At 37.3% G+C, this 72,089-nt stretch overlaps 2 protein-coding genes across 2 annotated transcripts; both read left to right on the forward strand.

Moving 5' to 3' along the window:
• The first annotated feature begins 6,115 nt into the window (after positions 1 to 6,115).
• MMP12 (matrix metallopeptidase 12) lies at positions 6,116 to 16,020 on the forward strand. The gene is made up of 10 exons (XM_045818095.1): positions 6,116 to 6,256; positions 7,338 to 7,585; positions 8,173 to 8,321; positions 8,410 to 8,535; positions 11,338 to 11,499; positions 12,291 to 12,414; positions 13,254 to 13,387; positions 13,749 to 13,908; positions 14,661 to 14,764; positions 15,329 to 16,020. The coding sequence occupies exons 1-10, from the start codon at positions 6,158 to 6,160 to the stop codon at positions 15,427 to 15,429; spliced, it is 1,407 nt and encodes a 468-aa protein (XP_045674051.1). The 5' UTR covers positions 6,116 to 6,157; the 3' UTR covers positions 15,430 to 16,020.
• A 22,577-nt stretch (positions 16,021 to 38,597) lies between these two features.
• On the forward strand, positions 38,598 to 46,917 carry LOC123805510 (stromelysin-1-like). The gene is made up of 10 exons (XM_045818139.1): positions 38,598 to 38,714; positions 39,959 to 40,203; positions 40,298 to 40,446; positions 40,562 to 40,687; positions 42,167 to 42,331; positions 42,517 to 42,655; positions 43,548 to 43,681; positions 44,084 to 44,243; positions 45,551 to 45,654; positions 46,683 to 46,917. The coding sequence occupies exons 1-10, from the start codon at positions 38,610 to 38,612 to the stop codon at positions 46,781 to 46,783; spliced, it is 1,428 nt and encodes a 475-aa protein (XP_045674095.1). The 5' UTR covers positions 38,598 to 38,609; the 3' UTR covers positions 46,784 to 46,917.
• The last annotated feature ends 25,172 nt before the right edge of the window (positions 46,918 to 72,089 follow it).

Below are 72,089 nucleotides of genomic sequence, written 5' to 3' on the forward strand. Positions count from 1 at the left end.
ATCTTATCCAATCCTCAAAAATGTCATTTATAGATGAGGAAACTGAACTTGAATAACTTGGTCAAAACCACATAGTTCATAGGTAGCATAGTTGAGGTTTGAGGCCAAGTCTGTTTCCAAAGCCTTGTTCTTTTCATTAGATCAGACCCTAAAGTCCGAATCAGTTCAGAGATATGAGTCATTATTTTTACCTTTAGGTATTTACCTTGTTGTTAGAGGGCAAGAACAGGAAAGTAAACAATGACTAACACCACTTATGAATGTGTTACCAAATTGTCTCTACCTTGTGATGTATACATAAGACATGTGCTTCTTGCTATGTTTTATGTCTTAGTATGTAATTATTTGAGGGGGAGACTTTGCTGGGGTACAGTGGGGTACAAGAAAAAGAAACCATGGCAACCTTTACTTTCCCTACATGCTCCCTCTACATTTTTCCTAAGGGCTGCACCCAGTGTGATTGTTCTCGTGTCCAAACCCTACACTTTCCAGGGTTCTCACCAGCATTCCTTTGGGAAGAATGCCTTGGTGTTAGGGAACTCACTGATACAATTTTTGGCTGAGCACGAGTCTGACAGACAGTAGACTTCTAACCAGTTACTTTGGCATTCCCTGCCTTACAGATTGCCAAGTCCTAGTACCATCTGGGCCCAGTTCCACTTCATTATGGAGCAAGGTGGAGAGAACTCTGTGAGCCATCTCCACCACCAATATCAGCTCCTTTCTAGACCATTTCTGTTTCTTTGCTAGGTGAAGATCCACTTGTGGTTGAAAACCATTGTTTAGGCTAATTTTTCTCCTATATGGAAAAAGTTACAGCCCTGGCTGGCGTAGCTCAGTGGATTGAGCACGGGTTGGGAACCATAGTGTCCCAGGTTCGATTCCCAGCCGGGGTACATTTCTGGGTTGCAGGCCATAACCCCCAGCAACCGCACATTGATGTTTCTCTCTCTCTCTCTCTCTCTCTCCCCCTCCCTCCCTTCCCTCTCTAAAAATAAATAAATAAAATCTTTAAAAAAAAAAGAAAAAGTTAGCTGGTGTAACTCAACCCCACATGACTAACATACAGGGACAGAAGTAAAGTGAAAAGGCAAAGAATGAACATTTATGAGGCCTGAGCATATGAAGCTAGGTGCTTTTAATAGATTATGTTGTTTATTCTTTCTTTTAAAGATTTATTTATTTATTTTTAGAGAGGGAAGGGAGGGAGAAAGAGGGAGAGAGAGAAACATCAATGTGCAGTTGCTGGGGGCTGTGGCCTGCAACCCAGGCATGTGCCCTGGCTGGGAATCAAACCTGCGACACTTTGGTTCGCAGTCCACGCTCAATCCACTGAGCTACACCAGTCAGGTGTTGTTTATTCTTTATAAAACCTTAACACTAATCCATTTTATATATGAAGAAAACAGGCACAGAAAAATTAATTTGTCTATGTCCACAGGAATGGCTAGGGTGACCTTAAACACTGTGCTCTTCAGAGATGCTCCAGGCAAATTCCTGGAAAGCCTTGGCAACAAAAGCACCTCAGCAGCAGGACACTGTCCAAGAGGAGGCAGAGAGATGGTGCACAGGAAGTTGTTCTCCAGAGAACAGACAAGTGATGCCATCTCCCCAGGAATTCAGTCACCTGTGTAAGGACAGAAAAATTTTCTTTTCTTCTCTTCCAGGTTCTTTGGCTGATCTAATAATTAATTTAATGTAAGATGGATAAACAAGAGAAAAACAAATTTTGTATATAATACAGGAACCCTATATGAGACTCTCCAGATGGGTACTAGACTTATCACGTGATGCTTTCATAAGATATTTAAATATCTAATCATTGCATAGTACACCTAAAATTAATATAATATTGTATTTCAACACTGATTGATTAAACTTAAAAAAATTTAAAAATATGTGAAACTCCCCAGCAGTCAAGTAACTGAGGCGTATATGTCATCCTGAGCTAAGTGGAAAGGGTAGGGGCCTGTGGCTCTGAAGGAGAGAAAGACAATTCGCAAGAAGATACAAAGAGCAAATGTTTGGTAAGCAGATGTCTGCCATACCATGCAGATAGACCTTATGATATAAAAGTTATCTTTGATAATAATTAGGGGGGACACAAAAAGCTCTTCCTGAGTCTGCAGGGCCCAATTGTCTTCATCGTGATATAATCTACATGTCAAGGTGGCACATTCCAAGGTGGTATATTCTGCTTCCTCTCATCTACAACATTTCCAGGGCTGTTTGGTTATGCCTAGCCTTCACAACAGCAAAGGGAACAGACTAGCTTTAAACTAGAAAGTTTAAGAGTGTCATAATATCATTTTTGTAGTGTATGCATTAGTAAGATACCCACAGGGAAACATAAATCTCAAAAAAAATAAAGTGATACACATGACAAAATGAAGTATGTTGTAACAAACCATCAGGACAGAATCAGGAGACCTACCAGAATTTTCTTCTCAGGCAATTCACTTCCCTTTTCTAGATTCCTATTTCTTTATCCATAAAAGGAGACAGTTAACTACTTGAAGTTTTCTTTCTGCATGAACAGACTATTGGTGACAGGCCATCTAAGGAATTTCCATATTTGGGGAGCATTTCTCCTACCTGGTCTTTTCCATTTACCTTTGAATCCTCTGGGGAGTCTCCTCAACTAACTGATGGTTATTATATGTCCTGGTGTTGAGCTCAGAAAGGAAACAATGCAATAGAGAAGATTTGTGTTATAAATCAGCCTTTTAAATATTTTTAAAACATTTCTTTATTTTTAGAGAGGGAATAGGAGGGAGAAAGAAAGGGAAAGAAACATCAATGTGTGGTTGCATTGCCCGGACCCCCTGCTGGGGACCTGGCCCGCAACTCAGGCATGTGCCCTGACTGGGAATCAAACTGGTGACCCTTTGATTTGCAGTCCGGCACTCAATCCACTGAGCCACACCAGCAAGGGTTATAAATCTGCCTTTTAATAATGAAACTCCTATCAGGAAAAGTTGTTCTTATTAAGAGTAACTTCTATCTCAGCTACTTTCTGCACTTTCATAGACGTGCTTTTCTTCACATAGAGCATTACCAATGACATTTGGATTATCACTTCCCTCAGTGTGTTCCCTGGAAGTCATGTCTCTGCTGGGATCTCCAGCACCTAGTCATGGCCAAGACTGTTACTGGAATTCCAATGTGTTTGAGTCTGTCTGCCTGCATGCACTGGCACAAAGAAATGCATAAACAGGAGAGAAAGAAAAATAATTTAATGTCAAATTGGCCAATCCAGAGATGGGGAACTAATGCTAAAGATCCAACTATCTGTTGGCATTTAGGTTACAAATTATATAGGATGAAATCACAAAATATTGTGGGTTACAGGGGTTGTGCTCATACTGAAAGCTGATTGGTGAGAGGTGACATAAGAGTAATTAACCATTTCTTCAAGCCTTGAGAACAGTTCTGAGGTCTGCTCCTGCGTCCCTATGTCTGATTTCATGAGAAAATAACCAGGGGTCAGTAACATAACTCAGGTCAAGATGTTATCTTGAGCCTGCCAGAGTTCCTGACCCTGTGACCATTAGTCAGGTCCAGGCCACTGCCTTCTACTGCCCAGGGGGTTGCTGATTACCGGGGGAAAGGCTTGGTCTCTGAGGAGTGTAAAGAGTAAAAGACATGGTTTCTAGAGCTAAGATTTAAAGCTAAATTTAATCAAAGTCATAAGAATTTAATCATAATTTTTTGTAGCTCTTTCTACCATAAGAGAGAGTTCTGAGCATGTAGTTGATCTCCTTTCTCATCTCCATTTCCAATTTTTTTCAAATGTCTTACATAAGGGAGCAGTTAAGGAAGGATAATAAATCATTGAATATTTAAGGTGTGTCAGGATTAAGCCAAATACTTTTCTCTATATTTTAGTGTAATCCTTATAATAACACTTGAGGTAACTGCTATTACTCCAATTTTACAGGTGAAGAAATTGTCTTACAGAGATTAAAGTGATTGCCCCAGTTCATAAAATGATGGAGCTAAGATTCTAAAGCAGGTTGGCTTGACCCCAGAACCTAAACTTACAACCCCTGCAGGGTTCTATGGATGCTCAGTTGGCCCTCATCTCCTTGACCCACTTGGGGCATTAGATGAGCCAAGACCCAGAGACCATTAAAATTTGGTAATTTTCTATTTTTCCGAAACTTTTCAGTGAGGACATTCTTTCACTTCCTTTGTATCTTAGTCAGCTTTTATCTTGTATCTTACATTCTATACTTTCTAGACTTCCTGAACACCTCTCAAAAACCAGATTCCTTCCTGCTATGAATAAGACCAGTTCTTGTGTGCTTTCAGTGAGGTTTAGGAACACACTCTCTGTGTAGTAACTGCTCCCACAAAGGAAGTTTACTACTGGTATCATTTAGGCCCTATTCTCCAACTGGGTTCACTCACACATTTATTGAACACTTACTAACTTCAAGGTAGTTTTAGGCACCAGGAATACAGTGGGGACAACGCAGACAGACCCTGCCCTCACGGAGGAACACCCTGCTGGTGGAGAGCCAGTCTGCCCAGAGTTTCTAATAAATTTCATTTTTCCTGCTTTCTAGCCAATTGCATATTCCTCTTATGATGCTTGAGTTAAATCCAGTATTTGAAAAGATTGCCTTATAATTCTTCTAGGTGAACTTTTTTACCCTGAATTCTACAGCCACACCTGTTTGCAAACTTCAGATTCATGATGCCCTCTTTTCAGGCCAAGGGTAAGGGAATGAATATTAGTGAGCATGTGTAGTATGGGCTGGTATTTAAAGTACAGTATCTTATTTAATCATCACAAAAGCATAAGGAAGTCAAAGTATCATTCTCATTTTTCAAATGAAATACTTGAAGATTTTAGAGATCAGATCCCAGAGTTCGAAAAAAACCCCAGAATTTAGAGGTGGCTGACAGGTGCAATTCAGAGGGCCTCCTTTCCTGCCTATGTGGGACAGGATTCATTCCCCTGAGCTCCAGCCATAGGGCAATGCTGGGGAGCAGCCAGTATTTCCCAGGCTTGGAAGATGGGGCAGAGCAATGACTGAATCATAACACAGAATTTTGTGTCTCCCTACTGGCACCCCAGACTATTCATATGGAGTCAGGAGGTAGTCCCAGAGATTGTACTTCTACCTTTGTAGTTCACTCCTTGATTCTTTTTAAAAATCATTTTTATTGTATTTTCCCCCATTACTATTTATCCTCCTTATATCCTCTACCCCGAAATCACCACAATGTTGTCCACATCCATGAGTCCTTTTTCTTTTTTCAATCTTCAAACATTCTCTATTGACTGAGAGGCAGATTCCATGTTAATGGGACAATTAGGTCACAGGGAAAGAAAGTTGAGCTGATAGCGAGGTAGAGAGGTTCCAGAGGCAAATTTTTCTATCTCCCAAAGTTGAAGTGTTGATCTTCATGCTCCCACCTCCAGACAATTTCCTCCAGGGACATTTGCTTCTTAAATCTCTCTACTCAGCTACTCAGTTGGGACTGGGCTTCCACTCTGATGGCTAAAGATCAGAACTTATAGAAACAGGATCTAAGCCCATACAACTCATGGAATGAACATCAAAGCATCATGATGTTGTGAGCTTTTCCTTGATAAACATGTAATATCTACATCAGAGTTCTCTAGGAAGTTAGATTCAGCTTGGAAAATATTCCTTTATTCTAGCAAAATAATTTTATTGATCTAACCTTTGAAATTTAGTTTCTTATGAAAGTCTATAATGAACATAAAGTGTTACAGAGAATTTCAGGTACTACACTTTCTAAAAGTTTATTTTTTAGTTATTTATATGTTTTAGGTGTTCAATATTTCTTGTATGATGGCTTATGTTTTAGGGTGGGTAGAAATAGGGGCTTATTTTATTTAAAGAAATGTAACTTGTTGGAGTGAATGATGACTTCATTGCTAATTGACCCTTCCATGGGGTAGATGCTAACTGACATGTTGTTGGTCTTAGAATAAGGTCATGCTTGTGTTTGTGGGTTTTGAGACACATCAAAAGAAGATGATATCAACTATGAGTCACTCAAAGGATTTCATATTCACAGAGGCTGGCCTAGGGACTATATAAAGAGTGACATTCAAGGAACTTGTTCTGAAAAGGAACAGAGTGACTTACATTAAGTCATTCAGGAGAAGTTTAGAATGAAGTTTTTTCTATTGATATTGGTCCTGCAGGCCATTGCTGCTCCTGGAGCTATTTCTTTGATAAGCTCTGAAGAACACAATGAGAAATTTGTTAATGTAAGTATTAATGCTATAGTATTTATCTAGATTGATTTCTGTCTTAAGATTTATTGCATGACCAGTATTATTTTGAGAAGTACTATTTGAAAACTGGTTTAGCAGGCTATTTGATTTTAGCACTGAATTTTTGTTTGCCAAAGAGGAATGTAATAAAGATGTATTGGTTTCAAAGGAGCATTATAAAATTGGTGGGTGAATTTGTCCCTTCTACTAAAAAGCTTAGGCCATGTAGTGTTAGTTCAAAATAATTGGTGTTCTGGTATTTCACATTAACCATTTAATGCTGTTTAATAATCTGAAACTGAAGCCCTGGCTGGCATAGCTCAGTGGATTGAGCATGGGCTGCGAACCAAAGTGTCGCAGGTTCCATTCCCAGTCAGGGCACATGTCAGGGCTGCAGGCCATGACCCCCAGCAACCACACACTGATGTTTCTCTCTCTCTCTCCTTCTCCTTCCCTTCCCTCTTTAAAAATAAATAAATAAAATCTTTAAAAAATAATAATAATCTGAAACTGAAATAATGTTGTAATTAATTTAGCCACTTAAGTCTGCCATGATAATTGAAGAATATTCTTTACTTTCACTATCTCAGATATTTTATTATGAACAGTTTTTAAAATATAACTTTTCAATTTTTTATATGAGTTCAGATGATTTCCCATTTTCTAAGACTGTTTCAACTTTGAATTTGTCATAGTTGCCCATTGTATTGAAGGCTTCCTATTTTTAAGCAAGGAATTTTTTCTCAACTTAAATTAATAGTTTATGCATCCCAACAATAAAGATTTTGAGGCTTAATGAATGCCATGATGTGCTAGATACACAAATAAGTTCTAAAAAGTAGAAACAAGTTTAAAGGAGTAAAGACATAAAGGTGTTTTCAGTGGACTTCCAGAAATCAATCTTGCTAATAGTTTATGACACGTCTTTGACAGCACAGAATATTTTTAATTTTTTCATTATAATTGTATGATACCTGGTTCAAAAACATCAGTGTGCAGTTGAGTCACATATGTAGAGCTCCAACAGAAACCTTTAGATGTATAATAATGTAAAAACTAAATGTATTTTTTCCAGGATTACTTGACACGGTTTTACAGCTTCAGCCTTGATATAATTCCAATGACAAAAATGAAAGTCAATACAAACTTCATGGAGAAAAAAATTCAGGAAATGCAGCAGTTCCTGGGGTTAAATGTGACTGGGCAACTGGACAAATCGACTCTGGACATGATGCACAGACCTCGATGTGGAATACCTGACATTCATCACTTCAGGACAATGCCAGGGAGGCCAGTATGGAAGAAACATTCTATCACTTACAGGTGACATCATAGCCATGTATTTTTCTATTTTCTCATAGGTCTGACTTCTAGAAACCTGAACCATTTAGATATAGCCCTAAATCTGGTAGCAGATAAGAAGCCTTCCTCAACTGTTAACACTATCCCTCTGCTGAAGTTCATTCTCTCTGGAAGGGGATACTTCATCCAGGGATTGTTTGACTTGCCAGTCCAGACCAGACTAAGAAGGCTGTAAATGAAAGGAGAATGAAGTTAAATCTACAGTAAATAAGACACAGGAGAAAGTTTTATAGAATAGTCAAGATGAAGAAATACAGAAGTTTTGGAGAAGGGGCAAAAGTCTTAAGCTTCTATGAATGTAAATCTCTCATAATGGTGACCTATAAATCATAAATAAGAATGAATCAAATTAGATCCTGTTTGAGGAGGAAGCTGTCCAAGGAAAAATGTCTGTAGTGTAAAAAGTTGTTATTTTTCCTTTTATCCAGACAATTAATTTATGAAATGATTCATTCTCTAATGCTGCTAGCTGAAATGAGTATCATAATAAGACAAAATTAACACATGATTTCCATATATTTTTCTCTTTTTTCTTTTGGCTGATAAAGGATCAATAATTACACTCCTGACATGAAGCGTGAGGATGTTGACTATACCATCCAGAAAGCTTTTCAAGTATGGAGTAATGTGACCCCCCTGAAATTCAGAAGGGTTAACACAGGCGAGGCTGACATTATGATACGTTTTGTATTTGGAGGTAGAGAACTTGGACTTACTTCATCTGTATCATTTGGCATGACCTATAGCACATATAGAAGGACTGATTTTCTTCTCTTTTTAACAAGCTCATGGAGACTTCAGTCCTTTTGATGGCAGAGGTGGAATTGTAGCTCATGCTTATGGACCTGGACCTGGTATTGGAGGAGATGCACATTTTGATGAGGCTGAACTCTGGACTAAAAACTACAGAGGTAGGCAAACAAACAAACAAACAAAACACACACACACACACACACACACACACAAAACCCTAATAAATTCTAAATTGCATCATTTTGTTAAATCATTTTGAAAGGCTACCTTCTGAGAAAGAATTATAGGATTAAAAAAACTTGTTTTGATTATAATTTAGCCACTAAATAAAAAGCAACACTTTGTCTCAATTTTACACTCTATAAATTGAGGGTATTAGACTAGATTATTTTAACGATCTGTTCTTAGAATCTGAGGATGAGCTAGTTGGTTAACATAAACTCAAGAACCTTAAGAACTACAGTACATAAAAGTAAAAGTTGTTAAGTGATCAGTTTTGACAATGCAACCCATAAGCTCAAGACAACACAGATGCTAATTTTGCTAACAATCCTAAAATAGTGTGGTCATCTTCATGATCCATTATACAGTGATAGTTTCTTAGATTTATAGTAACACAGAAAGATGATGCTATAGAGAATTTAGAGATCCTTGTAGAGATACACAATGTTATATGTTCTTGCAGTCACTTGTTCTGGGACAACAATTTCAGAATGCCCAACTGATCATTGGATGATATCTTGTATGTATTTACAGAGTGGCTGTAAGTCACCATTCCTATCAAAGAGTTGGAAGATAGGGATAATTAGTCTCTGTTTGGAGGAACCACTCTCCATTGGAAAGTTGAAACTATCATATCAGAAGCCTTCTTAATCTCTCCACTGGAAATCCTAAATTATATAACTGACTCAGGTGGAAAGTAAATGGAAAGAAAGTCATCAAAAATGTGTTTTATTCAGCATCCCCCTTTCTCCGGCTGATAATTATTGACATTAGATAGCAATATTTTATAGATCGGAAAGACTAATTGTTTTAGTCTGACACGTGGTCTAAAACTTACAGAATTCTTGAGTGATAAAAGCAGTTTTACATTGTCAAAAGACAAATGATGTAGGATTAGGTTTTTACTGAGCTGAAAATTCTCAGCTAGACATATTAAATTTGCCTAAATTTTATGCAAGGGAATTTGAGTTTTATAATAATTTCATCTGATGTGGGAGACTTGTGCTAGTAAGCTAAAATATTTTGGAATTCTAAAGGACCCTGGAAAAATCATTTAATATAGTTTTTTACAGTTAAAGGAAATTAAGATCAAGGGAAAGTTAGTGGCTAACTTGTGGAAAAGCTGGGGTCAGAACATGCATTTTCTAGTTTTTATCTTGGTGCAGTGTGTACTTTCTACCTGTCCACATTGCCTTATTTTTAATTGTTTTGATTATATATTTTCAAAAAGTTAAATTATTTATAAAAATTCTAACTTAAAGTGCTCATTATCAACATAATTTTTGACACATTAAGTTAATAAGCAATTAGTTCAATGGTTGTTAAATTTCTATTGCAGTTTAGCTGATGCAATGCAGGTATTTGGCTACAGAGATGAAAAGGACCCAGTCCTGTCCTGGAAGAGTATGCAATCAAGCAAAACAGAACACAGACAGATATTCATTATTTTAAGATAAGGACCAGTGCTTGTCTTTTATACAAAGTATTATATGAACTGGGAATAAGATACATTTAGGTTTAGGCCAAAATATAAAAGGCTTTGTTTACTCTTCCCTGTACTATGCAGAGTGAAAAGAATGCCAAAGTCTATTTCTTTTTCATTATTTGAGAGAAGTTAAAGTATTTCTGAGTTAGTTACGAAACCCCTGTGTTACGAGAAATGTTCCTAGACACCCCCAGGAGAGAAGTGTAGATTCTATGTTCACACTTGGGTGCTGGAGAGTACTTCAAATCCAGGCTCTGAGGCTACGTGGGATGTGATCCTGGGCAAGACAGTTCTGAGATGCAGTTTTGCCAGAGAAAATGAAAGGCAAAAATAAATGTATCAGACTAGAACACAGATTAAAAACTAACAGTAAGGGGTTAATCAAGTCTTCTTGGATTTGAAAAACTTGACAGAAAGGACACACCCCTCTTTCTTACCTACAAAGGTGCATCTTCTAGGGCATAAAGAATAAATGAACGGGCATGACTATAATTTAGCAGTGTACATGTGCCTAATTTATAAGCATAGTCTCTTACTTCATTTCGAATCATGTGTAGAAAAATGATGAGCTTTAGAGACAAGAAATTTGGATTTGAATCTTAGGTTCTTGGGTCATCTCTTAATTTAGTCAATTAATCTTGCTGATACTGTGTCCTCCTCTTAAATAGAGAGTATGGTGGCTTCCTATCAGTTGTATAAGGATTAGACATAATGTGGTATATTTCTCAGTGACTCATAGTACTTGAAAATTAATATGACCTTTTATTTGGGTTAGTAAAATGGTTATGAAAGACTTTTTAATATATTCGCTTGAGACTAATCAAAACTGAAAGCAGAATGAAGGAATGATTTAGAGGAAATGAGAACCATTGAACACAGTTATAAGTTATTCTAGAAATTTTCACAATGTAATATATTTCATTTTTGTGATAGTGCATTGGTCCTTAACCAGAGGCAATTTTGTTCCCAAGGGGACATTAGACAATGTAGGGAAACAGTTTGGTTGTAAAAACTGAAGAAGGATTTGCTACTTATTTAATGGTAAACCAGAGATTTCTAAACAACTATAACAAACAACTGGCCTATAGTGTCAATAGTGCCAAGGATGGAAAACCTTGTGCAAGGAAGAGAAACAAGTGAAGGATTCCCAAATGTTTCTTTTTTCATTGTGTTATATTTAAATTGTGTTATTGTTTTCTAAATGCCATTATATGTCATTGCTCTTTTTCCTTTCTGGTTGGTTTCCTCTTAGGCACCAACTTGTTCCTAGTTGCTGTTCATGAGTTTGGCCATTCCTTGGGTCTTGACCATTCCAAAGATCGAAAGGCCATAATGTTTCCCACCTACAGTTATGTTGATCTCAACTCATTTCATCTCTCTCCTGATGATATACGTGGCATTCAGTCTCTCTATGGTAAGTTGAATTTATTTACCATTTTGCCTCATAAACATACTCACTCTTATGTATTAATAGTTTTATTATATCTGCATTTGAATAAAACCTTAATATCTATATTTGCTTTTGAGCCCTATGAAAATTCTATGAGGTAGATAACACAGATATTATATTCATTTTTACAGATGAGCACCAGTTACCTAGTATGTTAATGCCAGAGCCAGAGGCAGAACTAAGCTTTCTGGCTTCAAATCTGTTCTTTCTATTTAACATAACATTTTCAATTAGAGAAGGCACACAGAAAAATAATTTAGCTGGAACAAAAAAGCCAGAGTGAATAGATTTTTTTCCTCCATAATGTTGCAAAGAAAATTAAATGTTTTGAAATTGTTGTTCAATTACAACATTTGTCCCCATTTCCCCCCCATTAGTCTCCTCCATCCTCCTCACCCTCACCTCCCACATTCAATCCCCTTCCACTCCATTGTCTTTGTCCATAGGTCCTTTATACACTTTCCTTGACCCTTCCCCTTCTTCCCCCTGTTAGCTCCCTCCTCCCTCCCCTCTGTGCACTGTCAGTTTGCTCTTTATTTCCATGTCTCTGGTTCTATTTTGCTTGCTTATTTGTTTTGTTGATTAGGTTCCACTTACAGGTGAGATCATATGGTATTTGTCTTTCACTGCCTGGCTTATTTCACTTAGCACAATGCTCTCCAGTTTCATCCATGCTGTTGCAAAAGGTAGGATTCTTCATCTTATGATCTAAAGTGTATGTTTCTTTCTAATGCTTCTTAAAATGTTTTTTTCAGGAGGTCCAGAAAAGGACAAACCCTCACCAAATCCTAACAATACAGAATCAGCTCCCTGTGATCCTAACATGAGATTTGATGCTATCACTACAGTGGAAAATAAAATCTTTTTCTTTAAAGACAGGTAGGATCATTTTTATACCTGACCAAGTGCAAAGGTTCTGTCCTAAGGTGTTTTTTTTTGTTGTTGTTGTTGTTGTCATTGTTGGAGAATAATAGAAAATGATGAAAAATTAAGTAGATGAAAATTATTAGTAGGGACTTGGACTTGATTCTGTAGGCAGTGGAAAGATCTTGAAGATTTTGAAGCAAGGCAGTGGTATGATTATATTTATGTTTTAACTAGAAACCTGGCATTAAATAATGGGTTTGCAGTAGGAATCTGGGTTGGGGAAAGATAAGACAGGAAACAGAGAAGCCAGACAATTTTAATCATGTTTAAAAATAGTGTCTGGAACCAAAGCTGTGACAGGGTACCTATTTAAAGAATTTGATTCTTGATTAGAGGTAAGGGAATTCCAGGATGATTTATGGTTTCTGTCTTACAACACAGACTGAAGCAGATATTGGTGGTATGGGGCAGTATAGAAGATTAATATTTGATAGGACAAATATCCTTCATTTTTAAAACTCAAAAACTGAGACACTTGAGGATAAGTGACTTTCTTTAGATTACAAAACTAATGAATGGATTTGGGGACCAGACTACAACCTAGATCCCTTGATTCCAAGATCCAGGTTATTTCCATGTAGCAGTTTGCCTGTTAATACCATTGCTGTTATCAAAGCAAAATGATTAACATTCTTTTCTTGTGGTATTCCTACTCAGACATCCATGGAACAGCATATGAAGATAATGGGAAGAAACATTAAATCATTTCATAGGTCCTTTCCACTCACCTTTCATAATGATTCCTGAGTCTACAACTATTTTAAACATGTATTTAATGTTTTACATGTCAGGTTCTTCTGGTCGAAGCTTCCTAAGAGTCCAAAGAGCAATGTTAATTTAATTTCTTCTTTATGGCCAACCTTACCATCTGGTATTCAAGCTGCTTATGAAATCGGTGCTAGAAAAAAAGTTTTTCTTTTTAAAGGTAATTCCAATTTTTAGTTTTGCTATTTAGTCTACTTCAAGGAAGAGAACAAATTAAGGAAACACTACTTTTTATAAATGAAGACCAAAAAGGACTTCAAGTTGTATTAATTGTACTCTGAACTATTACCTAAAAGAGATCGAATACTTAGATAATACATAAAACTTTCAGGAAAAATTTGTAAAATATAGATCATAATACTTGTGGAGAAAAATACAGAACTATAGGTGGTGGGCCATGTTCAAGAACAAAGAACAATACATTTTGGAACTGTGGAAAAAGATTGAGGTTTGTAATAAGTCAGTACATATTTCTATTACTCTTTCTATATGATTGCAATGTATCTTTTTTGTGTTTATAGATGATAAGTACTGGTTAATCAGCAATTTAAAACTACAATCAGGCTATCCCAAGAGTATACATTCTTTGGGCTTTCCTGACTTTGTGAAAAAAATTGATGCAGCTGTTTTTAACCCATATATCTATAAGACCTTCTTCTTTGTGGATCATCAGTATTGGAGGTGAGCTTTAATGGTTACTAATTTGACCTCTAAGATTTTTGAAATAGGCAATGATTTTTCCAGAAGATGGTTTGCTATGCAAATTCCCAAACATCCTTGACCTTTCTGGGAAAGTGATTAAGAGACCATAGGACTGGAATAGTTCTTGTCAATCTAATTTTCCTTCTCTGGACTTTTGGGTTCTGATCTACCAAATAACACACAATGTGTTTTAAAAAGAATACTTTAAATAAAATGTCATGGTATTAATAACAGTGGAAACACATTGGACAATAGTGGTAGAGGTGTGTGAGACCTGGTCTTTAGAGCCAGTTTAGGGGGTCTACAGAGTTTCAGATTCCCTTCCATAACCATTGGACTCAAGAAGACAAAATGAGGAGACCATCCTCTGAGGGATATCTGACCCTGCAAGGTCTTTACTGACAGGAAATTAGACAACCAGGCTCTATAAAGCAGTACTGGGAACTGGTGGAAGCATAGTGGAGGGGTTAGGAAAGTGCTTGACTGGAAGTCAGGAAGCCTCAGATTAGAGTCCTAGTGGGACTTGAAATATATCAGTAAACTGTTTAGGTCCTTGGGTTTCATTGTAGTTTAAGCCTTTCTTAGTAAGAGTCTTTCAGGAGAGGAATAGGTGGTTTTTGTTGTTCATGTCATGAAATGTCAAGTTTATGTCATGAGATCTATTTCTGATGGAGTTCCTGCTGATTGTATATATTTATTTGTTTGTTTTGTTTGTTTGTTTGTTTATTCAGGTATGATGAGATGAGACAACTCATGGATCCTGGTTATCCCAAATTGATTACCACACACTTTCTAGGAATTAAGCCTAAAATTGATGCCGTGTTCTTTTATAATGGTAAGTAGATTAGTAGATTAGTAAAGATACTTGAAATCCCCCTTTAAAACGCTATCATTCATATTTTTTTTGTACCTGTATTATTTACCTTCCTTTTAGCTCCTTTCACACTTTATGGGTTCTCATGGACTGGGGTTGTGGGTGGGATGAGAGAAGCTTGAGCTCATTTGAGTTTGTGTTTGTGAATGTCTTTAGGCAAGGTGACCCTCAGCAAAATTGTTGAGTGGGCCAAGATATTTTATTTTTTCTTTCCACCCCTATGTTCTTTTCGCTTCCTCCATCAAGAATTCTGTGTGCCCTACCTGAATTCAACTGAGCTCTCCACTTGGAGTGTAACTTTTCAAAACACATTTTCATGTTAACAACTTTTGTAATAAAATTAATGAAGATATTTAATAGTGAAATGATTGGAAGTAGGCAGACATCTGGGGGCCATGGGACCAAGTATTTACATACTTGAATCAAACCTTGTCTAATCTAGATAATCTATAAAAACACAAATCTATGTTATCTTTTTCAAAGAAATACAAGCAGAGAACTATTAAACTATTCATTTTTTTTTAGGGCACTACTATTTCTATCAAGGATCTAATGTACTTGAATACAATGTCCTACTCCATCGTGTCACCAAAAGGCAGAGAAGCAACATTGACTTTCATTGTTAGGAATGGTGTAATTATGGGTGTTTGTCAATTCACTTCAGTTTAATCAGTATTGCATACTTGTTACATGCCCAGTGTACCATTAAATCATGACATATATCATAAAATAAGATAAAATCTGTAGAACATAGATAAATGATCATATTGGTAAATTATTATACAAAACACATAAGATTTTATTATTGAAAAATCCTCATTGTCAATTTTTACTTGACTCTGCTATTAAGTTTGAAAATAGACATCTTCAGTGGGCAAGAGCATATCTTTGTCCTTAACATTCTTATACTGAGAGATTATAATTATTTCTCTGGCTTAACCAAAATTAAGAAATGATTAATTTCTTTGACCATTAAATGTTTCCACAAGTGTATTATTTTAATTGGAGTAAAGTTAGAATATTTTAGAACTTAAATAGAACTAAAAATGACAATAATGTAAGATATAATTAAACTTAGAACTTAAAATGACAATAATGTAAGATATAAATTAAATAATTATGGTGATAATGTAATATTCTGTTGACAATGTGGACTTTTCTAATATTTTGCATAAAGTATATATATTTATGTTGTTCAATAAAAGTATTTAAAGAAAGTATTTGGTTTTTAAGAATTTTTCTTGAAAAATGGAAAGTGTACTTGAAAATAATTCTGGACCTACCCCTAAATAAAACTAGTCTCTGTGATTATACTAAAGGGTGAATAGAAATATGGCAACATGGAAAAAAAAGAAAGCTGTATTTGCTTTGGCTACTTGTTTAAAGCCACGTGAATACTTAGTCTCAAGTCCAGAAAACTTCTCCAGGCTGCATATGGCTACAGGATGACCTATAATGTATGACCACAAACCTGAAGAGAAGAAAGGATGAAATAAGAACTTCTCATTTTGGTAAAATTTCCATTGCAGATCAAGTCTCACAATATGGGCCAGTAATTGCTATGTGACCTTGGCAAGAAATTAAATCCAAGATTCATTAAATTTAGGAGAAAATATTAGTGGTACCCATCTCATAGATTTTTTTGTAGAAAAAAAGTGATTAGTGATATATTGTGAGAACATCATGCCGGTAGGTCGGCCTGCCTTTTATCAATTTTCTCCACTACTTTCACACACATTCTCCCTATCTTCTGGATTGTACATATATGAAAACTTCCTCTAATGTCTCACAGATTTATGGAATACTTACCATTTTCAATTTATTTGCAGACCATTGCTGATTGATGTACTCAAGGTCCAGGAAAAGATCAAGTTCATTTTGGCTCAGATGATTGTTTTTGGCTGGTAGAATGAACTGAGATCAGGAAAAATATGAGGATCAAAAAGAACCTATTTAGAGATGGAGCTCTCTGTCCTTCATAGCTTAGATCCATTCTCAAGTACTATGTGTTTCTTCAGGATAATAATCCTAGAGTTGTCTTTACAAGGAGTAGGGTCAAGTTATCTTTAGAGGAAATGTTGTTTCCCTACAGGAAACTAAATGCTGGACTTCCTTCAAAAGAAAAAACTTTGCACAGTTTCTTTAGCCTGGAAAGAAAACTTAATGGTATCTGGGTTGAGATGTCTTTGGCCTTAGGTCATTCAGGACTAAGCAGTTCCTCTTGAACAATGGCTATATTGGAGTAAAGGCCCAGTGTACACCCCTCTCAGTTTCATGAGTGTTCATGAAAAATGCCTTTAAAGATTTAAAAGTGTACACTTTCTCTTTTTACCTCCATTTATTTGTGTTACATTGTAAAAATTTTTAACAAATATTTATAATGTTAAATCTATGTCAGACACTGTTCTAAGTTCTGCACACATACAGAAAACAATCCTTAAATTAAAATAATAATAATAATAATAAATGATTATTTATTAGTAAATAATCACCTCGTCATTAAATTATGAGGTAAATACTGACATCCATATTTTTCAAAGGAGGAATGGAGGCACTGAGAGGTGACTTAATTTGCCCAAGATCACATAACCTGCAATTCAAAGCCAGGCACTTTGATTCTAGAATTTGTGTTATTAACCACTACAAAATTCTGCCTTTCAAATTAATAAAGTAAAAAAAAATCAAATAAAGTAAAAACTCCTGACATGCCATGCTATTTGTACTTTTAGTTGACCTTTCAAGAAAAAGGTGTTTAACATTGTCATAAGACTTTTTTGTGTGCCCAGACGGGAATACCATTTTGCAGTGGAAGAGGTAGTAGTGATATCTTATTGATGTCAGGAAAAAAATGTCCAAGACTTGGAAATTACAGGTATCTTTACAATGGAGTGTGGGACATTGCCTGATAGATCATCTGGAGAGAAGCTAATTTTATGAGAATCTAAACCTGATGCAGGTGTTCTGGGGGTTGGGGGCCCTAAGGGTCCCAGACACACTGTGGATTCTTAGCTTCCCACAAGGAAGAATTCAAACATGGGCTAACATAGAGTTTAAAGTAAACATGAGTTTATTAGTGAAGCAGTAAGACAGAGAGTGGGTTACTCTGCAGACAGAGCAGCTCCCCTTTAGCAGAATTTGATTCCTTTACTGGGGTTGATTTAATTGAGGGTATATGGTATTCAGCAAGGGGAAGGAATATTTAGGATCTTCCCAGGAAAGAGGTAGACATTGCTTGGAAGAGCTCCCTCTGCTATTTTGTGTCCTTATTTGGGCTTTGTGATTCTGACCATGGCTGTGAGGGGTATGTTGTTTAGCATGCTAATATATTAAAATGAGTGTATAAAACTAAGGGTTACTGTTAGGTGAAATTAGTCCTTATGTTGGATAAAGCTGGTCTCTGTCATTTTAAGGCATGAATCCAGTGTGGGATGGTCTTACTTCCTTGTTGACAATTTCTGTAGTTTGTATAGATTGCAGCTCTTTTAATATATTTTGAAATATTTTATTTATTTATTTTTAGACAGAGGGAAAGGGAAGGAGAAAGAGAGAGAGAGAAACATCAATGTGTAGTTGCTTCTTATGCACCCCTCATCGGAGACCTGACCCCCAACCTAGGCATGTGCCCTGACTGGGAATTGAACCAGAGACCCTTTGGTTTGCAGGCCTGTACTCCATCCACTGAACCACACCAGCCAGAGTGGACTGCAGCTGTTTTACCACATACCCTCTCTCACACCTTTGACTATTCATCAACCAATCTATTATATAACTCTGTAAAGATACAAATAATAGAAAACCAATAATAAAGCAAATGGTATTTTCTATAGCAATGCAAATACATGTTATCTTGCTTCCAGTCAAGACGGTGGTGTAGGAAAATGCAGTACTCTGAACTTCCAACAACCACATCAAAATTACAAGTAAACTTCAGAACAACCATTACTGAGAACTGCCTGAAATCTGGCTGAACAGAAGTCCTATAACTAAGGATATAAAGAAGAAGCCACATGTGGTAGGAGCAGCTGATATGCAGAACAGGCTGGTCTAACATCCATCTGTGGAAGTTAAAAATCAGGAGGGATAGCTTAGCTTTGAGAGTCTTCCCTGAAGAGCAAGGGGCACTGGCCCACAATAGGGCCATAACCCAGGGTTCCTGTACTGGAAAGAGAAGTCCTTATAACTGCTGGCTGTGAAAATTGTTGCTGAGTAGGGTGGATGGTTTTCTCTCTTAAAGGGTCCAAGCATGTGCTTACTTGGATTCACTCACTGTGAGCACCAGTGTTGGGGCAGCAACTCAAGAGGTGCATCAGGGACATATAGGAAGGAACTGAATTGTACGGATTCAGGATGGGGGCTGGAGAGGCAGCTTTCTCCCAGACAGAAGTGCTGGCAGAAATCATTGTTCCCTTGCTGAATCTTCCCCAACAAAGCTGGCAGGCAACGCATTATCTGAGTCTCCATCAACCTCACTAACACTGTTTGCCCTGCCCTGATGATCCTCTGAGATCCCACCCAACTTTCAAACCCACCCAAGCCATATCCAGTGGCTATTCCATACAAACAGCCTGTCAGCTCACACTACACTTTTTTCTAAAATCTTTCAAAGGTTCAAAACCCCCAAATAAGCAGCATCTGGCCTCTGTGTGCCCTGTACATCTTGGTAGGTGGCCCCAGGCTGACAGTAGTGACAGCCAACCTCAATTTGCAGCTTGGTCTCTCCTGGTCACCTCTAAGCAGAACACAAGTAGTAGCCATCTGCAGATTTCTTTGTAGCTCATGCTGGGTGGCCCTTGGCAGGGCACAAGTGGCAGCTGATGTTGGCCTGTACCTCCTAGGAAGCCCCAGTGCAAAAGCACAGGGTTCTCAGCTTCAGACAACACTGGATCACCACTCAATCATCTCCAGCAGTGTACACACTCAAAGGCAGACTCATCAGAAGAGCTCCATGGAGTTAGCCCATGCACAGCAGCTCCTCTCTAATATCCAGTCTTCAAAGCCAATTGACCTAAGGATAAATCCCTTCCATTGACCTACCAACAGCAATCAAGGCTCAACTACAAAAGGAGGATGCACACAGCCCACAAGTTGTACCTCGGGGATATGTGGAGAGGCTGTGTCACTGGGCCCTACAGGACACCTACTAGATAAAGCCACTCTACCAAGGGAGGCAGTTGTACCAGCTCTACCTTACACATAGAAATAAACATAGGGAGACACCCAAAAATAAGACAAAGAAACATATCCCAAATGAAAGAACAGAACAAAACTCTATAAAAAGAACAAAGCAAAATGGAAACATCTACCAGATGCAGAGTTCAAAACATTGGTTACAGGGATGCTCAATGACCTAAGTGAAAACTTCAACAAACAATGGGAAACATAAAAATGGAGCTAGAAAACATTAAAAAGAACCAGTCAGAAATGAAGAATACACCGAAAGAAATGAAGAATATATTACAGGGGATCAACAGTAGAGTAAATGAAGCAGAAGATTAAATTAATTATTTGGGAAAGTAGGAAGCAGAAAACAACCAGTCAGAACAGCAAAAATAAAGAGAATGCAAAACAAAAATTGAGGATAGTTTAAGAAGCCTGTAGGACAACTTCAGGCACACCAACATTTTACATCATTGGGGCACTGAAAGGACAACAGAGAAAGCAAGAAATTGAATGTAAAAATAATGATAGATAACTTTTATAACCTGGTAAAGGAAATAGACATACAAGTCCGAGAAGTACAGAAAGTCCCATACCCAAAGAGGCCAACACCAAGACACAACATAATTAAAATGCCAAAGGTTAAAGACAAAAAGAGAATCTTAAAAGCACAAGAGAAAAGCAGTCAGTTACTACAGGAAAGCTCCCATAAAACCGTCAGCTAATTTCTCAACAGAAACTCTGCAGGTAAGAAGGGATTGGCACAAAATATTCACTGATGAAAAGCATGAACCTAATAGCAATAAATACATTCCTATCAACAATTCTTAAATGCAAATGAATTAAATGCTCCAATCACAACATATATGGTGGCTGAATGGATAAGTAAATAAGACCCTTTTATATGTTGTTCAGAAGAGACTAACTTTAGATGAAAAGACACACACACTGAAAGTAAAGGGATAGAAAAAGTATTTCATAAAAGTGGAAACAAGTGCACAAAAAGCTGTGATAGCAATACTTGTATCAAAACAGACTTCAAAACAACAGCTGTAACAAGAGACAAAGAAAAACACAGCAGTTACACTTCTGGGTATTTATTTGAAGAAACCCAAAACATTAAATTGAAAAGACATATGTACCCGTATGTTCAGTGCAGGATTATTTACCCCTAAGTGTTCATGAATAGATGAGTCGATAAAGAAGTGGTGCATATATACAACAAAACATGACTCAGATATAAAAAAAGAATGAAATCTTGCTATCTGAAATAACATGGATGAACCTAGAGGGTATTATGCTAAGTGAAATAAATCAAACAGAAAAGACAAATTCAGATAATATAACTTATGTGTGGAATCTATAAAAAAAACAAGCAGAATAGAGAACAAGCATATAGAAAATATATTGATGGTTGCCAGAAAGGAGTTACAGAATAGTCATGGGATATAAAGAGCAGCATAAGGAATAATTATGTATGGTATCAGATGAGTACTAGGTCTATTGAGTGATCACTCTGTACGTTAGAAGACAAATGTCTAATCACTATGTTATACATCTGAAACTAATATAATATTCTATGTTAACTCTAGTGAAAAAATTTTTTAATTATTAAAATAACAAATGTTATCCATGGGAGATACAATTGATTACCTTCTGGTAGAAGAGACAACCTCAAACATTACGTTTTATTGGTCTATAAGGTATTAATGCGTTTTAACATTAGAAGGTACATTTTGGCATTTCTTACTGCATATATATCTATTCAGATCCTTCTTTGAACTAATTCCTTCATTAGTTAGTGAGTTGAATAATATCTTTAACATGTTTGTTTTATATTTTATGAAAGTAATTTTCAATTTTTTAAAAGTATAACTTATCTGAAACTATACAATAAGGGAGAGCACAGGCCTTCCCACCTTTTGGACTACCAGGTGCAGAAGAACACGTACTATTAGGCAACTCCTCAAGCCTCACATAACTAGAGTCTAGACTTCCTGATCCTGTCTACATCTTTACCTTCTAACAATGTAGTGACAGACATTGCCTCTGTTCAAGAAAAAGGAAAATATATGCCAATCTAGGTGACATATAATTGCCAAGGTTCACTTTTTTCACTTCACCCATTTACTTAAAAATATTTGTTGAGAATTTGCCAGATTCTAGATCCCATGATTGGCATAACAGATGAAAAGATGACTAAGACAGTCTCTGCCTTCAAAGGTGCAAAATACGGTAAAAACATAAAAATACATACCCATAAATAACAAATGATTATGCAATGAAGTAAGCAGGTAGACTAATAGAAGAGTGTACAAGACATAAGTGAGTCAATATCTGCAGGATTCAGGAACCATAGAATACTTAGTGTGAAAAATAATATTTGAGATACGTGTTAAAATATAAGAGGGATTTGTTATTTGGAAAACTGGGACTTCTGGCCAAGACGGAGGCATAGGTAGATACATTTTGCCTCCTCGCACAACCAAAAGAAGGACAACAACAAATTTAAAAACAAAAAATAACCAGAGCTGCCAGAAAATCGAACTGTATGAAAGTCCGACAACCAAAGAGTTAAAAAAGAAACATTCATCCAGACCAGTATGAAGGGTGGAGATGGGGAAGCCAGGGAGGAGACAACTTGTGGCAAGGTGGCAGCTGGAGGACCAGGGGAGGGTGAGGCAGTGGCTGGTGGACTGGGTGAAGCATCAGCTGGCAGAGCAGGCAGTCCCACCTTTGCATGCAGATAAACCAGGAGGGACAACTGGGGAGCCAGACAAACTGTGCAACCCAGGGTCCCAATGCAGGGAAATACAGCCTCAAAACCTCTGTCCAAAAAAAATCTGTGGGGGTTGAGGGGGCAGGAGAAATTCACGGCCTCAAAGAAGAGTTCATTGGAGAGACCCACAAGGCCCTAAAACATACACAAGACCACCCTCCTGGAATCAGCACCAAAAGGGCCCAATTTGCTTGTGGGTAGCAGAGGAAGTGACTGAAAGGTGACCGAGAGCTAAGCAAGTGGCATTGTTCTCGCTCAGACCCCTCCTTCACATAGTTTCATAACTCAGCCAAGTGGGTTGCCCTGCCCTGGTAAATACCTAAGGCTCTGCCCCTTAATAACTGCACAGAGACCAAAAAAATTTTTTTGGTTCAAATGAAAGAACAGATCAAAGCTCCAGAAAAAAATACAACTAAGCAATGAAGAGATAGCCAACCTAACAACTGCACAGTTCAAAACACTGGTAATCAGGAGGCTCACAGAAATGGCTGAGTATGGTTGTAAAATACAGGAAAAAGTGAAGGCTATGAAAAGTGAAATAAAGAAAATGTTCAGGGAACCGACAGTGAAGGGGAGGAAAATGGGACTCAAATCAACACTTTGGACCAGAAAGAAGAAATAAATATTCAATCAGAACAGAATGAAGAAACAAGAATTCAAAAAAAATGAGGAGTGGCTTAGGAACCTCAGGGACAACTTTACTTGTTCCAACATCCAAATTACAGGGTTCCAGCAGGAGAAGAGGAAGAGCAAGAAATTGAAAACTTATTTGAAAACATAATGAAGGAGAATTTCCCCAATCTGGCAAATGAAATAGAGTTCTAGGAAGTGTAGGAAGCTCAGAGAGTCCCAAAGAAGTTGGATGCAAGGAGGAGCACACCATGGCACATTGTAATTACATTACCCAAGATGAAAGATAAGGAGAGAATCTTAAAAGCATAAGAGAAAAGGACAGTTACCTACAAAGGAGTTGCCATTAGGCTATCAGCTGATTTCTCAAAAGAAACCTCCCAGGCAAGAAGGGGCTGGAAAGAAGTATTTGAAGTCAGGAAAGGCAAGGACCTACATCCAAGATTACTCTATCCAGCAAAGTTATCATTTAGAATGGAAGGGCAGATAAAATACTGCCCAGATAAGGTGAAGTTAAAGGAGTTCATCGTCACCAAGCCCTTATTATATGAAATGTTAAAGGGAGTTATCTAAGAAAAAGAACATAAAAAATATGGACAGTAAAATGACAACAAACTCACAGCTATGAGCAACTGCACCTAAAAAAAAAAATAAACCAAAAACGAATTAAGCAAACAGCTAGAACAGGAACAGAATCAGAGAAATGGCGATTACATGGAAGGTTATCAGTGGGGGAGAGGGAGGGGGAGAGAAGGGGGAAAAGGTACAGAGAACAAGTAGCATAAATGGTAGGTAGAAAATAGACAGGGGGAGGGTAAAAATAGTATAGGAAATGTAGAAGCCAAAGAAGTTATATGTATGACCCATGGACATGAACTAAAGGGGGAGAATGCGGGTGGGACAGGGGTTGCAGGGCAGAGGGGAATAAAGCAGAGGAGGTGGGACAACTGTAATAGCATAATCAATAAAATATATTTAAAAATAAATAAATAAAAATGAAAATTTACAGAGCTATCAACAAATGAAAAAAGAAAAAGAAAATTTGGGTGAAGGTATTCTAGGCAGAAGTAGAAGCCTTGTCAAAGACCCATTATATACAAAGAGTAGTTTTTTATAAAATTCGGAGCCTAATGTTAAGGAAAGAATGGCAAGAGATAAAACCAAATCATGAAGGACTTTTACTGCCATGTTTTACTTTTATCTCATAAGTGATATGGCCTTATTAAAGGGATTTAAGATAGGGAGAAATGACCAAATTGTATATTACAAGATCTTTTTGATGGAGCTATAGAAGATAGAACAAAAGGAATTAAGGCCCAATACAGAGAAGAACATCTATTATACTGTTGCACTGCTCCATGCAAGAAATACTGAAACTTGAGTGGTAGTCATGGGGATGACAGAGGAGACATTATAGTAAGGATATTATAACAGCTAGAAGGTAGAATTAATAAGAGTTTGATTTTTTGCTTTACATGTGAGGTATGACTGAAAAGGAATAATTTAGGATGATACCTAAGGATCTGGTTTGCAAATGACCTTGAATAGTGGAATAGAGAAGGAGAGCCCGTTATTGAAAGGTGATGGTATATCTGATGGTATCAAGATAATTAAGTTTGTTGAGTCTTGGAAGCCTTTTCATTGAAGTATAATTAACTTGCAATATTATATTAGTGTCAGGTGTACAACATAGTGAATTACCACAATTAAGCCAGTTACTTTTGATTGCCATACAAACTTACTATAATATTATTGACTATATTCTCTATATTGTTTCTTATATCCCTTTGACTTATTTATTTTATAACTGGAAGTTAATCCCCTTTACTTATTTTGCCTAAGCCTCTCACCCTTACCCCAAGTATGTGGAGCCTTGAGACTTTCAGGTGGTAATGGAATGGAATCAAGGCCCAGACATTTAAATATTAGATCCTTCAGTGGATAAATGCAAGGTAACAACTTAGAAGTTAATGGGATACCCCAGTAAGAGCATAAGTAATAGTCTTTACAGTATTCATCATTCCCAAGAGTGACTTTCCATACTGTTATTAAAATATCAAAATAATTTAAGATTATAATGTGCCAAATATAAAGGATAGTGCTTGCACATGCAAAATAAATCCCAGCTCATAAAGATTAAAACCTAAGATTTATGCCTTCTTATGTGTTAGTAGATAAATGTAACTTCCAAGGATTACTTTTGTTTCTGGCCACATCATAGTAACTAGTACTGAATTTCCCTTTCTGCAGTGGTTAACTAGAAAACTGGGCAAAACGTATGAAAGAGGTGATTCCATTCAACGTGCACCAGGCAGTATAGTTCAGGAGGGAAGAAAAACTAATGATGCAAGCCCCAAAATCATACCTACTTTATATCAGTAGGTATTATCCAGGCCACTGCACAGGGAAAGGGAACGCAGCAGAATACAGTGGTCTCACTGAGTTGAGGAGACAGATACTAAAGTTCAGAGAAGTGGAGGTAGCACAATTTGCAGAGAAGAGTGGGATTCAGAGAAAACATCCAGAATTGGGAGAGGAGTCCCCTTGATTCTGTTGGTGAGCTGCATATGCACAACCAAGGAGCTGTAGGCTGAAGAGTTCCCACAGATAACACAAGGTTGGGAGAGTTTTGGGGTCCACACAGCCAGAGTGACAAGATATTAAACACTTGGGTAATTAGTAAAGGTCCCTTAATAAAGGGCTAAATTAACCCTGGAGTAAAGGCTACACTAAGACCCACCCTAAAAAAGTTTAAAATAAAACTCTGAAAAGATCACTGTGATATCCAAATTATTTAACTGCCTGTCAAAACTAAATTAAACACCTTCTAAAGAAATTACAATCTAAACACCTAATAATATAATATTTACAAGGCCTGGAATCCAATAAAAATTTAATGAACATGCAAAAAAGAAAATGTGACCCATTACAAGGAAAATAATTAATCAATAGAAACAGATGCAGAAATGACAGAGATGATGAAATGAGAAGAAAAGGGGGGTTAAAAACAGTTATAAATATTTTCAATGATTTATTGGAAAACATGGGCATGAAAAAGTAGCAAATACAACTGGAGCTGAAAATGCAAATTTTCATTGAATTCATTTTCATATTTAACTTGTCACTCTTAGTTTCTTGCTGCTTACTTATTTTTGTGATTCCATCTTATATTCCTTTTTTAAAAATATATTTTATTTTATTTATTTTTTAATTTATTTTTTATTTTAATTGTTGTTCAAGTACAGTTTTCTGCCTTTTACCCCCATCTCAGTCCAATCCCCCCAGACCTCCCCACCTCCCTCCCATTTCCACACTCCCCTTTGTTTTTGTCCATGTGTCCTTTATACTTGTTCCTACAAACACTTCCCCTTTTCCCCTGAAATTCCCTCCCCTCTCCCCTTTGCTCATTGTCAGCCTGTTCTCAACTTCAGTGTCTTTGGTTATATTCCTTTATACTTTAAACTCTTTGTTATTTTATAGTCTGGATTTGATCATTTAAATATCCAAAGTCCTTGTTGATCTAATTTGTTATTTTCTCTTTCTGTTGACTTTCATTCCTGGAGTTTGTTTTCTTGTGTACTATTAGGTGAACTTTGTGAGCTCAATTTTTAAAGATCTTAATTTTCAGTTGCATAGAGGATCTACAGAGGGCATGCTTTTTCCTTAAGAATATTGGTGATTGTTTCCATTAGGAAGCGGGGGATTTTTTTCATCTAAAGCTACTTTAGTCTCTATAAGATTTGTGACAGGGGCCTTAGATGCAGACTCTCCACTTCGCAGATTGTTTATGAGTTAGGATCCTCAAGGTTCTTCTGCTATAAGCATTTGAACTTGGGGAATTTCCTTTTTGTTCCCATTTGTTCTTTGTTAGCTTCTCATTCATCCTTAATCTAGCTTTAGCTCACTGTGATTGTGTGAGGGGAGTCAGAGGGTACATGCATGTGTGTAGGGGGAGTGGGGAAGACTTGAAGATTTCCATGATATCCTACAAGCCCAGGAAAGCATTAAAAAGTGGGTTTTACAAGTCATCTATGATAATGTGGGAAGTAAAGTTATGGTTTGTCTCTTGCTCGACCTGTTACAAATATTTTGGAAGGCAGAGTTGTGTGTAGAGACTGGTTGTACAAAGTCCATAATATTTATAAGTTAGAAAATCTTCACTGTGACTCACTGTGTGATCTTAGGCAAGTTAGTTGACCTTTTTGAATCTCAAAGAAATTAATACCTGCATGTTAGTTTTGTTCTGAGGATTAACATAGATGAAGCCCCTGGCACTTAGTAACTATTCATCTAAAACTTTCTTTCCATCTCAACTTCCCCTTGATGCAGAATTCCTGTTTTGCTGATCTTCCCACCAACAGATATGTTCACACCCAACAACTTCTCTGACCTGTGGGAAAAGTAGAGAACCCATGTGGTTCCTCTTCCATTTTCTCTATATTTCCCTTGTCCCAACCACTAAAAACCATCCAAAATGGGAAATACAGTCACCTACATTTTGCCATCATTCTAGATATAAGTTGTTATACATAATAATGTTTATTATGTGCTTAAAATTTTATATATATTTTTGTTATACATATCAAGCTCATAGGATAGACAGTTTTATTACTATTTTCAGAATGAAGAAAAAAGGGCATAGAGAAAAGAAGCAATTTGGTGTCACAGAACTAGTCAGTGCAGACTAAGATTCAAACCGAAAGCTGTTCATCCTCAAACTCGTACTCTTTCCACTATGTCACTTTAATTCTTTCGGCTAACAGTCTTTAACAAGGAGCATGATTAGACAGTGTTGGCCAAATTATTCAGGGTAAGTTAAAATGATTAATAATTTATCAACAACAACAAAAATTCTAATTCTATTATGTGACGGTTTTTTGGTTTTGGGTTTTTTGGTGGGGGTTTGTTGTTGTTGTTGTTGTTGTTGTTGTTGTTGTTTGAGCAATCAAGTTGGCAAATATCTTAAGGGAAATATGAATATAAGTGAGGTTTGAGGAGGAGTTTTTCCACTTATGCTCTAGATTCATGACTTAGAACAACATGTTCCCAACGAGTAATTGAATAAAATATGACTTTTGAAAGAAACAAGAATTGTGAAATGTGTCCTGGGCCACAAAGGTACTGAATGGTGCTTATGCTCGGAACCTTAGCTTTGTAATTTTTGACAAGCACTTAGGAATTCATGGCCAGCAGGATTTTCCTGATTTTCTCCTAGAATTGAAACATTGACCAACCCTGGTGAATAAGGAGGGTTTGTGGATTTTTGCATCTTAGTGACACATAGTAACTGCTCATAGACATGTGTCCTAACTGGGTCACAAACAGGCAGCATGAGAAATGGATGATGGGCAAGAATGAACTTAAAAGGGAGAGAGAAGTCAGAGGTCAGAAACTTTTGAGAGGAGCCCTCCAAATGGAAAACTAATGATCACATACTTGGTTTGGTTAAGAGACATAGTCAAGATTCAGTTTTCAAGAACACGAAAATTTGAGACAGAATATTTGTGTGAAGTGTTGTCAGCTAAGGGGGGGGTTATAAACAGATTAGATGCAGGGATTCAGTTTGTTTGCAAACACTACAAACTCTTTTCTTTTTTTAATTGAATTTGTTGGGGTGACACTGGTTAATAAAATTGTATAGGTTTCAGGGATACAATTCTATATAATATTCTGATTGGGTTGGTTTTGATGACTTAATGTCTACATCACCTCTGCTACTTACTGTGTGCATACACACAGACATTTTAGCTTTCTTGCACTTCCGTTTTTTTATCTGTGAAATGAGGAGACTGATCTTTATCTTGCAATGGGGATTTAAAGATTAGACATAATATATATAACATGTTTGACACATACTAGGTGATCAGTATACAGTGGTTTTCTCCTTTCTTAAAGGAAAGTTTTGAATATATAGCTATTTGACCATGTTACATACTCTGAGAAGTTTCAAAGCCATTAATTACCTAAAGCTATATAAAATAATGTAAGTTCAGAATGAAATTTCAGAACCCTGATTTCATTCTTCTCATGGTATAGTTTTAATGGAGAGTAAGCTGGCAACCAGTACCAGCTCTTTGGGTTTGTGTGAGTTAGCTCAGTCTTAGTATACATCCAACCATAATTTTAGCTATTATTACAACACAAAATTTTACTCTGTCATTCTTGCATAATGTGACCCATCTGAAAGATATGTCAGCACTAGCAAATCATAACTCAAAAGAAGATGAGGTGTCAGAGTCATGGCAAAGCAGAGTTTAAGACCATTACCACAGATTTGTCAGGGCAATGAGCATTACTAGTTACAGGTATTTGACCTAACCCCCACCATGAAGCTTTTATGAATTCTAGAATTTAAGTAAAGAATATATGGATATCTAAAGAGCAGATCATTCAGCCAAGTGTAAATACCCCAAATTTTCTCTATTATAGAGGTGCATAAGCCTTGGAATAGAGAAAAGTTTTCTAGTAAGAGACTGAATAAACAAATGAACAATGGCTAGACTACATAAAAATAGGATTTTGACCACAGGACTGCAGCAACCTTCTCAGATAAACAATCTTCTTACCCATAATAAACAACCCAGGAAGCCAACTTGTTATAAGTCAGATTTGTAGGAGGCCTGATTGCTATCTCTAGTGACAAACCAGGAAGCTAAATAATAACTTATCTGACAGTTCAAAATGCCCAACCCTTGACTGCCTACAGCATCTCTAATTTTTACCCCTGTTTCCAGCAGAGGATCAATAAAAACAATCAAGTATGAGCCCCTAACCAATAAATAGCATAGAATGCCCCACTTCTAGTTATCTCTCCTACAGTGTCCCCTTGCTGACAGTGCCCAACAGAATATACAAGGAGTCTTCCCGCTTTTCCACTATGAAGTTTCCCACTCCTCCGCCTGTTGTTGAGTCTCTGACAGAATACAAGTAATGATGGCTGACTCCCTAAGTATAGTAAGCTCTGAATAAATTGCTGTTACTTTTTTTCATTTGGTTGGTCTTTATTTCCACACTAAGCAAAAATCTGCTAAGTAATAATAAAAGGAACCAAATCTCAACTGCAGAATAGCTGTTTACAATTCTTCCCAATTTACAAGAGTCAATGCCATGCCATGTCCTTTTCATCCTGCTTGTCCATTTCCTGTCAGTGTCATCTCCTTTCTTTTAAAGTTATTTTTACTTATATCTGTGGTCATTCAGGGTCTCCTTAGAGCTCACATGGATGATTATAATATCCCCTAAACCAAGGGTCTCTAACCTTTTGGCATGTCTGGGCCACACTGGAAGGAAGAATTGTCTTGGGTCACACACTAAATACACAAAAACTAATGAAAACTGGTGAGCAAAAAAAAAAGGTTGTAAGTAAATTTATGATTTTGTGTTGGGCCACATTCATAGCCATCCTGGGATGCATGGGGCCTACATGCTGCGGGTTGGACACCCCTGCCCTAAACCAACCAATTTTACTTTCTTCACATTCGAATCCACCTCAATCATTGCAACTAGATATACAAGGTCTGTCCGGAAAAAGTCTGCCATTGTTAATGTAACAAGAATGATTATATTCAATGTAACCTGGCAGCCAAAGAGAGTGGAATGGATTGTACATGTATGAACAACGACAACTTCCCTGTAGTAGTTAGTGGAGGTGGTAGATGATGCTGAGTGAACATATGTACTGTGTGGCCCATGCATTCAAAATGACTGAGGGAGTAGAGCAACAAATCTGCATCAAACTTTGCATTGTTTGAATATTCCTCTGCAGAAACTATTTGGATGATTCAGAAGGCTGCAGCTATGGGAAACTGGTGATTGGCAGCTTCATCAGGGGATAATGCACCTCCTCATGCATCACTGTCTTGTGCAGAGGTTTTTGGCAAAACTTCAAATCACCAGGTGACTCAGGCCCTCTACAGTCCAGATTTGGCAACCTATGACTTCTGACTTTTCCCAAAACTAATATCATCTTTGAAAGGGAAGAGATTACAGATCATCAATGAGATTCAGAAAAAATATGATGGAGCAGCTGATAGAGATTGGGAGAACTGTGTGAGGTCCCAAGGTGCCTGCTTTGAAGGGGACTGAGGTGTCACTGTTCTACGTATAATGTTTCTTGTATCTTGTATCATCTTCAGAAAATGTCTCTATTTTTCATATTACATGGCTGCATACCTTCTGGACAGACCTCATATAGTTTGATGTTGTCATTTATCTGACCAAAAACATTAAATGGGAACATTTTCAGTTTAAGAAAACAACTGTCCTCCATCAAAATCCCAGTAAGTTATTTTGTGGACATCCACAAATTAATTCTGAAGTTCACATGGAGAAGCAAAATAGCCAACACAATATTGAACAATGAAGTTGGAGGACTTGTACCACTCAACTTCAAAACTTACTCTAAAGCTACAGTAATCAAGTCAATGTGCTCTTGGCAAAAGAATAGATAAATAGATCAAAGAAATGGAATAGAGAGCCCAGAAGTAGACTAACATAAACATAGTCAACTGATCTTTGACAAGGGAATAAATGCAATACAATGGGGCAAAGATACTATTTTCAACAAATAGTACTGGAAAAACTGGACATTTCATGCAAAAAATTAATTGAAACACCTTTGGCCCTCACAAAAATTAACTCAGAGTGCATCATAGACTTAAATGGAAAACACAAAACTATGTATAATATGAATATATTTAAATTTTATTTTTTAGAAAAGAAGATACTGGCTAATAGCCACTGAAGCAATCTTTCACAAACTTTCATTATAGAACATAAAATGAAAAGGAAAAAAATGTTATAACATTGGAAACAAAGTTTCTTGCTTTAAAATAAATTTGTCTACTATTTATAGAAACTGTTAAACTATGTTTGGAAAAAAATTTGGAGACCTATTCTTGTTTGCCTTATGAAACCTCAAGAACTTCTGGTCATCTGAAAGAACTAGAAAGATATTTCACTTCTCACTTGTCTGCTCAGGAGCCAGAACTAGAAAACTTTGAAGCCATGTCTTTGTTGGATGGGTGTTGATTATGAAAGAGAAAAGAAAAATTGTGACCCTGGAGTCCAAGGTATTGACCCTAAAGAGTGGTTAACAAAAGAGAGATGCTCAGACATGCTAGAATCGGTACATTTCTCCTTAACCACTGTGGAAAAAAATACATAAAAACATACAATTACCAACTGACTCAAAACAAACAATTTCAGAATGTGTCAGTCAGGATATAAAAACCTTAAAAAAGCTGCTTTTTCTCAACTTTGTTCGACAAGTCAGTTTTTCAATTGAAATACATAGCAGGTGAATTTGGCAGTCTGGAGTTTTGCTTGGTCCATGCTGTTTCACACACCTGTTTCCCTTCAGCTTCCACTCTAATCCTTGGATAAAAAAAAAGTGTTTCTCCAGCAACATTTTTACCCCACAATCAGATTTGTATTGTGCCATGTATAATGTGCAATTTTTGCCCAAATTTTGTAGGGAAAAATAAAGATGTGCATTATAATGGGTAGTGCCTGAAATATCTGTTCTTGTGTTATGTAATTATTTGTTACATACAATTTCTTGTGCCATAATATGTTCAAAAACAAATGCTAAAATTCCTTTGTAATACAAAAAGCTATCTAAATATAAATAATAAATAATTGACTTAAAAATTTAAATGAAATTTCTTATCCTGAAAGTTTGCACCAAAAACATGAGTGTGCATTAGACATGGCAAAACACAGTAATATACTGCTCGTTGAAAGACCGTTAACAATTTTAGTTAATGTTATCCTGTTTGCACAATTGAAATACTTATGCCAAGAATATTACAAAATACTCTCCTTCCTTTCATGAAATCTGAGTTGCCTAGAGCCACATAAAGGTCATTGTCATTTCCAAGGAATTTGAATGATGGATTTCAACACTTTTTACCACTTGTTGACTGGTGTGAGTCATTAAGCTTTTATAGTTGAAAAAAGACTGAGCCATCCATCCACATGCAGATGTTATCTATTCCTAATTGCCTTTTCTATTCTAATTCACCTTCCAACTAAAATGCTCAAAAGGTTTCGTGGCAAATAGTCATAAAATTAGTTTTGTGCTCTGAATTAGAATTCTGAGGTTCTGAGTTATGGAAAAAATAAATAAAGTTTCATAACGTTCCCATGATCATCATGATGTAAAATAATGCAGGTATTAAAAAATTAGCAGGAAGTACAGTGACGTGTTAATAGTATTTTTCTCCTTGTGTCATGACCATAAGTGATTTATTTTCTCCTGTCTACCTGTATTTTATATTCTAAATTTTCTATGATAAAACTACATGTATAAAACTTGACTGAAACATAAAAAGTATAATTAAATTGTTCTGTATAAACATGACTTTTCTTTTTTTAAATTTTATTTTAATTGTTGTTCAAGTACAATTTTCTATCTTTTACTCCCATCCCAGCCCACCCACCCAGCCCTCCCCACCTCCCTCCCATTTCCACCCCCACCCCCCAGTTTTTGTCCATGTGTCCTTTATACTTGTTCCTGTAAACCCTTCCCTTTTTCCCCTGAAATTCCCTCCCCTCTCCCCTCTGGACACTGTCAGCCTGTTCTCTATTTCAGTGTCTTTGGTTATATTTTGCTTGTTTGTTTGTTTTACTGTCTAGATTCCTGTTAAAGGTGAGATCATATGGTATTTGTCTTTCACTGCCTGGCTTATTTCGCTTAGCATAATGCCTTCCAGTTCCATCAATGCTGTTGCAAAGGGTAAGAGCTCCTTCTTTCTTTCTGTTGCATAGAATTCCATTGTGTAAGTGTATCATAGCTTTTTGATCCATTCATTTATTGATGGGCACCTAGGTTGCTTCCAACACTTGGCTATTGTAAATTGTGCTGCTATGAACACTGGGGTGCATAGATTCTTTTGGATTAAACATGACTTTTCATCACCAACAAAATAAGCTAAACAACTTAGCTGCAGGCTATTAATCTAAAAATGAAAACCAAAGTAAGAGACACCAAGCATTTATTTCAGATCAAAAGGAATTGTAATCCGGGGGCATAGATTCTGTCAGAAATCAAATTATATCCCAATTATGGGTAAATGCGAGGGGATTTTATGAGAGAAGGAAATAATTACATAAATAGAAGAAAGGAATTTCTATTGGTGTTAACAAGCTAGGTTACTCTTTAGCTCTACATGGCTGGTTACTGATTCTAAAGAGTCCAAAATCACCAGGATGTTTGCTTTCCTGCTAGCTTTACAGCTGCAAGACAGTGTCAGTTTGGCCGAGGCCAAAAGTTATTTTTTCCAGTTCAAACATTTCAGAATTTCAAGAAGGTGCGCAATGCTTTTCCTCTAGAATGCCCTACCTCTATTTTAAAATGGCTCTACTTATGTCAACTTTTCACAAAACTAATGGGCATTCTACATTTGCTTTCCACAAATGGGCTCTAACTTGTCTTCCCACAATTTTATTTTTCATTTTTTCATTATGACCCATCACATACTTTTTCCTTTAATAAAAAATAACTTTTTATCATTTTCCATATAGACCCTACACTTTCATAACTGCATAGTTGTTATTCTGTTTGGACATGGATTTTTCTTCATGTCTGTATCATTTCAGACTCCAATCACAAATTTATTGAGAAGCTTTTATTAAAATAAATACCTTTCTTTCTGCATAATTTCTGTACAACTTCTTTCTTTATTCCTTATAGAATTAATGCAGGCATCATCTTCTGTATTAGATTATATCTTTCCTGCCTTCATTCTTTCATTTCATAGTTCCTTTCTTCTTTTGTATTTTTTATTGTTGGTCATGTACAGTTGTCTCCATTTTCACCACACCAAGCCCCACCTGCCCCACCCGCCCCACCCATCCCTGACTCCCACCCTCAAACCTACCCCCTTTGGCTTTGTCTATAGGTCCTTTATACATGTTCCTTGATGTCCCTTCCTCTATTATCCCCTATTATCCATCTCCCCACTTCTCTCTTGTTACTGTCAGTTGGTTCGTTATTTCAATGTTTCTGGTTGTATTTTTAAATAGCTAATTTGGTCACTTTTCCTCTAAATTTCTCTTTTAGATGTCATTTCCAAATCTACACTCTTAGTTTGGGTATTCTGAAGCATTTAAGACTCACACACTTGATAAAGGAATGTCTGGCTAAAAGAATGATTATATCAGCAGAAGGTAGCAAACATCATGTACTATCTTATCTGATTAGTCCTGGAGAGGCATAATAAATGGGGAGACAAATGTAAAAAGTTATCAGAATATTACTTGAACTAACTGGCAGCTTTTGCATCCAAGTTTGGATCACTTTACTTAAAATTTACTTTCAGGTCTCTGATTCCTAGAAGTCAGGTTTATAAAACTAGTCATTATCTAATCCTTGTATATATTTAGCCATATAACTAATGACTGACTGTTCTATGGAAGTCATTTTCATTTCTGTGCTGAAAAAAAACCCATTCCTTTTTTTCTAGTGTTAATGACTGCATTTGGTATATTTTTTTCTCTTCTGTCTTTATTTTCCCCTTCCCATTCTCCCTCCCCACTCCCCCTGTGTTTCTCTTTCTTCCTTCCCCTCCTCTTCCTTCCTTATTCTACTCAGCTTCTCTTTCATTTACCTATTTCTTCTCATTAATGCATTGCCTTTTAAAATTTAACCTACAAAATGAATTTGACCATATCATGCATTGTCAGAAACTCCCTGGTTCTATAATCTTAGTTTGGCTATGAACAGATATAGGAATGAGGATATTGAATACATAAGTCTTTAGGTTATTCTTTTATTAGAGGGACTTAAGATGAGAGCTATAATCTTTTTCTAAGAAAATAAAGCTTCTTTAAAAATTCAGTTATTAGGGTATTTGGTAAATATCACATGTAAGATCTGTAACTTTAGAAACATATGCATGATTTGTGAATTTTTTGACTTTTCACTCACCTGTTAGACTTCTGTTATGAACCTTTCATTTATAATTAATATACTAATTAGTTCTGTAAGCATTTTGGTGGTACCTGCTATATGCAAGGCACCATGCTAAGTATTAGGAGTACAGAAATAAATGAGACACAGTCTGTACCCTCAAGAACTTACAACAATATAGGGGATGTAGATAAATATAACCAATACACTATAGTTCAGTGTGAAAAATTATCAATGGAGGCAAGTACAAGATACCATTAAGAAGTAAGTAATGATTTCTTCCTGGGGCTTGAGGAAGAATTCTCAGAGAAGTCTCTGAAGCTGTTATAAAAAATTGACACAGTTCTGCCTTTGGAAAACTACTGTATTTATTTCAGGAACATCATGGTCCATTTTACCAATCACATTTGAACAGTTCAGAAAATGAATATAGTATTTGTCAGGCTTCCCTCTAAACTTTAAATATGTTGTATAAATTATGAGAAAAATCACAAAGGAAAAACTTTAATCTAGAAGGGATTAAATATTGTGGCTGCCACAGATCTTCAGCTTTTAACCTCTTATCTCCTTTTCCATGTGACTCCATTGTCCTTTCTGCACGTCACTGCCAGCCCAGGCCCTGCTGCCACTGCACCGCTCGGAACTACCCTGACATCAAAGGAGACAGATATTCCCCTTTATTTCAATCAAGACAAGACACAGAATTTCTTCCCCCAAAGGAATGAAAACACTCATTCTGGAGGGCCTTTTGACAGAATCTAGTGTAAAAATGGGTGCTTAAATTGGATGTATAACCCCTGTCAAGTGGTCATTACACATCTGAATACCTCCTGTTACAGGGACCTTACTATTACTAAGGAATCCTATTGCATCTTCAATATACATTGGATGAAATCTCGTCAATGTTTATTAAGAAACATGCAAAAATAAAGCAAAAAATACAACAAAAGAAATGCAAAAGGGGTTTAAGTAGGAAGGAGTAAAACTTAGACTGTGAAATGTTCACTAAGTACACATTTTTATTCATCACTTTATTTAATACCTGCTCCCAGGATGTTCTGCTCTGTAGTAAACACATAAGCAGGAAAACAAAGAAAAAACAGAGTGTGGTGACAAACAAAAATGTTGCATACTTACTGAGCCTTTAATATGTGTAAGTTTTCCTCCTCTGATTTACATTCCTTTTGCATTTCCTTTTTTTTTTTTTTTGCTTTAATTTTGTAAGGGTAAGTAAGAAAGGTGAGATTGGTGGTGAGAAAATTGTTAAAAGTTTAACAGTTTTCTTCCTTTGAGAATGTGTTGGGTTTTTCCTACAGGCATTTATAATACACGAATGATGTGCACAATACTTTGCTTGACACAGGAAAGGGGCAGAGAGCAAAGGGAAAGCAAAGAAAGAGAGGAGAGAGGAGAGAAACAGCATGGGAAAAGAATTAAGGGTGGCTTTTTTTAACTTCAAAATAACTGCTAATTTAAGATATTGAAAGAAAGTTTTTAAAGTATAGAAGATAAAGACAGAGAGAATTTCAGACCACTGAACAATGTAATCTATTTCAATTCTAGCGGTATTCACAGAGCAGCTATTAGAGGTCTGTTGCCTGTTAATAACCTGGGTACAGTGTTAAGACCAACCAAAAGAGAACTGGACACACTTCTTTACAGTCTTTGTGCTATCCCCTCTATAAGTTTTTCCTCCTCAAAGACTAACAAATCCAGCCAAAAAGCAGTGTTAAGTATTTCAAATAAAAAATACAAAAAATAAATTCTCCCTTCAGATTTTATTCTAGATGTAATTTCTTCCGGTTTTACAGAATCTAATAGTATATACAGTGTGTATGTATGTATGTATGTATGTATGCACACAGTTTTTCATTTACTTACATCTTATAACATTTGATTTTAAATATATTTTTTCTAACTGCAATTCTGACTTTTTACTAAGCCAGCCTACTTCTCTCAAACACATAAACATTGATTGTCTAGTAAACTCCAGTCACTTTTTTTCCAGAGTTAAAAAACAAAAATGCCTCAGCTTTCTCCTTACTAAGACAGGAAGCATTTCCTGGAGCTTAATCACTATTTTGACTTGCAAATTTGGAAATGTTAAGAGAAATTAGTGGAGTCCCTTATATCATCCTATTTGGGATCTGGAATTTTTGGAAATGGTTCTGCTGCTCTTCGGATGACAGCAATCATGAGTCACGCTGTGGGTGAACTAAGCAAACATTGCCACCCTATAAAAGTTGGGCTCCAGAGGGTGGACCTAGAAGAAGATAGGCAAAGAGCAAGGCATTAAGACAACACAGATCTGAGTGAAGCCGGTAGAAATGAAGACTGTTCCTATGCTACTGCTTCTGTGTGTGGCAGCTGGCTCAGCCTATCCACTGAATGGAGTCGCAAGGGATGAGGACAACAGCATGGAGCTGGTTCAGGTAATTAAGGGAGGGAGCCCTCACACTCATTCACAGGGGTAAGCGGGAAAAACATCTCTGCTTCCCATTCACAAAACTCACGCAGAGTGTTTGAATTACTGTGTAGGAATACTTCAAGGACAAAAAATTATAAAGTGTTGTATGTGGAAAGGGTCTCCATATCACACACTATTCAGGCTTCTCCTTTCACATAGAAAGAAGCAAATGCCAGGTATATTAGGTGTTTTTCTAAGATCATGGACACTGTAGTAGAGAGAGTGTATGAAATGTAACTTGCTTTTGAGTTTCTTTAGGCATTGTTTTCTTTTCTTAGTAAGAAAAAAATAGTCAAATTTAACACATACATATGCATGGGAACCCTGCATACCTGAGAGGTTTAGAGGCCCCACATGCACAAGGGTTCAGACATAGAAAAGGGGATTGAGCTATATAAGACATTCTGAGCCAGGGGTGGAGGTAATGCATCTTGGGGACTTCAAAGGGTCATTGCAGGATGATAAGAAAAGAAGTTTAGTAAATAAAAGTTTGCCCTGACTTCTAGGGAGTCAAAACTGATAATCCATTATAGGCAAGGTGTCTAATTCAAAATCTTCTGAGCAGTTAAGGGTGGGGAGGGGCAAAAGTTTCTCCTGAGCCTATGGCTAAGGTTGCCCTTAGCCCAAAACAACCTACATACCACAGAGGGAAATCTTGGGGTGACTTGTTCTGGGTCCTCTACAGGAAACTTCTTTAGGTAGTTTAATCCAATGTAAGATTAGCTAGATTTTTATGTTGCCAGTGTCATGTTTAAAGACAGGAATTTGTCCATTTTCTTTTCTCAAGCCCAAGCCCTTATGAGACACACAAAATAGAAAATTGAGGGAATTGAATAAACGCACCTGAAATATAAGAAGGTAATATTTTCTCTTGAGATTATAGTGTGTGAACTCTCAGCTCACACACTATACTGTTATGCCCAAAGAAATTAATTTTTTCTTCTTTAAATTGACTAGATATTTATTTAAATTTTCTACTTCTTTTCAAGTGCTTTTGTAGGAAACTAGGCTATAGAGATTATTTAGCTACAAAGATAAAACAAAAGTGGAATTTGTAATTAATTAAAAAATTAAACAGAATATGACACTTTGATTTCAGCAAACTAGAGGAATGTTTCAAATAAATTAAGTGAGCAACTGCACAAATGTACTGTAAAAGCCTAAAAAATAATAAGAATTACCTAAAAATTATACTTATTATTCCAACAGCACTACCTAGAAAAATACTACAACCTCGCAAAAGAAGTGAAACCATTTGTTAGAAGAAAGGACAGTAGCCCTGTTGTTAAAAAAATCCAAGAAATGCAGAAGTTCCTGGGGTTGGAGGTGACAGGGAAGCTGGACTTAGAAACGCTGGAGGTGATGCATAAGCCCAGGTGCGGAGTTCCTGATGTTGGAAGCTTCACTACCTTTCCTGGCATGCCAAAGTGGAGGAAAACTCACCTTACCTACAGGTAACGGGTACCAAGAGGTTTTCACATAATACTGACAGTTCACACACTGTGATCTCAAGAGAAAATGTTACCTTCTTTAATTGTTCACACACAGGATTGTGAATTATACCCTGGATTTGCCAAGGGATGCTGTTAATTCTGCCATTGAGAAAGCTCTGAAGGTCTGGGAGGAGGTGACCCCACTTACATTCTCCAGGATTTATGAAGGAGAGGCTGACATAATGATCACTTTTGCAGTTAGAGGTAAGAAACAAACAAAAAACATGAAATGCACCCATTTACCTGGTGCTGTTTCATTAGAAAAGTTTCCAAAAAGATTCTAATTACTCATCTTTCCAATATTTTTTTTCTCTATTAGATCATGGAGACTTTATCCCTTTTGATGGACCTGGGAAGGTTTTGGCTCATGCCTACCCACCCGGGCTGGGGATTTATGGAGATGCTCACTTTGATGATGATGAGCAATGGACAAAAGATACAGCAGGTTAGTTATACATCTCAGAATGATTTTTTTTATATTTGGAAAAATTTTAATAACTAAGAGTATTCAAGAAATGCCTTGCTTTGTATTTCCCCATGGGTTAAGGACCAGGAGGATATACTTTGTTTTAATCATTATTAAAAATGTTTTCAGATGTCTAAAAAATTCATTCTCTGTCTTGGTAAGCACAATATAGGAAGCATCACTAAGTATTTCTTTGATGACTCTGTTTTTTGTGTGATCTTAGAACCATCATTAAGGACAACTTCTCATATCAAATTATAGATATCCAACATGTAGTATATTGTATTGAATATATACTAACATGTGCCCTGGATATTGCTTATATCCAATGGGGAAAATGCCCCCCAATTACTTCTTTATTGATCCAAACAGAAATAAGAATTAACTTCTAGAAATTGAGGTTTCAGTTCAGGTTTTTCTGGTTCGAATAACATTTTACTTTCCCCAGGTTAAGAAGGGCTGTTATGGACTTGTTCTGGAGGAAATAACTAAACCTCAAATAAAAAGTCTGCACTCTTTAAGGTTAAGAAGAATGTTTCTCAGTTTATACCTGGATATGAATAATATTACTTCTGAAATTTAACTGGGATTTATAATCAAAATATAAACAGAATCTCTGTAGAGAGTACAAAAGTGAGGTTAGTGCTGGATAACATTTTTTGTTGGATTGAATTAGCAACTTCTTCCTTCAAAGAAACATTCCTGCAAAGTCTCAAATGAAAACTTGAAAGTCAAATTACTTGTTATGTCAATCATAATTACTCAATGCCTTCCAATTTTGACATTCTATTTTATTTTTATTATATGGAGAAAAATATTTGAGTATAGCTAATATTTGTGTGGCCAAAATCACTTTTGTGACAAATGCTAGACAGATTGGGCATGCTATGTTTTAAACCTATCATAAAAATGGTATAAAATCTATTATTATTAATATTTTTTACTCAATATGTACTAAATAATAATCATGAAACTGAAAATAGTGCAAGCAACATTCCAATGGCAAATAACAGGAATAAGATTGTTTAAGGATTTGAGATGAATAAATTGTGATTCATTTAATTTAGACTAACCAACAAATGGCAATACATTAAACAGTATTTAGCTTTTCATTGACAAAGCAAAAGAAATATTTCTTGATGTGCTAAACTAGTAGATTCATTCTATTCCAGAGTGCAGTAAAAGGAACCTCATTCTCATGAATTTAATAGACTCCTGAGAAGGGAGTAGGTGGATATGGCTTGACAATTTGTTTCAAAGATTGATGTCAAGAATGAGCCTTGAAAAACACTTGGGTTTAAATTAAGTGTAGGTCAGTTAATTGATCAGTTAACCAAAACTCAAGGCAAAAATAATCATTGTACCTCCAGGCAATAAACAGATATAATGCACAGCTGCTCTGTGCAATGTACATGTATTTAAGGAATAAGTAACTCTTATTTATGATTTTCTAAATAGGGACCAATTTATTCCTCGTTGCTGCTCATGAACTTGGCCATTCCCTGGGTCTCTCTCACTCCGCCAACACTGAAGCTTTGATGTACCCAATCTACAACAAATTCACAGACCTGGCCAGGTTCCACCTTTCTCAAGATGATGTGAATGGCATTCAGTCCCTGTATGGTGAGTGGTGCTGGGAAAATTAGGCATTGTAGCTTTGCAATGATGGTCTTCGGGAAAGCTTGAAAATGTTTTGTAAAGCATTTGCAGTCATCCTGAAGCACTTTGAGAATGTTTGGGAAGCACACCCATTGATGGAAGCATCACATTTCTCCTAATGTTTGCATCTTCACATCTGTTCTCTTTAGGACCTCCCCCTGCTTCCCCTGATGAGCCTGTGGTGCCTACAGAGTCCGTTCCCCCTAAGACTCCAGCCATGTGTGATCCCACTTTGTCCTTCGACGCAGCCAGCACTCTGAGGGGAGAATTCCTGTTCTTTAAAGACAGGTCAGAGCAGAAACTTCTATTTTCCCTTCTGTTCTTTTGATGTGCAATGCTTAGAAATGAAAACAACAGAAACCTGATAGAGGTTTTTAAACATTTCAAACAAAAATGATTCCTCTGAACTGAAAACTCCTCTGATCTGGTGCTCTAATTCCCACATTTTCCTAAAACTGGCAAGTCCATTTTTGGAGCCCTAGCCAGCATGATTTAATTCTTGACCTCTGATTGTTCCCCAATGTTATAAGGCATGGTTGCTTTTCAACAGACGCAAGTAGAACTTTAAAATAAGGATTTTGTATTTACCTCCTTTAAAAAATAACACCAAAATAGCATTACACTTAAATTACAATTAATTTACTCACTGCTGGATAAATATGCACATGATAAAACATTTAAACTGTGCAAATGGGAAGAAAGTTAAAAGCAAGTCTTCCTTACATCATTGATCTTGGTTCTTCAGTTATCTCCATCTTCATCAACAGCCAAAGACCCTTTTTTATCCTTCCAGAAATGTTCCATGCAGATACAAAAATATACTTACACTTTCCATATACTTACACGGATATTTATCTTTTTGAAAATGGAAAAGATTATATAATATATACACTATTTTACATAAATTTTAGGTATTTAGAGTTTACAATCAGCTAATTAACTTGCATTTTAGGATAACTTCCATTTTATAGAAGACATTACTCTGTAATCTTATGGCAAGAGGTCCAGTGCAGTTTTCTGAAGAAACAGAAAAATATTTTCCCAGGGAAACCTGATTTCTATGTGTAATCAAATCTAGGAGATAAGGGAATGGAGAACATGGGTGACACAGAACAATGAGGAAAATACACTAAAGATGAAAGAGTTTTTAAATTTCCATTTCTTTTTACATGTATTTCAGACATTTTTGGCGCAAATCCCTAAGGATTCTTGAACCTGAATTTCATTTGATCTCCTCCTTTTGGCCCTCTCTTCCTTCAGGAGTGGATGCTGCATATGAAGACACTAGCAAGGATATCGTTTTCATTTTTAAACGTAATTATTATGTAATAATTTCTTGAATTTATAGAAAGAAATCCTCTCACAGGAAAATTGAATAGGATTTTAAGTTTTTCTCTTGTACCAAATTCTATTTTATTACACTAAGGTAATGAAGAGATGACTGAAACTGGTATTGTTTTATTTATGTATTTTATAGATGATAAAAATGAACACAATAACATAAATTGCTTTAGAGTTGTATATTCCCTCATTTGATCTGTGCTCATTCATTCAATGGGCTAATTTTTGTTAAATGCCCACTTCAAGCTGGTGACTAAATCTAAAATTCTGGCTTCTTCTTTACTGTAAAATCAAAAATGCTAAAAAGCATTTCTAAAGATCAAAATTTTAACCGTTGAAAATTCAATGTGATTCTGAACTATTTTTTTTAAACAGGAAATCAGTTCTGGGCCATCAGAGGAAATGAACTCCAAGCAGGTTACCCTAGAGGTATCCAAACACTGGGTTTTCCTCCCACCATCAGGAAAGTAGATGCAGCCATTTTTGATAAGCAAAAGAAGAAAACATACTTCTTTGTAGAGGACAAATACTGGAGGTAATATGCAACTGAAATGACTTTGTATGGGGCCTAATTAGAGAAATTATTTTCTTTCTCTGCCTCACGCAGTTCTGCTTCCCTCTCAGTAGGAAGATGGGGCTTTAGACCACTGTGGAGGAAGTGTTTACTTATAGGGATGTCCAACCTGTGGCCTGAGGGCTGCATGAAACCCAGAATGGCTGTGAATGTGGCCTAACACAAAATAGTAAATATACTTAAAACATTATGAGATTTTTTTGTGTGATTACATGTTGCAATGTATTTAATGTGTGGCCCAAGACAACTTTTTCTTCCGGTGCAGAGACGCCAAAGGTTGGACACCCCTGCTATCGGTGCCTGGTCACAGACACTTCATAGGCTCTTCTGTTCGGAGTCCTGTGTAGAGCAGGAGGGAGCTTCCTTTTGTGCTGCTGTCCAATCTGTCAGAAGTGCCCTTTTCTCTCATCCACCTACCAAAAACCCACCCATCCTCAAGTCCTGACTCAAGTCCCACCACCTCCATACAGCTTTCCTGCTGGACTCTAAACCTAACTGGGCTTTTCTTTTTTGAAAGAAGCCCTGAGAATCCAGGCCAAAATTTACTATTCCTTTCCCATTGTCTTGAGGTCTCATTGTTGCCTTGAGTGCTTGTCTTGTCTTCCCAACTTTACTGTATGATTCTCAAGAGCTTCCTTAACCTCACCCACTCATTACCTCAGCCTGTTTCAGAGGAAAATGAGCAGAGGCAGTGTAGTTTCATGGATAGAACCCAACACTCATAGAAAGACTGATTCATGGTCATCTGCCCAGACTCTGAGACATCTGAGCAGACCATCCAAGGTCCAGTCAGTAAGTCCCAAAGACATTTGCTGTGCTTTGCTGCTCATTCGAATCCCTTTTTCTAAAAGAATGCCATCTTGTAGTGCAGGTTGAGGAGGGTGTATATGATGAGCCACGTATGATGAAGAACTTGAAATTTGTATTTGAGATCAATAATTTAACTCACTTTATAATCTGTTCATTTCTTCATGTCTTTGTGATAGAAAAATGATTAAAGTTCTTTTTGTCTATGCTTAAGATATATAATAATAATAAGCAGCATCTTCTAAATCAAAATGCTGCCTCTGTTCCAGGTGAAAATATAGTTTAAGAGCTAAGTTTGCAGTTGCACTAAAATCACATATTTCTATAGTGCTAAACATGTTTGACATTTATTCACAGTACTTGGAAAGTTTACTAGAATTCTATATTAAACCTAACATGATTTAAGAATTTTGGTAACATGGCCTCTAGACAATGCTGAACTTCATTTTTATTTGGTGCAGATTTGATGGGAAGAAACAGTCTATGGATCCAGGATTTCCCAGGCAAATAGCAGAAGACTTTCCAGGGGTTGACTCCAAGGTGGATGCTGTTTTTGAAGCTTTTGGTAAGAGGATACTTGTTTTGTTGGCAATGGGGTGCTTGAAATATTTTATGGTATCAGAAGGAAGGTAATTAAAAATTTTTTAATAATAGGTTTTCTTCAACTAGTTCTCTCCACCCCCAAATTCAAATTTATCAATTTTAACCAATTATACAACTACTTCATATAATAAGGTGTTTTGAATCATTAATATATTTAACACAAATCTCTCTACTTTATACATCCAGATAAAATCAAACTTCTCAAGTGTCACTTCCTTACATCAAGAGCTATTACCTTTCAAATTACTATGTCAGTATAAAAATCCCTTCCTGTGGTGTGTCTAAACTTAATACTGGCTGGCTGGCTTTCCCCTCCACTCTATGCTGTAGCTATTACTAATTCCTAGGGAGATGTTCTCTACATTTTCTGAGAAGCTGGTTGCAAATATGTATGTTTCCACATACCCAAAGTTTTTAAAAGATTTTTTTTTGCTACTCAAGGCTAGATGGGTGGAGGCTAATGATCCTGGTTGTGGGGTAACCAGAGCACCTTGAGGGCAGAGCCCAGAGGGTCTTCTATGCTTCTCTAAAGCTAGCTACAAATGCCCCACAGGGTGCCATGTGGGGCAAGGAGAGGAGGAGTATTAGGAAGAAAGAAAATAAGAGATCATAATTTCCCAAGAAGCAGAGACTTACCTGCTTGGAAGCAGAATAACCAAATAACCTAGAGCCTGGCTTTGCTACCTGACAGAGCTGCAACAGAATCCTGTCTCCTCTTTTCCTTGTTGAATGACTTTGAGCAAGCATTTAAATCTGTCTGAACCTCAACTTGCTCATCAGTAAAATGGCATTAGCTATACTTACCTCAGAGGACTTTTGCAGAAATAAATGAAAAAAAAATGTGTAAAATGTTTAACACATAATCTCTGGCACATAGTAAATTCTATAAACACTTTTCATTTCTATTTATCTGTTATTCTGAGTTTTGTATGTTGCCAAATTTATTTATTTGAAAAAATATCTCACTATTTCCCTTGTCTGTATTTGCAGGGTTTTTCTATTTCTTCAGTGGATCTTCACAGTTGGAGTATGACCCAAATGCAAGGAAAGTGACACATATTTTGAAAAGTAACAGCTGGTTCAATTGTTAAGAGATATACATAGAAGACACAACATGGGCATTTTAAATGAAGCTAATAATTCTTCATCTAAGTCTTTGTGAACTGACCTGATTCATTTTCTCCCACACGCACAGTACCTGAGAATGCAAGCATGGACTCTGACAAGCCTCACAAAACCACCAGTTGGCCTCACAAGTATCACAGGGCACTCAAACCCTCACTGAACTTGCACTTGGGTCATGTGGAGCAAACTTCAGAGGAGAAGGGGGAAGCACTCGTGTGCAACAGACAAGGGATTGTATATAAAGTATTTGTTTGTTACTTAATAAAGAAGATTTGTCAGTTATTTTATTTTATTGTTTTGGGGTGTTTTTTTTTTCAAGAAAAAGTCATTCTTCCAGTCTTGTGCACAGTGTGGACTGAGCAGTCGACAGCCTGATGCTCAGCCATTGGAGATGGCAGGAGGGGGTCTCCATGGCTGTGGCCTCACAGTGGCTCATCCAGAACTGAAGACAATTTACCACTTGCCCTCCCCAGGTGCCCTACAAGCAGGATGTCTATTTCCACCACCCAAACATCATGTGTTCTTGACATGCCCTGGGAGAAAGATCTGAGGTAGTTGTTACCTTGTAGGGCAGGGTCTGAGACAAACTGCAAAGCAGAACCTTATAATTATGAGGGAGGCCCCCCAAAACCCTAGAGTTTATTTTTAAAAATTGTGTATTTACTCTTACATTGTCAAACTTCTGTCACCTTCAAAATACTCTTCACTTGATGCAATACACCTATTGACACTTTTTCCCACTGCTCAGACAGCTTTTGAAGTCATTGATTCTGATGCCTTTTAGTGCTTTTGCCATTTTTTGTTGCACTTCTTCCACATTGGCAAAACATTTCCCTTTGAGGACTTTTTTTTTCATCCGTGGAAACAACAAAAGTTGCTCAGGGCAAGACTGGGTGAAAAGGGAGGGTGGGTCTGAGGGTCATGACGTTTTCAGTTAAAAACTGGTGAACACCCAGCACAGTGTGGACAGGTGTGCTAGTAATTCACCCATCATGAAATGGGCAAACGAATTGACTGAAGCCAAATGCAGACTCTCACAATGCCAGCTGGTACACTGATACAGATGGGTTCCTAGAACACTCAACTCATGGAGAAAGTGTACTACAAGGGGCTTACCCACCCCTTACAATTCATAGTTCCATCCCTTGTAGAAGATAATTCCAGTATGTAAGCATTTCTGTTGATTGTATTCCTGTCCTTCATCTTTTCCATTTACTTATGTATGCCCTCAGTGGAGCTCCTTCCCTGCTGTAGCCAACAAATTTGCTCATATCCACGCCATTCACATAGGAAACCATTCTCTCACACTCACTTGTATCTGTCTCTGCTAGAAGTCTATGGGCAAATGCTTATACTAAGACAGATTTATTGCCCCCAAGCACCATGTCTAGAACATCATCTGCTACACACTAAAAGCTCATCCACTCTGAAACTTATTTATTAATTTAAGTATAATTAACCAATAATATTCTATGTGCCAGGCATTGTGATAGGCTATAGGCACAGGAGTCTGAGAAAATGAACACAGCCTCTGCCCTTATTAAGATTATAATCCAGCAAATGACAGCAAACATGTACATACAATTGTATATTTAAGAAGATTTATAATGAAAAAATTGGCTTCCTTGTTAGAATAATAGGAGGATTTACTTTGAACTAAGTGGTTTTAATGGAAGTTTTAAGGGAATGGCTTTAGAGAAGGTCTTGAGAGGAGGCGTAGAATGAGGTGAAGGGATTGATGGCTTGGGCTAAAGTGGTCACACTGAGGAGTCAGAGAAAAGAATAAAAAGTACATGTAAGAGATAGACCCCAGGACTCCACAATTGATTGGTATGGAGTTTAAGAGCCAGGGAAGTGTCCAGAATAATTCCCAGATAGCTTCCTTGAGCATCAGGGATGTGGGTGAAAGTTTTTACTGAGATGGGGAAAGACTTGGAGAGAAGCAGTTTTGTGAGAAAAGGGTAAGAAAGAGGAAGAATTGCTTAGTTTTGCCAATCTTCAAAATGTCTGAGAGCTATACAAGGAGGCCATATGGTAAATGAGTCCGAAAGAGAGGATACAGTAACCACGTGTGGTAATACATGTTAATGAAATTTGCTGTGGTACTCATTCTGCAATATATATACATTAAATCATTATGTTGTACACCTAAAAATAATCCGTGGTATATGTCTATTAAATTTCAAGTTTAAAGAAAGAGAGAAGATATAAATATGTGGAATTTGTCATCATTTAATTGTTCTTAAAACCATGACTATGAAAGAGACCATATGGGAGATTTTAAGATGGAATTTTAATAGTATTCTGCCAGGAATTATGTGTTTACTAATTAAAAAATAACCTAAATATATTATTTTTTGTGATAGCTACTATGTAGCCACAACACAAATTTAAAAGGTAAAAAATATTATGCAACGTTAATTTTCTTCACATTCCTGTCACTACCAACCACTATCTAGTTGCATTTCTTAGAGGGAACCAACTAGGTTCTTATGAATCCTTTCAAAGCTATTTCATACATACACACATACTAATATCATCTTTTGAAATTAAAATTCTGGCATGAAAATTCAAGCTGCTCTTCTTGTTGCTGTTTTCACTTAATATATCTTGGCCACTATTCCACATTATTACATGTAAAATTGCTTCACTCTATCATTGACTGCACTTTGTGAAAAAAATATGTAATTTATTAACTCAGCCTCCTATTGGTGACTAAATTACTAATTGAAAATGCACATTTCAAATAAAATTAAAAATATAAATAATCAAAAATAAAATATAGATATTTATTATAATAATTTAATAATGTATACAATATACATTTGAAAACTACAGGATATATTTGAAATAAAAGTAGTAAAAAATAAATCAAATAAAATTGTGTGCATCAGTAGATTATTTTCAGTATTCAGTATATCCGTAAGTTATTTTCAAGATTTCACTATTATTCCCAATGCTACAATGAATACCCCTGAGCACACTTGTGTATCTGATGTAAATTTAACCTTCAAAATCTTAGTGAGATGGAGGAGCAGGAGAACTATCTGTTGGATTCTCCAGCATGCAGCCCATTGGATGCTCTTTACAACAGCATTATTGGTGGAGAGACAGAACTAAAAGATTGAAGTGGGTAGAAATATTGGTAAGTCAAAATGCTTTTTGTTACAGATAACAAAAAAAGCTACCTAAAAATAAAAAAGTTTATCAATATAAAATGTAAAATATTATCAAAAACAGAAAAGACAAGTGTTGGCAAGAATGTGGAGAAAAAGGTACCCCTGATGATAATGTAAATTGGTGCATATAACAGTGAAAAACAGTATGGAATCTCCTAAAAAATGTAACAATAGAGCTACCATATGATTCAGCAATATCACTTCTAGGTATATATCTGAAGGAATGAAATCAGTATCTCAAAGAGACACAACAGTCCCATGTTCATTGCAACATTATTCATAATAGTTAATACATAGAAACAATCTAAGTAATTACCTATGAATGAAGACAATGTGAGATATATATCTATCTATATCTATATCTATATCTGCCTTAAAAAAAAAACTAAGTTCTACCATTTGTGGCAATGTGAATGAAACTTGAGGTCATTATGCTAAGTAAATTAAGCCAGACACAGAAAGGCAAGTACTGCATAATATCACTTATATGTGTGAAGAAAATCAAATTTATAAAAGCAGAGATCCAAGGTGGTACAGGAGTAAGTGGAAGCTACACTAACCTCCTCTCGGGACCAACCTGTAATTACAACTAAATTGTAAAGAAATCATCTTGAATAATTAACTGAACACTAGCTGGAGAGAAACCTTACGACCACAGTCAGTCAGAAGAAATCACTTCATCACAACGAGACTGGTAGGGAGTGTGGAGGAGGTGTGAGGGGGCTGGCTGGGCTCCCATGAGCAGCCACTAAAGTTCCAGAGGGATATCTCAGAAGCTGGTGGGTTTCCCCTGAGAAGTGTGGGGTCTAAACCCTAAGCTGGGCTCCCCAGCCTATAAAACACCAGACCTGGAAAGGGACCCAGATAACATCCAGCAGTGAAAAGCAGCAGGGTTTCTGTCTGCAAGGGAGAAACAGTTGGAAACTCAGAGAGCCTCTTAAGAAATGCACAGTTTGTTTTGCAGCCACTTACCATGGGCTCCAGCAGAATGAGGGCAGAATGAACTAGAGATGCTTAAGGAGAATCTGGGGTTGGTGTGTCTGGGGAGAGAACTGAAGGAATAGCTACCAGGATCCCTGTGCTGCATCGTTCCCCATAATACAGAGCCCATCTTTCTCAGGCACAGCAATCCTCTCCAAGTGGTATCAGCCTAAGGGGAAGCAATAGTCCTACCCAGAGGAGTTACTCTGCCCCACCCTGTGGAGCTTAAGCTGGGCTGTTGATTACAGCTTGGGGCTATATCATTGATTAGTTTATAACTCAGTTGGATCTCTGGGAGCCCTATGACACCAGCTAACCCTCTTCTATGTTCTGTGCTGATAGAAATCAGCCTTGGTGCACTGCCTGATTCTTTCTGCCCACAAACAGGCCCAGCAGAGGGAACCACATTCTGTGGATCACTGATAGCTCCAAACAGTTTGACTAGGACCAGTCACAAGCAGCATCTGACAAAGGCCTTGCATAGCTACCTAATACACAGAAACAAACACAAAGAAACAGCCAAAGTAAGAAGACAAAGAAACAGATCCCAAATGAAAGAACAAGATAATTCTCCAGAAGAAGAGCTAGATGAAATGGAGGCAAGCAATTATCACATAGTTTAGAGTAATGATTATAAGGATATTCAACAGCATGAAAGAAGACATAGAAACCATAAAAAAGGACCAGTCCTAAATAAATAATGAAATAATTGAAATAAATAATACACTGGGAGGAATAAACAGTAGCTTAGAAGAAGCAGAGGATCAAATCAGTGTCTTGGAAGACAAGGCAGAAAAAAACACCCAGGCAGAGCAGCTAAAATAAAGAAATAAATAAAAAAGAAGGGAGCTTAAGAAACATTTTGACATGAAGCATAACAACATCCACATCATGGGAATACCAGAAAGAGAAGAGAGAGTAAGCAAGGGATCAAGGACCTATTTGAGGAAATAAGGACCTTAAACTTCCTTAATCTGGTGAAGGAAAAAGACACACAAGTCCAGGGAGCTCAGAGAATCACAAACAAGTTGGACCCAAAGAGACCTATACCAAGATACATCATAATTAAAATGACAAGGCTGAAAGACAAGGAGATAATCCTAAAAACCACAAGAGAAAAGCAGGTTGTCACATGCAAGGGCATACCAATTAGATTTCTACCTGATTTCTCAACAGAAACATTTCAGGACCAAAAGGAATAGAGTGAAATATTCAAGATGATGAAAGGCAAGAGTCTACAATGAAGGCTACTTTACGCAGCAAAGCTATCATTTAATATCAAAGGAGAAATAAGGAGCTTCCCACACAAGAAAAAGCTAAAGGAGTTTGTTAACACGAAACCTTGTGTACAGCAACAAATGTTCAATGGCTTGCTTTAAGACAAAGGAAGAGAGAAAGAACAAAAAAACCCGAGAAAAACAGTAACAATAAAATGGCACTAAATACATTTCTGTCAACAACTGCCTTAAATGTAAATGACTTAAATGCTCCAACCAGAAGACATAGACAATCTATCCAACAAAAGAGACTTTAAAACCAAGTCTGTAGTAAGAGATAAAGAAAAAAACTACCTAATGATAAAGGGAAAACCCAACAAGAGACTTTAACCCTCATAAACATTTATGCAACAAACATAGGAGCACCTAAATATGTGAAGCAAATCTTGATGGACATAAAGGGAGAGATCAAAAGAAAAACAGGCATAGTCAGGGATTTTAACATCCCATTTACTTCAATGTATAGATCTGGGCAGAAAATCAACAAGGATACAGCAGCTTTAAACAACACACTAGATCAAATGGATTTAACTGGTATCTTCAGAATACTTCACCCCAAAGTAGCAGAATATACACACTTTTCAAGTGCACATGGGATGTTTTCAAGGATAAACCACATGTTAAAACACAAAACAAGTCTGAAAAATTAAGAATATTGAAATAATATCAAGCATCTTCTCTGACCACAGGCTATGAAACTAAAAATCAATCACAAGAACAATGAAAAACATGCAAAGACATGGAAGCTAGATAACTTGTTATTAAACAATGAATGGGTCAATGACAAGATCAAAGAAGAAATCCACAGATACCTTGAAACAAATGAAAATGAGGACACAACAATCCAAAATCTGTAGGACATTAGGAAAACAATCCTAACAGGGAAATTAATAGCATTACAGGCTTATCTCAAGAAAAAAAAAAAAGCTCAAAGAAACAATCTAATTATACACTTAAAAGAACTTGAAAAAGAACAACAAAGTTTGCCCAAAGTGAGTAGGAGGAAGGAAAAAGTAAAGATCAGAGCAAAAATAAATGAAATAGAGTCTAAAAAGGATACAAAATATCAATGGACCCAAAAGCTGATTCTTTGAAAAGATAAACAACATTGACAAACCTTTAACCAGATGCATCAAGAAAAAAAGAGAGAAGGCCTAAATAAAAAAGAGAGAGAAATGAAAGAGAAGAACAAAAACTAACACCAAAGCAATACAAAAGATTGTAAGGAAATTATTATGAACAAATATTTGTCAACAAACTGGACAAAATGGATAAATTCCTAGAAATGTAGTCTTCCAAAACAAAATCAGGAAGAATCAGAGAATCTGAAGAGACAGATTACACCTAGTGAAATTGAAGCAGTGATCAAAAAACCTCCCAACAAACAAAAGCCCCAGACCAGATTGCTTCACAAGCAAATTTTAGCAAATACTCCGAGAGAAACGAATACCTCTCCTTCACAAAATATTTCATAAAATTCAAGAGAAGGGAAGGCTCCTAAACTCATTTTATGAGGACAGCATTATCCTCATTGCAAAACCAGATAAATACACTACAAAGAAAGAAAATATAGGCTAATATCTCTGATGAACATAGATGCTAAAATCCTCAACAAAATATTAGCAAACCAAATACAACAATGCATCAAAAATATCATACACCATGATCATGTGGGATTAATTCTGGGAATGCAAGGTTTGTACAGCATTCACAAATCAATAAAGGTGATTCATCACATAAACAAAATGAAGGATAAAAACCACATGATTAATTATATCAATAGATGCATAAAAAGAATTTAATAAACTCCAGCACCCAGTTATGACAACTCTCTGCACAGTGGGATTAGAGGGAACACAGCTAAACATAATAAAGGCCATATATGACAAATCCACTGCAAGCATCATACTCGTGGGCAAAAACTACAAGTGTTCCTCTTAAGATCAGGAACAAGACACGGATGTCTGCTTTCACCTGTCTTATTCAACATAATACTGAAAGTCCTACCCACAGCAATAAGATAATAAGAAGAAATAACAGGCATCTAAATTGGAAAAGAAGAAGTAAAATTGTCATTATTTGCAGATGACACGATACTTTATATAGAAAACCCCAAGGATTCCACCAAGAAACTACTAGAACTCCTAAATGAATTCAGCAAAGTAACAAAATATAAAATTAATGTTCAGAAATCAGTTGCATTTTCATATACCAATAATGAACTAACAGAAAGGTAAATTAAGAAAACAATCCCATTCACATTTGCTACAAAAAGAATAAAATACATAGTAATAAACCTAACAAAGGAGGTAAAAGACCTATACTTGAGAAATTATAAGACACTGAAGAGAGAAATTGAAGAAGATACAAGTAAGTGGAAGCACATACCATGTTCATGGATAGGACAAATTAATATCATTAAAATGTCCACACTACCCAAAGCAATCTATTGAGTCAATGCAATTCCTATCAAGATTCCAATGATGTATTTTATAGAACTAGAACTAATATTTCAAAAATTTATATGGAATAACAAAAAGTTCCCCATAGCAACAATGATCTGGAGAAAGAACAAAGTTGGAGGAATCAAGTTACCTAATGTCAAACTATACTATAAGGCCATAGTAATCAAAACAGTATGAGACTGCCATAAATATGTACACATAGATCAATGGAACAGAATAGAGAGCCAAGAAATAAACCCACACCTTTATAGTCAATTAAAATTCAACAGAGGAAGCAATCACATACAATGGGCTAAATATAATTTATTCAATAAATGGTATTGGGAAAATTGGACAAATACATGCAGAAAAATAAAACTAGACCACCTTTTACACCGCACAAAAGAATAAATTCAAAATCTTAGCTCCAAAACCATAAAAATCATAGAAGAAAACACAGGCAGTAAAATCTCTGACATTGCTCATAGCAAAAGCAATATTTTATCAAATATATCTCCCCAGGCACAGGAAGCAGAAGAAAAAATAAACAAGTGGGACTATATCAAGCTAAAAATTTTTTGTACAGGAAAGGAAATCATTAACAAAATAAAAAGACAACCCACAGAATGGGAGGACATATTCTACAATACATCTGATAAGTGGTTAATATCTAAAATTTATAAAGAACTTACAAAACTGAACACCAAAAAAACAAACAACCCAATTAAAAAGTGGGCAAAGGACCTAAATAAACATTTCTCCAAAGAGGACATACAGGTGGCCAATAGACATATGAAAAGATACTCAATGTCACTAATCATCAGAGAAATGCAAATTGAAACTACAATGAGCTACCATCTCACACCTATCAGAATGGCTATCATCAATAAGCCAACAAACAGCAAGTGCTGGCAAAGATGTGGAGAAAGGGGAAACTTTTGCATTTTTGGTAGGAATGCAGACTGGTGCGGCCACTGTGGAAAGCAGTGTGGAGATACCTGAAAAAATTAAAAATTGATCTGCCTTTTGCTCTAGTGATCTCACTTCAGGGACTATATCCAAAGGGACCCAAAACACTAATTGAAAGAAACATAAGCATCCCTATGTTCATTGCAGCATTATTTATAATCACCAAGATATGGAGACAGTCCAAATGTCCATCAGCAGAGGAGTGGATAAAACAACTATGAGACATTTACACAATGAAATTCTACTCCACTGTAAAAAAGAAGATAGGCCTGGAGAGCATTATGCTGATTGAAATAAGCCAGTCAGAGAAAGACAAACACTATATTATTTCACTTGTATGTGGAATCTAATGTACAAACAAAATGAACAAGGAAAATGAGGACAGACTCATAGATGGAGAGAGAGCAGGATGACAGCCAGGGCAATGGGGTGGAGATTAGGGGGTGGAGGGATTGAGCAAAAAGGAAAGAGGACTCATGGATGTGGACAGCAGTGTGGTGATTGCTGGGGAGAGGGTGCTTTAAGGGGCTAAATGGTATTGGAAAAAAATATCATAAAGATTAAATTTAAGGAAAAGAACACAGGTAGAAGCCAAAAAAAAAAAATAAGTAGAGAGTTAAAGCTTGGCCACATGGCTCATTTGGTTAGAGCATCATCCTATACCCTGAAAAGCTGAGGATTCTATTCCAGCCAGGGCATATGCCTAGGTTGCACATTAGATACCTGTTCAAGGAGCATCCAGGAGGCAACTGATAGATGTTTTTCTTTCACACTGATCTCTTTCTCTGTTTCTCTCTCTCCCCGCCTCTTCCCACTTCCCTCTTTCCCTTTCTCTAAAATCAATACACATATCCTCAGATGAGTAATAAATAATTAATAATAATAATAATAGTAGTAGTAGTAATAATAATAATAATAATAATAATAATAATAATAGCAGGGACTTTAACAGTGGTTGCCAGGTACTAGAGGGTGGGGGAAATAGGGAGATTTTGGTTAAGAGGTACAAAGTTTCAGTTATGTAAGATGAAGTTTTGGAGATCTAATATACAGCATGGTGACCATAGTTAATAGTACTGTTTATTTATCCTTGAATATGCTGAGGGTGTTCTCACCACACACACATTCACACACAAATCTGGCTCCTTCACTCTACTCTTACTTTGATTCTGTTCTCTGTGTCTGTTTTACCTTCAGGCTGACTTTCCTCCCAGCAGTAATTCCAGGAAACACACCTGCGTAAAGCACTACTCCCAACCTTCAAACCAAACTTGTGAGCCTCCCCTCCCTCTGTTGGAGCACCTCCAATCATGTGGTATCCTAGAACAATCAGTGTGGCGAGGAGGATGGGTGGATTTCATCCCAACCATGTTGCTGTTACATAGTGGGGAAAATATACTGACACAGCAGTCTCTGTCCATCCACCACGAACAGAATTTGGGAGATGAGAAAGTTAAAATGATAGTGCAGATAATTCTTAGGAGAAATTGGTGGGCTGGGAAGGAAGCAAAACACACACACACACACACATTTTTTGTACTATAGACTTGATCATAGTTCATATGCAGGTCTTTTTTTGGTTGAGAAAAGAAACTAGATAAATTTTTATTTACTGAATAACTATTTAACTAGTTGGGTTTTTTTTTTTGGTCCAAGTACTGCACTAGGGGCATGATGTGTACTGTTCATTTAATCCTTATTATGACTAATGAGGTGATGGTTTGTCTCAATAGCACAGAAATGTAAGTTTAAGTGATTTAGTAACTTTGCCATGGTCACATTATAAGCAGCACAGTCAATCTAACTTCATATCTTCCTGGTTTCAAAGGATAACTTCTTATTTTGTTTAGGGTAGCAGACAATAAATCAGCATGGATGGCTTTATCTTACTTAGCTTTGACTCTGTTCTGCTGTATTATACTGTGTGACCACAAAGGGCGGGGTCTGACTCTTCCTGAGTCCTGCAATTTACAATCCCCACAGCCCAAGAGACAGTGTTCTTCTATCTGCATCTGATAGCTAACCTCTCCAAACTTCCCAGTGCTACTCCCAAATTAGAATGGACATGGGGAACCTCACAGCTACTGTTCCCCCTCGTACATTTCCCCAGGCAGGGTTGTTCCTGAAAGACTAGCGTGTTTATGTGCTGACAAGCCAATTCACCCATGTTCCTGACATCAACAGAAAGCCAAGACCAGAGATCAGACTTGTAGCCTCTGTCAGGACAAGTCCAGCCACAATGGTTATGTAATACTGAATCCCAGAATGATGATCAAGAACTGGTTTAATTTCCCTTGCTTTGAAAATTGGGAGAATGTTTGCATTTATAGGAAATGATTTAGTAACACTAGACAAGGGGATAGGGGGAGGAAAGCAGAAGCAGGGAACCAGATTGGAACTTAGTAATGAACCAAAAGAATGGTAGATTTAACAGATGAGAACGTAAAAAGTAAAGAAGGTACAGAATCTCACCAGTCAGTGAATAAGTAGGTCATGCTCTCAGAAGCATTTTAAGGGCTCATAACCAAAAAAACAAGTGATGTGGAGAATCGTTGTGATTCCATTGTGAAGAGAACATGGAAAGAGCATACTGAATCTCCTCAAATCCTTCAGGAATAGTTTGTGAAAACAATATTCTGTAAAATTGAAATTGTCAGGGCTTAATTATAAGAAACTGATTAGTTTGATAATTTAAGATCTGGGTAGAATCCTTTTGGAATCAGTACAAAAGTCCTTTCTCTATATCTATAATCACTGGTAATAATCAGTACATATAACTTTAGTGGCTATAGTAGACTTGAAATAGTAATTATCTTCTCTTTGGTTGGGGAGCAAATTAGCCACTTCTGGGAGGAGAGTATCTAAATATGTATAGACATGATAATAATGAATACAATATTGAAGATTTTATTTATGCTGTGATATGCTTTATAATAATCCTACTGTTTTGGATATATATTTTATATTTTTTAGATGTTTGAAAAGTGTATGAGGATACTATTTAAGGCATTCAATTCTTTGCTTTATTATATTAATAAGACATACTTAAATACTTAAAAATACCTTACTTGTTGGTTTTTAAATCTGCATGACAGTTTTGCATTATTTGAAAGAATTGGCTATATTAAAATCACCATTATAATTTAAAATGTTGATTAAAATATTATTTGTGACTGTATTATTAAATGTTTAAGGATAACTCAATATTTTAACCATAAGATTCAATTAAATATTAATAAAAAAGCTAGTGATAGTGATAGTACTTATTTTATGCATCCTTACTAGATTAATAAACATAATAACAAGATTAAAAATTTGAATTTAAAGTCTTTTTATTTATTTTTATATATTGTGTTTATTTTCCATTTTTTCTAGGAATATTTTTTATTTAATTAATTAGTTAATTTTTATTTTTCTTCTATTACAGTTGTCTGAATTTTTCCCCCTTTGCCCTCCTCCACTCAGCCCACCCCAGCCTCCCATGTTCAATCCCCACACTATTGTTCATGTCCATGGGTCACTCATACATGTTATTTGACTAGTCCTTTCTCCTTCTTTCCACTATTATCTCCCTCCCCCCTCCCCTCTGACTGCTGTCAGTCTGTTCCATGTTTCCAAGCCTCTGGTTCTATTCTGTTCATTTATTTTGTTCACTAGGTTCCTCATATAAGTGAGATTATATGGTATATGTCTTTCACCAACTGGCTTATTTCACTTAGCATAATAGTCTTTAGTTCCAGCCATGCTGTTGCAAAAGGTAGGAGTTCCTTCTTTCTTTCTTCTGCTAGTATTCCATTGTGTAAATGTATCACTGTTTTTGATACATTCATCTACTGATGGGCACTTTGGCTATTTCCAGCACTTGGCTATTGTAAATAGGACCATTATGAACATAGGGGTGCATAAGTTCTTTTGAATTAATGTTTTGGGATGCTTATGATTCCCAGCAGTGCAATCACTGGGTCTAAAGGCAGCTCAATTTTTAATTTTTTAGGAAATTATATACTGTTTTCCATAGTGGCTATACCAGTCTGCATTCCCACCAATAGTGCACTAACATTCTTTTTTCTTCACATCCTCACCAGAAGTAGTTGTTTGTTAATTTATTAATGACAACCTTTCTAATAGGTGTGAATTTAAAGTCTTTAAAAAACTTAAGATTTGTCTTTAATAAATTAATTGTTAATTATAATACAAGTAAAACTATTAATAGGCATACAAAAAACTGCCCTCAGACATTAACAACTGAAACCCTGATATATTTACTAGTCTTATTTTAAATCAGAAAGGAAATAAATACATATACTATCTTATTTAATTTTCATTTGTGAAGTAAATAGTATTAAACCAATTTTACAAATATGAGGATTGATGCTGCTCATAAAGGTTAAGCCATGTTCTCAATGTCATGGAGAAAATACTGACAGAGCAAGGGATCTAATCCTTCTTGACTGACACCAAGCTTATGTTTGATACACTCTACTGCCTCCTTATTCTTGGTCTTGACATGAACTGATCTATAAATATGACTAATAGCAAAAGGGATGAACAAAGAAAAGGCTGAAAGAGGTAATAGAGTAAGAGTGAGAATAGTGGAAGGGCTTGACTATTCATAGCAGGTTGAATCAAAAGGGGTAGGTTGAGCCCTGACTTGTGTGTCTCAGTTGATCAGAGCATCATCCCACAAAGCAAAAGGTCACTGGTTCAATTCCCAGTCAGGACACAGGCCTAGACTGCAGGTTTGGTCTCTGGGTCTGAGCATGTACAAGAGGCAACTGATAATGTTTCTCTCCCTCTCTTTCTCTCTCCCTTCCCCTCTTTCTAAAAATAAAAAAAATAAATGAAAATTTAAAAAATAAACAAAAACAAAGGGTAGGTTGAAGTGACATTCAAAAGTCAAAGGCGCATAACTTGAGAAGTTCCTATGAGGTTGTTTTATATTACTTTCCCGTTTAGATAAAGAATGTAAGGGGGAACCCACCCAGCAAAATGGGGGAGTGGTTGAGAAGTGCTGAGGAATGTGCATGTGTGCATTGTCCTGGGAACCAGGATAAGCCCTGCTCCCATCCCCCCTGTGGCAGCAATGCACCCATGGCTTATGCACTGATCCAGATAGGGCCTGTCAAGGAGGACAGTTGACGCTCTGCGCACCACAGCCCAGGCGGGTCCTTGGGCCCACTTCACCAATGTGTGGGATGGGGCTTAGCGGACCAGTGCATTCCAGTCCTGAAAGCTGCGTGGCTGAGCTCCACACCCTCCCCCACACTGGAAGCAGCAGCGGTGTGGATGACCCGAGCTGTGCTGCATGAGTCCTGCCTGGAGTGGCATACATACCCACCCGAGGGCAGTGGCTGGAGGAAAAGGACAGCATACTGAGAGTAGGATGCCTGGACCCACACACTCTGAAGGATCCCCAAAGCCAGACAGCCACTGGAAGCTAGTTAAGCCACCTACGTTTCTTAAAGGACAAAGACTGAGTGGAAGAAAGGGCTCCTGGCACAACCTTGAAAGGAGCTGGCAGAGGGTGGCAGGGTGATTTTCTTAGGGTGTTTTAGAGGAAATGGGTTTTGAGACGGAAACCTGCCATTATTTCAAATTGCATATACTTTAACTAAAAAACTCCTTTTCCTTTCCACTGAATTCTGTCTCCAGACTTTTTGCCTATTGGCAATAAGCTGCAGGACCCCACTGGCTGCTCAGTTACATTGCCATATGATAAAATATTTCATGTGCATCTGTGTGTATAGAAATATGGTCTGTCATTAATTTTAAAAGTACCCATTTCATAATTCAAGAATATCTGATGATTTGTCAGTTTGATTAATCCATTAAGAAATCACTGTAAAATCTGTTGCCGCAGGAAAGGGCATGGGTGACTCATAAAACAACATTATGGAGGGCTTCCACACTCATAGGACACGTGTGATATGTGAGACTACAAGTAGATTTTTAAAGGCACAAAAAGGTTATAGATGTTATAGAACATTAAATCAATATCTTTGACAAGGTCTACATCTGAAAATGAAAATGTAATCCTTAAAATTTTACTGTATGTTAACTTGTTTTGAATTTGTTTTCCCAAAAAGTTCTAACATGTGACAATTTGCCTCTGAGGCAAATTACAGTCTTTTTTTTTTAATGCTCTTAGCCCACATCAGTCTTATGATTAATCAGATTCCAATCACATCCTCATGAGTGAGTGATAAACTCCTGAGGAAAATCACAACCATGAGACCACACACAGTTCACAGAAATTTAGGTCCAAATTCTATACTACTGTGAAAAGACAGAAATGTGTCCTACCCTTTGGGGACTCACAATCTGGGGATGCCAGCACTGTAAGGAGATAGATGTAAAGGCAGACAGAGTGAAAGATAACTATTTGTTTTTTCACTCATTCACTGTTTTGGCAATGTTTACTAAGCACTATATGCCAAGGACACTGCTAAGAGTTCGGATAAATCACTGAACAAAACAGACAAAGATTTTTGCCTTCTTAGAAATGATATTTACAAAGAAGGTGAAGGCATGCAAGAAACTAGAATTATAGACTTAAATACACTTTATCATATGTTAGAAGGAAATAGGTGTTATGGAAAAAGATAAAAAGTAGAGTGAAGTAAGAGGATTAAAAGTGAAGAGGGTTGAGGTTGGTGATGGGTTGCAGTGTAAACAGTGTGGTCCAAGTGAGCCTCACTGAAAAGGTGATATCTGAACAAAGATGAAAGAGGAGAGAGAGCTTGCCCAGTGAATCTTGGAGAAGAACACTCCAGGCAGAGAGAACAGCTAAAGTAAAAAATCCTAAAGTGGAGTGTGCTCAGCATATTCAAAGAACAGCAAGAGCCCTGGCCAGGTGGCTCAGCTGGTTGGAGCATTGTCCCATACACCAAAAGGTTGTGGGCTCGGGGTCAGGGCACATACCTAGGTTACGGACACAGTGCCTGGTGGGGATGTGTATGGGAGGCAACCAATTGATGTTTCTCTCTCACACCAATGTTTCTCTCTCTCCCCCACTTTCCCTCTGTCTAAAGGTAAAAAAAAACAGCAAGAGGACTATTTACAATAATGAAGTAAGTGGGAGGGAGTTAAGATTATGGAAGATGAAGTCAGAGAGGTAAGGGTTGAGGTGGGGAGCAAATCATAGTGGGTTATATGGGCCAATGTAAAACTTTGGTTTTTACTGTGAGTGAAATAGGGAAGCCATTGGAGGGTGTGGATCAAAAAAGCTTCTGAATAAAGAGAAGAGCCTTTGTTTAATTAGATTGCAGGGAGAGCAAAGGTAGAAGCATGGAGACCTATTATGATGCTATTGAAGAATTCCAGACAAGACAGGATGTGACTCCAACAAGGTGGAATCAGTGGAAGAGGACTGAAATTATTCTGGATATATTTGAAGATAGAATCAACAGGATTTAATGATGGGTGCTCTGTGAAACGTGAAAAATAGAGAAGGGTTTAGAATGATTTCAAGTCTTTTGGCCTTAGCAACTGGAAAGATGAAGATGCCAAGTTGCCATCACCTAAGATATGAAGGTTGTGGGTGAAGCCTGCTTTGATGAGAAGATCAAAAATTCAGTTGTTGACCTGTTATATATTTAAGATGTCTATCTGACATTCAAGTAGAGTCGTTGGATATATGAGTCTGAAGTTTAAGGAAAAGATCTGGTTTGGCATTATAATTTGGGAGTATTAACATGTAGATAGTTTTTAAGTCTTGAAACTGGATGATTTTAACAGTGGAGTAAGAATCTATAGAAGAGACATGGCCCAAGGACAGAGCCCTGAGCACCTCCAATATTGAATTACAGAACACATGCACAATACTTATGTATCTGACCACTCTTCCATAATACCGAATTGAAGCCTCATAGTCATTGATGAAATAAATCACCATAGCAGATATACCATAGTTTATAATTATAGACTCTCTTCTTTCTACTGGTGAGAGTCAGTGATGTGAATTATTATATTCATATTAGTGTGTCTGAGGAGGATGTGACGTGCTGGTGGTACAGCCAGTTTGGGACAGGAATGTGTAAATCCTGACAGATGATCCAATGATGAGCAGATGTTGAGTGGAGGAGTTTTTTAGCAGGTCGAGGAAGGAAACCAGGAAGAAACAAGTGAAGAAAGGAAAGGATTAAGATGACAAATTATAGAATCACATGTGAAAAACAATCTAGATTGGTCATGTAGGAAATGGATAGAAGACAAGGCAGAGAGAGTCGTCTACAGAGAATTTGTATTGAATCCCAGGGTTTAGACCAGAAAATCTGCAGGAGGGCTTTCATTTCTCATGAACTAGGGGTCAAGAGAGGGCAAGCTGGCCTACCTAAGCAAAAACCGGACCTTAGCCCTCCAAGAAGAAAAGGGGTGTTGCTGTGGCTAGACTTAACTTCATCTCATTCATTGATTTATTCATTCCTTAAACAAATATTTACTGAACCTCTAAGATTGTCAGGTACTGTGCTAGGGATAAAGATAAATTCAGACAAAGTTCCTATTTATAGTCTAGTGAAAAAGACAGAAAAATGAACAGGCAATCAGAATACAGAGAGGGATATGAGCAATGGTCCGGGTAAACACACACTGCTAGGGGAACACAGAACTAGCCTAGTTTTGGAAGGTCAGGGAAGGATTTCAAAAAGAGGCACATCCAAGCAGAAATCCAAAAAGGCAGATACTTAGTGAATAAAAGAAAAGAGGAATGGTGTCCCCTCCAGGTAAATGTATTCACTACATGTAAGGGCCTGAAGAGGAGAGAACGTGGCCCTTTATCCCCCTCAATACTTATAGTGGCATCAGGACCATTCATACTTCCATCGCTGTGTTCTTCTTTATGTCACCTCTCATTGTGTTCCACCCTAAATGCTGCACTGGCCATACTGAACCACTTGGATTTCCCTATGCATGTCTCTGCTAGCTCTGTGCTCACTGTACCTATTGTCTGGCATAATGTAGATGACATATTTGGCATGCCTGCCCATTTTTCCTTCTCTAGACATATCCTCTCAAAATCCCAGTGGATGTGGTAGACCTAACCAACTACATTTGTACCAGCAATTCCATAGTTGTGCCTATAGCTGATTGGATTAGAAAAAGGAACAAGAATAAAATAGAGCCAATCAGCTGCTCTTCCAGAATTAGAAACAACAGACCCAGAACACATGGTCAGACCATGTTGGGGACAGGATTTATCAGGCCACCCAGGGATGGAACCAGAATTAGGTCCAGGGCACGTCAAAGTCCTTGCACAGGCTCTTGCTATGGGGAGCATCAGTCTTGAAGCAAAGCTGATCTACAGACAGGTAAAAAACAGCAAACATTTAGCCTTAGGCTAAGAACATGAGAAAGAGAAAGACTGAGAGAGAGGAACAGAAACAGAGAGAGCCTTTAATCTTCCCATTTCTCAAGCAGATGGTCTGGAGACTGGATTCTAAGAGATACCTCCAAGTCCCTTATTATAAATCCATTGTAATTAACCTCTTAACAAAATGATTTTTGGCTCAGACATAAAGTGAAAGTGGGTGAGCAAGCCAGAGACCTTTGGGGAACATGTGGAGTTAGTTGTGGGGTCCCAGCAGGGCAGAGGAAAACCCCATGTCACGGTGACACCAAAAGTCAACAAGGAGAGGACAAAATGCAGCAGGTTCATCTGCCATCATTGATAAACTATCTCTTGAAACTCCAGCTGTGGGCCTCATGAGGGCAAAGTTTTAGGGTGTTGGAATGAAAAGTAAAGGTGTCTGAAGTCATTGGTTACTCCTTGTCATCTAAAGTCTACAAGGAAAGAGACATAGTACAATCCAGGTTTCCTTATTCAAAATAAGTAAAAACAGTAAATACCTTAATTCTATTCGCAGAAGTCCTTACAACCTGTTATTCCTATTTGTACTATGAAGATGTGCCCAGAAATTAATCACAGATTCTGTTGAGCAGCAACAGATGGATGGTCTGCCCTACTGAGTGCTGACAAGAATGGTAGTGTTCTGAGTGGCGAGAACTAGTTTAGGGACCATTGAGAAAAGCTGGTAGAGGAGGTTGGAGGGATGTCCAACCCATCCCTTGAAAACCTTTTCTCATTATTGGAGTCCATGAGATTCCTCTGATTCTTTAAAATAAACCTCCCTTTAATTCAGTTTGGCTCTGGTTCCTGATGCAAACATGCTGTTCTCCCAGTTCGCTTGCTCTGGAACACCCAGCTCATAGGCTACCTTCTCCAGGACACAATTATTGACCTCTTCTTCCTGCCCTTGGCTGTGTTCAATCTTCCTGTTACATGTGCCCATTAATACACAGTATGCTGTGACTGTCCTCTGAGATATGTCCCATGTTGGACTGTCCCCCCTATCCAGCACTGTGCTTGTCACTTAATTATTGCTTTTAATAAACAAATGAATGAATGAATAATAAGTTTGAGAGGGAAACAATGCTTGACTCTGGTTTCAAACAACCACTGGGAGTATACAAGGCCAAAGGTGGAGAGGCAGGGACTAGCACATGCAATGGCATGAGACATGAAGGAACACACACCATATTTGGGGAATCACAGAGAGTTGGTTTGACTATATTGAAGAAAAGGGTTTTTTTCCTCTGAATTATATTGTAGAAGGAAGACTATTAGGTATTCAACTTGATAATTATATACTTAAGAACATTAAATTTCATTTCATAAATGTAACAGAGAAAATACTCCCCAAAGAATATTAATTAATTAATTCAATCTGTGAATAATTCCACAGCAAATCCATTTTAGAAGTAGTCAGCCTATAATCAATAAATTAAACTATTAACTTACTCTGCTAACAATTTTACAAGTACCTCCTGCACATAAGTAAATTTCTTAAGCATCTCTGGAGTAGATTAAAAGTGCTTCAGAGAGGGGATAAAGAAGATAGGGGATAAGCACCCTGGCCTTCTGAGAATTTAGAGAAGAGAGGAACCTGAGGATCCCACACCAGTTATATAATCCCTGCAGGTCAGAGGAAAAAACTGGCGAGGGTGGAAGTCCTGAGCTATGGTCCTGGTAAGTGACAAAACACAGAAAAACAGCTGACTCTTAACATACCTACATTTATCAATACAACCTCCTCAGCATGATTAAGAGAAAAATGTGTTTCACTTTCCTAAGAAAAATTAAAGGTGAATGAGTATGACATGTGACTTCCTGGCCAAGATTAGTACAACAAAAAAATAATTTCCACCTTGACATTTATTCTTAGAATCACATATAGCTCATGGCAATAAAAGTCATGACGATAGTACAGCACCTTATAATGTGGCTGTTTCCTGGGCAAGGTTCCAAAGTTAATAAAGGGGGTAACTTACTGTGTTGGTTTATGATGTGCATTTAACTATATATATATATATATATATATATATATAGCATACATATATATATAACAATTGCCATTGACTTGATTTAATTATGTAATAATCATTTCCTCAAGAATCATATTTGCTTTACATTGTAGGTTAACATTTACTGTTAATATTTAGTATACGGATACATTCTCATCAAGACTTTTGAACCATAGTTCCAATAGTTTTGCTTTCAACGAAACAAAATAAATAAAAATTTAGGCTTGATTTCCTCATTTTCAGTGCAAGAGGGTTAAAGTGGGTGGTTTTGTGTGTCTTTCCAGTATAAGAGGAGTCAGTTCTCACTGAGCGGCTATTGTGTGACAAGCATGATGTCTGCTGCATTCAGGGATTTAACTAAACTATCCTCTACACTATTGTGGCAGATCTTAATATTATTATCTCCATTTTATACACAAGAAAGAGAAATATCAGAGAGGTTAACATGCCTAAGATTACAAGTCTAAAAAGCTGCAAAATCTATATTTGAACCCAAATCTGCCTTACACAAAAATTCATTTTCTTTCATATCAGAATGCTGTTTCTAGTTCTGTACTCTGTTTCTGTGTACATCTAATAATGCTGCATTTGCCATCAGACTGCCTAGAGTATCAGTCAGTGCGGGTACACTGAATTTGTAGTGCATGTATAGTATGTTGGTTAATACTCTAGGGAACTATTTATCCTTTTATTTCAAGGAAATACTAACTATAGATTCAGAAAGTAGGTTTTGTCTGTGAATCCCTGATTACCTTGTATTACTATGTAGTAGCTGATCACAGGGGTAGTCTTAAAAGATAGAAAGTAAAGATGACTACAGTACAGGGTGGGGCAAAAGTAGGTTTGCAGTTGTGAGGATGCCAAACACCATTTATTCTTGTATTATTATTTACTAATTATAATATTAGTATCTACCTCTAGCCAAGATGGAGTTGTAGGTAGACACACTGTGCCTCCTCGCACAACCAAGATAGGGACAACAATTTAGAAACAGAATAACAACCAGAACTGACAGAAAATTGAACTGTATGGAAGTGGAACAACCAAAGAGTTAAAATAGATATGTTCATCCAGATTGGTAGGAGGGGCAGCTGGCCAGCCCAGCGGACAGGGATTGCAGAACAAAGAGCATTGGGACTGGCATAAGGCATCCCCGGTGCACAAGACCACAGCCAGCGGACCCTGGGCACACAAGTAGTGGCTGGCAGACCCCGTCTGAGGGGTGGCAACTGGCAGACCCAGTGAGGTGGCAATTGTGAAGCAAGGCACTGAGCACAAGGTGGCTGACTGGGCAGTCCCAGGGTCCCAGCATCCCAGTACTGGGAACAGGACACTAATTGAAAATACCTGTGGGGTTGAGGCACAGGGAGAGTCTCACAGGAGAGGTCATTGGAAAGACCCAGGGGGTGACAAGCCCACCCACACAGGAATTAGCACCCAAAAGGGTCAGTTTGCTTGGGGGAAGTGGTGTAAGGTACTGAAGTCTGATGGAGAGAGGAGCAAGCGCCATTGTTCCCTCTCAGACCCCGCCCCCACATACGGCATCACAACCCAGCAACTGGGTTGCCCCGTCCTAGTGAACATCTAAGGCTCTGCCCTTCATATGTAACAGGTGCGACAAGACAAAAAAAAAGATGGTTCAAACAGAAGAACAAATGAAAGCTTCAGAACCAATACTTTTAAGCGACCGAGAGATAACCAACCTATCAGATGCACAGTCCAAAACACTGGTGATTAGGACGCTCACAGAATTGGTTGACTTTGGTCATAAATTAGATGAAAAAATGAAGGCTACAATAAATGAAATGAAGAAAAATGCACAGGGAACCAATAGTGATGGAAAGAAAGCTGGGTCTCACATCAATGGAGTGGACCAGAAGGAAGAAAACAACATACAATCAGAAAAGAATGAAGAAATAAGAATTCAAAAAAATGAGGAGAGGCTTAGGAACCTCCAGGACATCTTGAAACATTCCAACATCTGAATTATAGGGGTACCAGAAGGAGAAGAAGAAGAGCAACAAGTGGAAAATTTATTTGAACAAATAATAAAGGAGAACTGCCCTAGTCTGGCAAAGGAAATAGATGTCCAGGAAGTCCAGGAAGCTCAGAGAGACCCAAAGAAGTTGGACCCAAGGAGGAACATACCAAGGCACATCATAATTACATTAGCCAAGGTAAAAATGAAAGAGAGAATGCTAGAAGCAGCAAGAGATAAGGAGGCAGTAACCTACAAAGGAGTTCCCATCAGACTGTCAGCTGGTTTCTCAAAAGAGATCTTACAGGCAAAAAAGGGCTGGAAAGAAGTATTCCAAGTCATGAAAGGCAAGGACTTACATCTAAGATTGCTCTATTCAGCAAAGCTTTCATTTAGAATGGAAGGGCAGATAAAGAGCTTCCCAGGTAAGGTCAAGTTAAAGGAGTTCATCACCACCAAGCCCTTATTTTATGAAATGTTAAAGTGACTTATCTAAGAAAGAGGATAAGAAAAAGAAGATAAGGAACTTCTGGCAAGATGGAGGCATAGGTGGATGCACTATACCTCCACGCACAGCCAAGATTAGAGCAACAACAATTTAGAGGCAAAATAACACCCAGAACTGATAGAGAATTTATCTGAATGGAAGTTGGATAAACAACCAAGAAGTTGGAGTAGACCCATTCATCCAGACCGGTAGGAGGGATGGAGAGGAGCAGCCAGGTGTGGGTCGAGGTGTGTGGAGAAAAGGGAGAAAAGGGAGAACTGGGAGAACTGGGCACATAAGGCAACCGGGAGCATGTAAGGAATCTGGGGCGCACAAGATCATAGCCGGTGGACCCTGAGTACGCAAGCGGCAGCTGGCGGACCCAGTGAGGCAGCGATTGTGGACCAGGGCAGAGTGCACAACCCAGGATCCCAGAGAAGGGACTGAGATCCCAGGAGAATGGAGCTACTGCCATTGTTCCCTCCCGCCCCCACATACAACGTCACAGTCTAGCGACTGGGTGCCTAACCCTGGTGAAGACCTAAGGCTCCGCCCTCACTGTAATAGGAGCAACCAGACCAAAAAAAAAAAAAAAAAAAGAGAGAGAGAGAGAGAGAGACATGTCTCAAACAGAAGAACAGATCAATGCCCCAGGACTCATCCTTTTGAGCAACCAAGAGATAGCCAATCTATCAGATGTACAGTTCAAAACACTGGTGATCAGGAAGCTCACAGAATTAGTTGATTTGGGGCGCAAATTAGATGAAAAAATTCAGGTTACCATAAAAGAGATGAAGGAAGATGCACGGAGAACCAATAGTGATGGGAAGGAAACTGGGACTCAAAACAATAGAGTGGACCAGAAGGAAGAAAAAAAACAACCAAACAGGAAAGAATGGAGAAATAAGAATTCAAAAAAAAACGAGGAGAAGCTTAGGAACCTCCAGGACATCTTTAAACGTTCCAACATCCGAATTATAGGGGTACCAGAAGGGGAAGAGGAAAAGCAACAGACTGAACACATATTTGAACAAATAATAAAGGAGAACTTCCCCATTCTGGCAAAGGAAATAGACTTTCAGGAAGTTCAGGAAGCTCAGAGAGTCCCAAAGAAGTTGGACCCAAGAAGAAACACACCAAGGCACATCATAGTTACATTAGCCAAGGTAAAAATGAAGGAGAGAATCCTAGAAGCATCAAGAGATAAGGGGACAGTCACCTACAAAGGAGTTCCCATCAGACTGTCAGCTGATTTCTCCAAAGAGACCTTGCAGGCAAGAAGGGGCTGGAAAGAAGTATTCCAAGTCATGAAAGACAAGGACCTACATCCCAGATTACTCTATCCAGCAAAGCTTTCATGTAGAATGGAAGGGCAGAATACAGTGCTTCTCAGATAGGGTCAAGTTAAAGGAGTTCATCATCACCAAGCCCTTATTTTATGAAATGCTAAAGGGACTTATCTAAGAAAAGAAGATAAAGAAAAAACATGTATAGTAAAAGGACAGCAAACTCACAATTATTAACAACCACACCTAAAGCAAAGCCAAAAGAAACTAAGCAAACAACTAGAACAGAGAGCCACAGAAATGGAGGTCACACAGAGGGTTAGCAACAGGGGAATGGGAGGAGGAGAGAGGGGGAAAAGGTACAGAGAATAAGTAGCATAAATTGTAGGTTGAAAATAGATAGGGGGAGGGTAAGAATAGTATGGGAAATGTAGAAGCTAAAGAACTTATAAGTATGGCACATGAACATGACTAAAGGGGGGATATGGATGGGAGAGGGTGTACAGGGTGGAAGGGAGTGAAGGGGGGAAAATGGGACAACTGTAATAGCATAATCAATAAAATATATTAAAAAAAGAAAAAGAAGATAAAAAACATATATAGTAAAATGACAGCAAACTCACAATTATTAACAACCATACTTAAAACAAAAACAAACTAAGCAAACAACTAGAACAGGTACAGACCCACAGAAGTGGAGGTCACACAGAGGGTTAGCAACAGGGGAGTGGGAGGAGGAGAGAGGGGGAAAAGATACAGAGAATAAGTAGCATAGATGGTAGGTAGAAAATAGACAGGGGGAGGGCAAGAATAGTATGGGAAATGTAGAGGCTAAAGAACTTATGACACATGGACATGAACTAAAGGGGGGAACGTGGGTGGGAGAGGGTGTGCAGGGTGGAGGGAAATGAAGGGGGGTAATGGGACAACTGTAGTAGCATAATCAATGAAATAAATTAAAATATAAAAAAATATTATCTATATGAACAACTATAAACCTGCTTTTGGCCCATGCTGTATGTAGTCATTCAATTTATGAACCATCTGTCAGTTCAATTCTGTCATAAACAAATAGACTCAGCATTATTATTTCCTTTTTGCAGGTGATAACATCCAAGATTGCTCAGCTGTGATTCAAGCCCACATCATTTGATTTAGAACTCTGTGCTTTTTCTACCACACCCTTTGGAGGGTGCTTAACAGAGGATTCTCCTACACACCTGTCCCCCATGAAAAAGGTAACTCTGCTCATTACAATGAGAAATCCACCACTTCTGTTTGTTTGTTGGTTGGTTGTTTTTTGTTGTTGT

This window comes from Phyllostomus hastatus, unplaced genomic scaffold (assembly GCF_019186645.2).
Source record: "Phyllostomus hastatus isolate PE091 unplaced genomic scaffold, TTU_PhHast_1.1 phas_scaffold_317, whole genome shotgun sequence".
NCBI lineage: Eukaryota > Metazoa > Chordata > Mammalia > Chiroptera > Phyllostomidae > Phyllostomus > Phyllostomus hastatus.

Excerpts from the sequence above, each read along its gene's own strand:
- LOC123805510 (XM_045818139.1), top strand. The coding sequence starts at position 38,610 with ATGAAGACTGTTCCTATGCTACTGCTTCTGTGTGTGGCAGCTGGCTCA. Across the intron at positions 40,204-40,297 it reads AAAACTCACCTTACCTACAG|GATTGTGAATTATACCCTGG; the intron begins GTAACGGGTACC and ends GTTCACACACAG. Across the intron at positions 40,447-40,561 it reads GATCACTTTTGCAGTTAGAG|ATCATGGAGACTTTATCCCT; the intron begins GTAAGAAACAAA and ends TTTCTCTATTAG.
- MMP12 (XM_045818095.1), top strand. The coding sequence starts at position 6,158 with ATGAAGTTTTTTCTATTGATATTGGTCCTGCAGGCCATTGCTGCTCCT. Across the intron at positions 8,322-8,409 it reads GATACGTTTTGTATTTGGAG|CTCATGGAGACTTCAGTCCT; the intron begins GTAGAGAACTTG and ends CTTTTTAACAAG. Across the intron at positions 11,500-12,290 it reads TGGCATTCAGTCTCTCTATG|GAGGTCCAGAAAAGGACAAA; the intron begins GTAAGTTGAATT and ends TGTTTTTTTCAG.